General features: G+C 39.8%; 2 protein-coding genes across 2 annotated transcripts; both read right to left on the minus strand.

Moving 5' to 3' along the window:
• Positions 1–31,593: 31,593 nt before the first annotated feature.
• Positions 31,594–36,887, minus strand: LOC137747300 (methionine aminopeptidase 1A-like). The gene is made up of 16 exons (XM_068487389.1): positions 36,672–36,887; positions 36,173–36,223; positions 35,773–35,937; positions 35,441–35,516; positions 35,282–35,329; positions 35,086–35,130; positions 34,704–34,803; positions 34,404–34,455; positions 34,269–34,310; positions 33,751–33,812; positions 33,567–33,665; positions 33,006–33,079; positions 32,850–32,919; positions 32,698–32,763; positions 32,522–32,610; positions 31,594–32,015 (listed from the first exon to the last, which is right to left on the minus strand). Exons 1-16 carry the CDS (start codon positions 36,743–36,745, stop codon positions 31,938–31,940), a joined length of 1,191 nt encoding a protein of 396 aa, XP_068343490.1. The 5' UTR covers positions 36,746–36,887; the 3' UTR covers positions 31,594–31,937.
• A 12,419-nt stretch (positions 36,888–49,306) lies between these two features.
• On the minus strand, positions 49,307–58,196 carry LOC137747913 (uncharacterized). Its single transcript, XM_068488039.1, has 6 exons — positions 57,903–58,196; positions 57,202–57,728; positions 55,954–56,682; positions 55,004–55,545; positions 50,900–50,985; positions 49,307–49,612 (listed from the first exon to the last, which is right to left on the minus strand). Exons 1-6 carry the CDS (start codon positions 58,194–58,196, stop codon positions 49,307–49,309), a joined length of 2,484 nt encoding a protein of 827 aa, XP_068344140.1.
• Between the last annotated feature and the right edge of the window lie 13,893 nt (positions 58,197–72,089).

The following is a 72,089-nucleotide window of genomic DNA, read 5'->3' on the forward strand; positions in this document are numbered from 1 at the left end:
GACTTAATTTGGACGAAAATAAAATTGGTTTTGACTCAAAAGACTCAAAAACACACTTTAGGACATATTTGAAACAATTAAGTAAAGGGGATTGGGTTTTGGACGAAATTAATGTAAAAACAAGTAACTAAAAGACTTAAATGAGATTTGGACGAATTTGGGAAAAACTATGGATGATTAGATAGCTAGAGGATACTTTTTCACACATGATATATTCGAAAACAAATTGATTTCCAGTTGCTTTTCCAATAAACCATGAACCTCAACACCCCAGATTAACCGTGACATCACTAATTAACCCTCAGATTTTCCTTAAGTTATTGGATTGGATGACATCATACGACAACCCAAAGCATTCTTCAAAAGTTCCCTACATGACATCATAATAAAGATACAACCAAAGATCATTATGTTCAATGAAAATCATAAGTATTGACAAAGCACTTGTAACTATGACATCATGATACTCATGCTAGGAATTTACTTAACATGATTGTGAAAACAACCTTAACTACTTGTGAATATATGTTTGGGACGATTACGTGAAACTCCCTTATATTCTAGCACCAAATTCAAGCATACAAATTAAGTGTGCACCCTTAACCAACAAACAAGAATAAGTCATCCATCAAACGGTTAGGTAAATTGCATTCACAATTTATGAAATCACAACTGAAATTAATCAATTCATATCGCAAATATAATCATGGTTTCAAAGTCTCCCCTAGCTAAAACAAGTTTAGCTCCTCATGTTTACAACAAAACAAATAGAATATAAATTAAACATTGAAAACAAAGATTGAATACACCTAGAAACGCTCCAACAATCCAAGCTTGAATGGCCAAAACGTCCAAGGCTTCTGCTTTCTTCTTTCTCCTTCTTTGTTGCGGCACAAGGGTGTTTGGGTATGAATTATGGTGATGGATGGATAGGTTGGATGGTGGTAGAGGGTGGATGATGGCTGAATGAATGGAGAGAATGAGGAATAATTCGAATGGATGTGTATGGATGTCTAGAGGGAAGGTATGAATGTGTATGAATGATGGAAGAATGGTTGGAAGGCTGCGGCAAAGAACTTGGTTTCTGTGAATGATGGCAGATTGTGTGTTAAGAGTGATTAGGGCTGAATGAAGGGTGCGGCTAAGGTATTTATTTGGGAGCAAGAATCCCTAGAGTTTATTACATAGTTTTGGAAAGGATTTAGACCCTAAATCCATCAGGAAAATGAGTCATAAAGTTAGAAATTAAAAAGGGAAAAGGAAAGGAACTTGCGGCAAAGGATAGGAAAAGGGAATGTGGTTTAATTCTGAAATTAGGCAAGGATTTTGGGATAGAAAAGGTATGTGAGGTGTGGCTAAGATTAAGGTGAAAAGGGAATGTGTTTTAATGACTTAGAATAGGAAACAAGGACCTCCCTTGCACGACAAGGAAGGAAAAGTCAATGGGGTGCATGACAAGGCTTGTTATGTTGCAAGGAGAGTTTGGTTTATGTCCTAGAATGTATAGAAGTCTTCAATGTTGCTAAAACATGGAGTCTTTAAGGATTAGGAAAGGTTAAACCAAAATAGGAAACCTTGGCTTAACTTTCCTACTTCAAGTAGGAAACCTTCTTTGACTAGGATTCCTCTTTTGATTACGAATCCTAACACCTTTAGGTCTTCAATTTCGTCCATTCCTTTTGCTCCAAGCATATGCTATCCATTCCAAGTCCAATTTTGCTCCAAAATGCTCCAAAATGCACATTTATGCTTCCTTAGCCATATGAACCTAAAAACACACGAAAATAGCTTAAACTACTAAAATAACTACGAACTAACAACATAAATGCTCAAAAACAAGCTAACTAAGTTGCCTAAATATGCTCCTATCACCAACTACTGGGAAGTACACAACAAAACATCTGAGGATGGCGCAATACCTAGAGAATGTACGAAAGCAACTTGAGGCATTTCAAACTTATACTTTCACTCAAATTTTGTGGGCAGACAATGTTCATGCAGACGTGCTAGCCGACTCAGGCTCTGCCCTCGACCACCAACTCAAACATCCTATTTCGGTGGAGTATCTAGACAAGCTAAGCATAGTGGTGGAGCCAGCAACCGAGGTGTCACAGGTTAGTACAACTCCAAATTGGCAAAGTTCCATTGTAGACTACCTAGTCAATGGTACACTCCCCACGAAAAGGTTGGACTCTAGAAAGCTCCAAATAAAGGCAGCACACTGCTACATGTAGAATGGCATTCTCATCCGAAGATCCTACATTGGTCCACATCTCCGTTACTTCGTGCCTTCCGACGACCTAAAGGTTTTAAGCTCAATCCACAAAGGCGCTTATGGAAATTACTTTGGAGACCGATCCTTAGCACAGAAGGCTCTGAACGTTGATTACTATTGGCCTACAATAGATCAAGATACTATTGGCCTTCAAGTAGATCCAGTTTTAAGAGCGCACATACCTTAGTAACTTTCTCAGAAGCAGACTTGGTTGATATCTCACAACTGCCTACACGAGCAGTCTTATTCTTCTCAGTAGGCGAATTAGTCTCAGTAGCAAGGGGAGTGGGTTTTCACATAGCTTTAGCAGGCGAGGGCACCTTGTTGCTCTTCACAGTATTAGGTGAACCAAACTTAGACCCAGACAGACATTTTGGCAAAAATTTCAGCACTAGGGGCACGACGGAACTTCTACACTAAGCAATCCTATCATCAATTGAACTAGCCACCTTTGGAAAGGCAGGCGTAAGTGGCACAGATCTAGCAGCCTTATCTTTCTTGACCTTGGAAGAAGTCAAGTCGATCACAAGCCTGGGGGTAGCTAGCAAACCCTTGCGAGCATCGAAAGAAATCTTTGGCTTTTTCTTAGCCAACATCTCTTGAGTAGGTAGGGAAGTTCTCTTTTTCCCACCGTCATTTGCAGCAGTCTCCTTAACGGCGATCGGACAAACTAGTGCCTCTACCTTGATTCGCTTTATTTCCTCTCTCAGAGGTAGCCCACTTTTCTCCCGACGAATAGGACTAAGTAGCCTATGCCACTCACAATACTCAAAAGAGATACCAGTGCAGCATACGCGTTCTTTATATCTGGAAAAGTCTTAAGAGTCGAGCCAAATTCCAAATCTATAAGAGCAGAAAAATACATTTAGTAAATCAAAAAGCAGCATAGCAAAAGTACAAAACAATCAAGAGACTAAGCAGTCTACTTACTAGAGATGAAAACTGTTGGAACACGTAGCTCGGGGAAAGAATCAGACTCCCACTCTCCACTTATCTCTAAAGTCTCCTTAGCCCATACATGATCTTCCTTGCTTGAGTGGTCAAAGAGCCTATGGCAGGATCGCAACTGCCCAACTCTCTCAATGTGGCCTTGTAAACACGAAAATTCTGTATCGAATGAAACGAGAACACGTGTACAAAGTAATTTTGTATTGATTTGAATTTGTAGGTTACAATCTCTGTTTACAACTTTCCTCTGATTCAGTCTTCAAATTTGATGTAGATGTATAGGTTGTTGATCCAAGGGTCGCATTGACTTGATCTTGAAACGAATGACTGAACGACAGAACGATTGCTTCAAGTTTTAAGCTTGAAACGATGTGTGGATGGTCTTTACCTCAAAGTTGCGGCAAAGATGATGTACATATGGGATTTTGGTTATTCAAGGGTCTTAGTGGCTTGATCTTGAAACGAACGTCGTTACAAGTTTTGAGCTTGCAACAAAGTCTTAAAGGAATTGGCACGAGTGCTTGTTGATTCTTCAAGGGGATGTTTCAACTTTGGTTGAAAGAAAGCTTCGGCTTTGGTTGTACATTCTTCGAATAAAGCTTTAGCAACTAACTAAAGTATATTTGATGCAAATTCGTGGGATTTTATCACCCATAACTTCAAATGTTGTTCCTTGCTGTTTTAAGGTGTTTTTAATCAAAATGCAAGCATAAACATATATTTCGAATCCCCCCCTAGCCAAGGGGGGTTTAGTTCCTCATACGTACAAAACAAAGAGAATTGAAATTAAAAATTGAATTCAAAGGAAAAGAAACACCTAAACATTCCAACAACTCAAACTTGAATTGTATGAACGTTTAGGCCCGCTTCTCTTCCTCTTTGTCGTAGCACAAGGTCTAAGGTGAGTTTTGGGGATTATGGATGCAATAGATTGATGTGGTTGGCACGGCAAGGATAAGTTTTTGGTATGAATTTCTGAATGAATGGGAATTGGATGGTTTGCACGGCACTTTGGATTCTAAGGGGGTGTTGTTGGTGTGTATGGATGATTTTCTGAATATGGAAGAGTCAATGAGAATGAATCAATTGTGGCTGCAATGGATGCTTATTTATAGGTGAAAAAGAGGGAATATGACAGCTAGGAACTTGGTGGAAATCTGGAATGGTGATGGGAGATGCATGTGGCTGATTTATGCATGTGATTAAAGGGTGGGAGTGCATGTGCTTTGACAGAAATGAAAGGGAATGCACGGCATGGGATGTTTGGTGCTGGAAATGAATGTGAAAGCATGTGCAATGAATATGTGGCTGCATGTGGATTAAAGGGGTGTGAATGATTATGGGATGCTGGAAATCTGGAGGAGGAGCCACGGCACAAGGGGAATATGAATGCATGTGGCTGATTTAATTGAAGATGCATGTGCAATGAAGTGGAATGACAGCTAGGTTATGATGATGATTGCATGTGAGTTAAAATGCATGTGGAATGGCTGAAATGTGTTGAATATGCACGGCAAAGGAAGTGGATTTTCTGCAAATGCAAGGTGAATGTGCATGGCTGGAATGATTGTGTTTGCATGTGAATTAAAGCTATATGTGGCTGCAATGATGAAATGGATGGGAGTGCATGTGGCTTGGGTGCATGTGGAGTGGCTTGTGCATGTGGAGTGCTGGAACAAAGGTGGAAGCACGGCACAAAGTGTGGAGTGAATGATTAATGTCCATGTGGGTGAAAATGCATGTGGAATTGGTGCTTGCGGCTTTGAAGTGATTGCTGAAAATGAATGTGAAATGAAATGATAATGTTTTGCACGGCTAGGTGTTGTGTTTGTTTGAATGTGCATGTGATGAATGGATTAAAGAATGGGAGTGCATGTGATTAAATTAAAGGATGGAATGCATGTGAATTAGGTTGGAAAGAAGGGATGATGAAGTGGGAGTGCACGACATGAGTAGGAATGATGGCAGGTTGTGTGTGTGAGTGATTTATTTGAAGATGCATGTGCAATGACAGCTAGGATAATGATTAAAGGGTGCATGTGGGTTGTAAATGCATGTGGAATAGGTTGGAAAGTGGTGGAAATGGAATGTTATGCACGGCTAGGTTGTTGTTGGTGTGTTATGCATGGCATGATTGGGATTAGGAAAGGTTTAAATGTCCTAAAACTAAAGGGAACAAGGTTCCACACTTTGGTCTTTAATTAGGTCTTCAATTTCGTCCAACACTTTGGCTCCAAGCATAAGCTATCCATCCTTAGCCCAAAAGTGCTCCAAAAGTCTCCAAAATGCATCTTTTTGCTCCTTTAGCCCTTTGGACCTACAAACACACGAAAATAGCTTAAAGTACTAAAATTACTAAGTACTAGCAACATAAATGCAAGAAAACAAGCAAACTAAGGCGCATAAATATGCTCCTATCAGCAACGTATTAGTGTTCAAACATTTGTGCAGACGTTCCTCTGAATGTAGAATTTTTAACCTTCAATGTAGAAATTGTCGACCTTATGCTTGTCTGAGGACCTTGTATTTATATTTATAGACTTCTCAAAGCTTGCCTTTGGATGGATTTGGCTTTGATTTGTGTTTTGATTCGTCCATGGGAAAATTTAGGCATGTTTTGTGTCTTAATTTCAGCCACTTTCCCTTGCTTGGCCAAATTTATGGGCTTTCTTGCCTACTTTGTGAGCAATCTTCAATTCTTGCTTGTGTTTGTGAAGATGCTTTAGCTTTCTTTCTGGTTTTGAGAGCACTTTGGACCCCTAGCCGATATTAAGGGTGATTTTCTCCCTTTTGCCAAATTTTGGGAATGTTTTGTACTTCCTTTGCTTGATTTATGCCATATGTCATTGATGACTTGTTTATTTGTGATGAGTCATATGTCACGTGGAGCTTTGTGATGCATCATTCATATGCAACGAAGTTTACATGTAGGAAATGTGTTTTGAAGTCCTGCAATGTGAATGTTCTAACTCAAGGGTCGTCGAGACTTAATCTTGAATTAGTTTGCTTCTTCAAGGGCCGTAGAAGCATATTTCTTGAATTAAAATGATGAATTTCTTCACGGGCCGTTGAGGCATATTGCTTGAATGAAACATTTCTTCAAGGGCCATTGAGGCTTGGTCTTGAATAAAATGAAAATTGTCCTCAAGGGCCGTAGAGGCTTGATCTTGAATGAAATGAAATTTTCTTCAAGGGCGGTAGAGGCTTGGTCTTGAAAGAAAACTGAAAAATTTCTTCAAGGGCCATAGAGGCTTGGTCTTGAAAGAAATTTGGAAATGTATAAATCAGCACATACTTATTGTGCGTATTGAGTTTTCCATAATTTTGACAAAATACATTTGGGTGTATTTTGAATTTTTTTCCTTGTGGTTGTAGGAAAAAAATGTTTTTCCTTTCTTAGGTAGGAACCTCTTTTAATTTCCTTCAAAATGTTGGAAAGCTTTGGTGATTTCCTTCAAGGTTTTTGAAAGCCTTGATGGTTTCCTTCAAGGTTTTGGAAAGATTTGATGATTTTTTTCAGGGTTTTGGAAAGATTTAATGCTTGTCCTTGGGTAAGTAGGATGAGCATTTTTTCTTTGCAGTTTTCTTTTCCATGGCAAGGAAGGAGTGTATTTTCCTTTCACCTTTTGATTTCCACAGCAATGAGGGGACTTCCCTTTTTTTTTAGGAAACTTGAAGACTTTTCCTTGCCTTGGAGGGATTCCCTTCTTTAAATTTCGGCAAGAGGGCTACTTCCTTTGATGTTTTGGAAATTTTGAAGCCCTTTTTGTATATATTTGTTTTTTTTTTTTGTTTCCTTTTCTTTTCTTTACTAATTTTTGGTGTAAAAACAGCATGCTTTTGTTTTGGAAAACTTTGAAGATTTGTCCTTGGTTTGGGAAACATTTCATCTGACTTGCACGCCAAGTTTGAGGTTGATTTCTCTTCTGAAAAATTCTGTAAAAATATGGGTAACATAGCTTTATCTCTTATCTTTTCAGGTATATATCGCACACCACTAGGAAAAAATCAGGAAAGCCTTCAACTCGTCATTTTCCCACAGCTGCGCAGTTCTGATTGGAAAACAACTTCAGCAAGATTAACTTGGAAAACTGGAACGTTTGGCTTTAGGGAAAATCATGAAATTTTCCTTCTCCAATTGTCCTTGGATCAAAACTCCTCTGGAAAGTCAAATTATTACCAAAAACGTCCTGCTTGCGCAGATTGGCTAAAACTTGCCATCTTTTTTGCTTGGAATTTGCTTCCTTCTTTTGGTTGGAATGTGCTTCCTTGTTTTGATTTTCCTTGTGCTATTTGGGTATGTATTTTCCTTATAGCATTACGAAGCAATTAACCCCTATTTATAGGACCATTGGGTGTGTGTTTTTTTTTCACAATTCACATCCTTGCTGTGCACAACCATTGTGCTTGTTGCCGTGCCCTTTTTGCTGTTGTGCTTGCCGTGGGCTGGTTGCTTGGAGCTTGTTGTAGTGTGTCACTTTTATCGTGTGGTGTTGTACAAAAGACTGCGACGAGTTTGCGCTGTGCACTTCCTTTTGGTCACAGTTTTCACTCGGTGGTGACGTTATCGTGCAGTGCAAGAAACTGCTTGCATAATCGCTGCGGGGTTGCGTAGTGCAATTGCGTAGCATTCTGGTTTTCTTTGCTACTGTAATGTGCATTGAAGGACCATCTTGTAACTGCCTTCTTTGTCGTGTTCTTCAAGCTTTTGTGGCTAATTTCTTTCATCATTGTGACTTTGTCATCATCATCCTTCAACGCTTACGAGGTTTATCTTGCATGTCTTTTTTTGTTTTGTTGTGACTTTGTTTTTTTCTTGTCGTCCCACCTCGTGCTTGTGTTTCCTTATTTGTTTTGTTGCAGCCATGGTATTTTTTAAGTGCTTTAAGAGCAATACCATCACCATTCTTGCGAAGGAAGGCGATTCGCAAGATAGGGGAACGACGTTGAAGCTTTGTCTGGCATTGACTGGCCCTAAGGCGCTTGTTCTTACTTCAAAAGATAACTTCATGCACATCAAGTCGTGGTCTTCTGACGTATCTTAGGAGGTGATAGATTTTGGTCGACCAAAATACGAAGAAGAATGCGTGTACATCGAGGATTCTTATCTTGAATCTTTTGCACCATGGTCGTGACAATTCACTGGCTTCATTTGAGCTTCTTGGCTATTACATCCGTAGTGGAGCTGCGACTTGGAATAGTACTTTGCCGACTACTAGAGAAATCATCTTTGTTGAGTTTTATTAGGAGTGGCTTGAAGGTGTCTTGAGTCGATCCAAAGATGTACTTACCAACGTGGGCCTTTATCACACTGTGTACGCATCTTTGTTTAGTCATGATCGCCATCCTTCCATCCTTCATGTGTTCTTTGAGCATTGGTGTTCAGCGACCAACACACTTCACATAGCTCGAGGGGAGATGTCGATTTCACTTTGGGATCTCCACAAGATAGGAGGCTTGCCGATCTAAGGTAAGTTTTACAACGAAGTTGTTCCTAGCGTGGAGGAATTTTCTCATCGCAATAGCCAAGGATTGCCTACAAGTTGCTGCTATTTGTTCTGGGTGTATCACAAGCTTTCCCAGCAGGCTCAGGGTAAGTTAGGCATGAAGATTTCTTCATGGATCCGATTTTGGTATTAGGATGCCATGAAGTACAAGAAGCCTTCGAAGAAAAGTGGTCGTAACAAGACCACTAAGCCAAATGGAGACTCAGACCTGTGAGGTATCATTGGTTCAGCTAGGTGCCATGCCCTTGCCGAGTTGAAAGCGTTTGACGAATAGCGCCAAACCACGTGGAAGAATCTTAGCTAGCCGTTTTCTTAGCTTGTTGGCTTTGTAAGTTTGTTTTCCCCAAAGATGACGTCAAATTTATTCGTCTCGGAGTCTTCAAAGTGGCTAGCAAGATGGCTGTAGGTGAATCTTTTAGCCTTGCTATTCCAATTTTAGCCAACATTTACAATGGCTTGAGTATTGTTTTGAACTCAGCGAGCATTGAAGATCGTGTTGTGGTACATCCCTACCATTATGTGTACAGTTGGTTGGGTGAGTACTTTGGCACTCATTTTTCTTCGTCGACTTTAGACAACTCTTGCGTGCTTTCTGCGAAAAGCTTTGATGATTTGCTGGCGTGAGCTTTGCTTAGAAGCTATGAAGGTTTGAGAATGGACCATATAGCAAGAGTTGGCTCGGCACAGCGTGGCCTCATGGATGATTCACACCTTCATTTTTCAAACTTGTCTTATCTTGTAAGTCTTCGCTTATGGTATGTTTTTTTGGGGGAAGGAAATCGATGTATTGTTTAGCCGTATAGTCCTCACCGTTTCAGCAGGCAATTTGGCTTTATCCAACATGTGTTACGCAAGCTGAAGGAAAACGCACAGTCGAAATCCTTGTAAGTCGTGTATATGCATTTGGAGTCTTGTACCCATTCATGCACAAGTGCTTCCATCACTTTGCTAGCCAAGGACAAGTTGAAGACTAATTCAGTGGCCCATGACTACGTAGGTTGGTGGTCAAAAGTACATTGTGAAGACTTAGGAATGGCAAGTGGCGCCAATTATTCATGTTTACACAATGGTGCGCCGAGAGAGGGTTGCTCTACAGTTCTTACGTAGCTGGCACCTTTTGATTCTGCGAGTACAGCTCCTTGACAAGATGGACCTGCGACTTTAGCTTCTCAACACCTATGTTTGTCTTCTCATCGTTCGAATACTTCTGAAGAGGCGGGTGACGAGGTTGACTCGCATGAAGATGAACTTATTTTGCGGCAAGGTCAACAAGTTTTGAACAAGCGACTGCTTGAAGGTGCTCTAGATGACAAGGACATTAACTTCTGTCATAAGAAGAAGAAAGTGTTTTGACCTCCTCAGCGTGATGGCCGTGTGTCGCTTGAGAAAGATGTATGTATTTCCTTCTTTCTTGTGATTGCTTATATTTTTTATTGGTTTAGCTTTTTGTATCTAACACCTTTCTTTGTTTTCTTTAGGCTGGGCCCTCTTGTTCTTTCAACTTGGCGAACATGGGCATTCATTCCTTTACGGAGATGTAATTTGGAGGCTGCCTACAGGTAAGGAGATTAGGCACTCGCTCGGTACAGAACTTGTTCCAAATCTGCTAAGTTGCCCAATTTTGCCGTGTGTGGGTAAAGGTATGCAAGAGCCTGCCATGTGTCTAACACCTTTGCCAGCTAGCTTTGAGATTTCTCTTAGAGGGACGAACCTTAGTGGCACTGAACAGCTCATCCATCATATCAGCCTTCGAGCAGCTATGGACATCAAGAGCCATATTGAGAAGAAGATTGCGAAGTGCCCATTGGAGGATCTTTCATTGGTCAAGGATGATTTGTTGAGGCTTGTTTTTGTGATTGATAACCTTAACGTTGATTCCTCACTCTTGAGAGTCAAGATTGCCGAACTTATGGTCGCCTCGACTGAGTATTCTTCTTTGCATGCTATTTCCACGAAGAACCTAAGTCCAAAGTTTAGAGTTTAACAGCTTGCGGCAATAGACTAATCAATGTTGGAAATGTGCCCTAAACCCAATTATATGATGATACTTTACGGACATTTCACATGTTAACTAATCTAGTTTAATATAAAGGGCAAATATTATTGTTTAAAGCCTTCTCATATAAATGTTATATGCTTAAATGATAAGTCTAAGGAATATGTATTTGGGAGAATGCGATCTAAAGAAGTTAGATTCATGAGACCATTCTCTTTCGTATACATATCCTAAATGTTCCTGATCATAGGATTGCCAATTAGGCATTGATAGTTCGTTAAGATCAGTACGTGCTATGTTCTCTTAGGGAGAGTGACTCGTCTCGAGTCCGTGGTATGACTAACACCAAGACAAGCATGTAGGTGCTCAATAGAGAATGAGTCCACTGAACATGATCAACAAGGAGTTCTCATACTCATGTCATATGAGAACTCATGGTTAGGATAATGCAAAGTAGTCTTTTGACCTGAGGCATCATAGTTGTCTTGTGGTTAGGTCCTTGATCTTTAACTATGTCAAAGTCACTCCGTTAAAAGGTATCCATGACATAGTTGGGGTTAAGCCACTTAGCCATGGAGGCAAGTGAATCCACAACAAGGGATCTCTAACCTTCAAACCGTTTAAGGGAGAATACTTTATGATATGATTAAGAATCTCTGGCCAGAGTATGAATGAGATTTAGGAAATCGTTCCGAATCACATTCAAGGTAATCATATAAGTAAAAGAATCATATTGGACCGTATTGCATTGTAATCCTAAACTGAATAGGTTCCCCACCTCTTCTGATTAGCTTGGGTAGCCATGACATACTGGTAGGTGTCACTCATGGTTCGTGGAAGCCTTAAAGGTGTATAGTCACTAAAGGGAGAATTGAAAGTATGTTTCAATTCACAATTGATTTGAAGAGTTCTAATCGCCTACTGCCTCGCTAAAAGGAACCTAATGGATCGTACACCGAGTAAGGTAGAGATTGAAAAAACAACGGAGATGAGTAAGGATAATTAAATGGTTTAATTATTAATGGCTAGGATTAATTAATATGTTAATTAATCAAACGAATATGTTCGTTACAGACCTCGGGTTGGTTTTGGGCCGCAGGGCCCAATGGGATTTGAATGTCAAGCCTATTAACTCAAGTTGTATGATAACTTGAAAACATAAAGGGCTTGAAAGCCCAATAAACCCTTAAGGCTAGCCACATTAGAGGATGAAGCGTTTTGGTTCTTTTGTCACTTAATTGAAAAGACTATATAAAGAACTTTATAACATTTCATTAATAGGGTTTTCTTTGAGGAAATTGGAGGGAACACAAGCTTTCCTTTTCTCTCTAAGAGGCCAGCCACCCTAGAGGGAAATAGCTTGCAATCTCTCTTCCTCTAGGTCACTCATCTCTTCCTCATTGCTCTCCTTGGTGTGGAGACTTAGAGGTTCCTTATTTTGGGAGCTTGTAGAATCCATTCCTTCATCCATCCAAGAAGTCATGGAGCCAAGAAGCAAAGTTCCTTCATCCAAATCCATGGAGTCAAGGAGTAGGGAGATTAAGGAAAGAAGGCCCTCACATGGGTGAATATCCTTTGCTAAGCAAAGATGTGCTTCAAAGGTATAAAAGTTTCTCAACTCTTTTCTTTAAGATTTGAGTTGAGTCTTGGTTCACCACAATTACTAGGCCTTGAATTTCATGGGTAAAGTTTTGTTTTAGAGTGCATACAAGCATGATTCCACCTTTTAATTGTTAATTGCATGTATAGATGTTGCTCAAATGAACTAGTTTTCACAATTATTTCCTTCAATCAATTGCCCAAGTTCGGTCTTCTCAGCAGGCTACTTTGAAAGGTTATCAAGATACAGGGACTTTATTGGCTTCCATCCAAGCACGCCTTGAAGCGTTAGCGCGTGAATGAGAGCAGTTGGAAACTGAAGCATCACAACTTCAAGGTGTTCTCTCAGAGCAGGAAGCTACACTTTCTTAGCATCAAGAGAAGGTTTCATGCCTAGAGCAAGAGAAAGGTGTGGCCATGGAAATTCCCACCTTTATCTCCCACCGATGTAGAGACTTTAAAAAATTTGGAAGGCTTGCTTGAAGATCATCACCATAGTTTTAGGGACATAGCTCTCAAGCAATGTCTTCCATTTTTGTGCTTAAAGCCTTCTTTGTTTTTTTGTTCATTTTGTAATAAGGCTTTGTAGCCAAATTCTTTCTTTAAAAAAATAAAGTATTCATATTCTTGAATTTGCTCTTTATTCTTCAAAATGTTTGTGTTTTTGTTGATGATGTGACTGTACTTGAAGTTTTAAAGTTTCAAGTTGCCTATATACCCTCGGTTAAAGAGGGATCAAGTCATGACGTAGTTCAAAGAGGTGATGGATTGTTTTTTATGGTTTTGGCAGTTTTGGTGGTGATTTTTATGATGATTTTGGTTTTGTTTTGCCGTACACAGTTTATGCTCTTACGGGCCAAGAGCGTTGAGTGTTGACTTTTAAGCTCGTGCGAACAATGAGCATTAGGTGTTGCCTTTTAGGCTCGTGCGAACAAGGAGCATTGTATGTTGCCTTTTAAGCTCCTACAAACAAGGAGCATTGTGTCGTATGCAATTTAGGCTCATGCAGGTGAGGAGCTTTATGCCATGTGCACTTTAGGCTTATGCAAGTGAGGAACATTGAGTGTCGCCTTTTAAGCTTGTGCAAACAAAGAGCATTCAGTGTCACCTTCTAAGCTTGTATGAACAAGGAGCGTCGTGCCCTGTGTTGTTTCGGCTCATGCAGGTGGGGAGCACTGGTTGTTTATTTTAGGGGTAGTAGCGCTTCAAGAATCTGCCATTGATGTGGCTGATCTTTAAGCCATCTTCTGCCATGATTAAGTAAGCGTCGTTGGTGTAAACCTCTTGTATTACGTAATGTCCATCCCACTTTGATGTGAACTTGCATTTTGTTTTGTGAGTTGTGATGATGGGCCTTTGTAATGCTAAGACAAGATCTCCAGTTTGGAAAAACCTTGGGTGGACCTTCTTGTTGAATGTCTTGGATAGCCGTGCTTGGTAGCATTCCAAGTGTTGTTGAGCTTTGAGCCTCCTTTCATCGAGTGTTTCGAACTTTTGAAGTCGTAGCTTTGCATTTTCCTCCTCAGTTAAGCTTTCTTATCTAGCCATTTGATAGGAGCATATTTATGCTACTTAGCTATGTTGTTTCCTTGCATTTAGTTAGTTAACTAATACTTATTATAGTCTTTTAAGCTATTTTCGTATGTTTTTAGGTCCTAATGGCAAAATGAGCAAGAAAGTGCATTTTGGAGCTATTTGGAGCAGTTTTGGGCATGGATTGGATAGCTTAACTATGGAGCAAAGTGGATGGATGAAATTGAAGTCAAGAGAGGCTAGGAAAGATTACAAATCTGGAGAAAGAAGTTCAAAAACAAAGAGGATAAGGAAAGAGCAAGAAATAAGGAACATTATCCAACTTTATCCTATCCAATCTTATTTTATCCAACCTTATCTCATCTTATCCTATCCTAATCTTTTGCTACCTTAATTCCAGGTGCAAAAATGACTTAATTTGACATTAGAACACCTAAATATATGGTTCTAAAAGGCCCTATCTCCTCCTAAATAGATGCCGCACCCTTTATCCCTTCTAAAAGTCCAATTTCTGCCACAAAGCACATTGTTTCTAGAAACCCTATAAAAGTGGCGCCTCCCCTTCTTCTAGAAGCTCTAGAATCTGCAATCCTTTTCCCATTCTTCCTTGGTCTTTGCCGTGGAATCCTAGTCCTTTTCCCCCAGGATTGTGCAAACCTTTTCCCACCTAATTTCTACCACACCCTAATATGATTTCCCTAAGGTTTAAGCCCTATAAATACAAGTGTTTGCCGCACCATTCAAAGCATCCATTCACTCATTCATTCATTCATACTTTCAGCCATTAAACACCATAATTCACACTACATCACCCTAGTGCCGCAAACAAGGAAGGAAGGAGAAGAAGACTTGTGCAATCTGCCATCCATGGAGGGTTCGAAATCTGCCATTGGAGTGTGGATTGTTTCTAGGTGTATTCTATCCTTAGTTTTAGTTCAATGGGTTTTCAATTATGATGAGCATGTGGAACTAATTTCTTTTTAGTTAGAGGTAAATTCGAAGCCATGATTATATGTTTTATATGAATTGATTACATCCGGTTATTGTTTCTTAAGGCATGAATGTGATTTGCTTATCTAAGTTATTAAAACTTGTTTATGTATGTGGGTTGGGGGTCGACACTTAATTTGCATGCATGAATTTGAGGCTAGAGTATAAGGGGGTTTCATGTAATAGTTATTCACTTGTATTCACAAGTAGTGGAGGTTGCTAGTCACAATCATGTTAAGTAAATCCTTGGTATGAGTCTCATGCGTTTCATGGTGATGAATGCCTTGTCAATGCTTATGATTTTCACAAAACTTAATGACTTTTGATATGTATCTTTATTATGCGTTTCATATAAAGGACTTGAGAAAGATAATTTGGTTGCGATGCGTATTCCATCTAATTCAATGAAATAAGGAAAATTTGATGGTTAGTTGTGCAATGCAACTAACTTGGGGCGTTGTCATTCATAGCCTAAAGGAATAATAACTAGAAATTGGTTTGTATGCATATATCATGTGTGGAGAAGGACCCTCTAACTAGCCTTTCACCCATTTATTTCACCCAAAATCGTTTTTAGAAAGTATTTTCCACAAAGTTTTTGTTTTAAGTTTTAAATTCGTCAAAAATAATCCCCCTTTCATTTAGTCTTATTATTTGAGTCAAAATATGTTTTCTTTGAGTCTTTTGAGTCAAGTTAAGTCCTATTTTCGTCCAAATCACTTGTTAGGTCTAGAATTGAGTTTTTTTTATTGTTGGTTGCTGTTTTAAGTGTCTTAAGTTAATTTTGAGTCTATAGAGTCTAGTTTAGTGTTTTTGAGTCTTATTTGTATTGATTAGCATCCCTAGTTAATCCCCGGTCTAGAACGATCCCTACTTACATATCTACTACAATTTTCACAAATAGGGTTTAATTTGTGTGTCAAGTTAATTTTCACATCACCACCCTTAGTGAGGGGATTTAACTTTTGAGTGGCAGAAAAACTTCCACGACATATACGAGAGAATAAGGCATAGCTTAGGTAGAGGTCATATGTGTCGTCCTATATGCCCAAAGTGTTTCGCTTATTCTTTCATGCCAGTCTCTTTTTGTTCAGTCGATCACCTTCTTCAGGAGGTTGCACAGTGTTTTGTTAAATGCTTATGCAAGACCGTTGGCCGGAGCATAATGCATGGAAGACTCGTGCTGCCTGAATTTGTATTTCCTTCGTGGCCAGTGCTCGCGTCCACCATGATTTTGATGATTGGTAAGGGAAAGTCATCATTCAGGCAAACATCGTTGAGGTCTCGGAAGTCTACGCAAGTATTTAACCAGATTTCTTAAGGACAATGACGATGTTGGAGATTTATTTAGGGTATTGTACTTCTCGAATGAAGCCTAGTACGATTAGCTTGTCAATCTCTGCCTCAATTTGTGGGATGAGCTTGGATAGATAGCATCTTTGAGTTTGCTTTATTGGTTGCGTTCCAGGCTTGACTGCAAGACAATGCACAGCGATGCTGTCAAGGCTGAGCATTTCTTTATAGGTCTAAGCAAAGATTCTTTGTACGCCATTAGCAGTTAGTAGTACTCCTCGATCTCGTCCGTACTTAGTAGTGCACTTACGAAGATTGGCTTCAATTCTTCGCTTGTGCCTAAGTTAAGCTCCTTGAGATCATCAACCGTGGCTTACCCCCATCCTCGAGCTATGTTGGCACAGTAGTGACATCTTCCTCGTGGATTTCATCTTCTTTGTCTTCTTGGATTGTGATGTGGAAGACTTCTTGGACCTTCTCTTCAATGTCGTCCTCTTAGGCTTGTTGTCATGAAGATTGGCCAGTGTGGATGATGGTGCACCTCTTTATCTTTAGTTGTCCTTTTTTGTCAACCTCCAAGGTTGCTTGGCATTTCATCCTTGAAGAAATCAAGCTTCGAACATCGTTTTTTTCTGCTAGACCGTCGAGCTTTTCTTTCTTTGGCATTGTCTTCTTCATTCTAAAAGGCTTCTTCATTTTTTCAAGTCTTTCCAAGGCTGACCGTCAAGGAAGAGAGCTAGCTGTGTTGCTTTGTTTCTTTGGTTTTGACAACCTTTCGAAAACAGAGCTTTGGGGTGTTGGCGTGTTAAGCCGCTTGAAGACAGAAGTTCGATCTTCACCACCAAGCGATCAAGTGCCAAAATTATGGGTTTTGAACGATTCAGTCTATCAAAGACTGACGTTCAAGGGGCGGGTTTAGGCTCCTCTTAATTTTGTTTAATGCTCACACTGATGTGTTGAACGCTAACGTTTTCCGCTTTGCTTGAAATCTTCGCAGGTGTTTTTAGTGTGAAGCCAAATCCAACTTTGTTATGGTCAATTCTGTAACCATGCTCCTTCAACCTCTTCTAAGTCTCGGTGAGGTCACGTTCTTTATCATTAATGGTGTTTGAAACCTTTTTTCCAAGATTTGAAGGGGAGGCGAAATCATACCCAGCCTTTGACATGAGTTTGTAGACATTTAGATCAAAACCTTGTTCAGTCCTCTTGGTGGGAAATGAGCTTGATTTTGTCCCCTTTGGCAGGGGCTTGTGGTGGTTTTGAAACTTTAGCGTCGCCTAGCTGTGTTAGAGGTAAAACTGCATTTGTCTTGAGGAACTTTACATCATCCTTGTGCAGTTGTGTGTCGGCTTTGCTTGTTCCAGGTTCGAATGGAAATTGCCCATTCTTTCTTCTCGACATTGGGATGTATCGGAAGATGGGTGTGTTTGATCCTTTTGAGGGCGTGACACTCCCTTTGGTTGTTGTGGGTTTGGTAGGCTCATCATTGTTTTTGCTTAAAGATGACATGACTTCCACTTGTTGCTTCTTGGGCACGGGTTGCCACTCTTGTTTCTTAGGTGCAGTTTTGCCTATGGATTTAATCTCTTTTGGAAGAGCTTCGGGCACCATGTCTTCATCCATGTAGAACTTGGCATCCGCGAAGTGTGATTCGGCTTCAGTGAATAGCTTGGTGTCGCCTTATTTCACCTTCACTCATTCTCAATAGAAACTTAAGCATTAGTGGAGGGTGGACAACACTACTCCAGTCTCGTGGATCCAAGGCCTTCCTAAGAGCAAGCTGTAGGAAGTTCTTGGGACAATCAGGTGGAATAGTGTGCTTGACTTGAGTTCGCCAATGGTCATCTCGGCTCGGATTATACCCATCGCTCTATGTCCTCCTTGGTTAAAACCTTGGATTAGGAGGCGGCTTCAGGATAGTTCATCCACCTTAATGCCAATTGTTGTCATGGTTGACTTTGGCATGATGTTTATGGCCGATCCACCATCCACAAGCATGCGGTTAATTTTGTTCTCTCTCATATACCCAAAGATGAAAAGAAGACGGTTATAAGGCTTTGACCCTAGTAGCAAGACTTCGTCAATGAAGTTGATTATGTCATGGGTGGCATAGCTTGTGGCATATTTGATGCGAGAATAGTTAAGCACACAAATTAACCCTCTTGTTGTTAAGTTGTAGTAAAGATGCAAGTAGGGATCGTTCTAGACCGGGGATTAGGAGGGCTTGCTAAAACCTCTAAATTGACTCAAAAACATAAAAACAAAGTTAAAAACGTTCACAAAGACTCAAAGGACTCAAAACAAGTTCAAAAGACTCAAAACAAGTTCAAAAGACTCAAAACAAGTTCAAAAGGCTCAAAACTGCCTAACAACACTAACTAGGCAGTTTCTGACCTTAAACCCAATTTTGGACGAATTTAGAATTATGGCTTGATTCAAAACACTTTAAAACATAAACTAAACAGATTCTAAACACTAAAGAACAAGAAAGTAAAGGGGGGGGGTTTTGTTTTGACGAAAATTGAAATAACAAAGCAAGTTGTAAAACTAGGCAGATTATAAAACGGATTTGAGAAACAAGATGATGGATGGATTAGTTAGAGGTCCATTCTCCACACATGACACATTTGTATATGAATCGATTCTCCAATTGCTTTTCATTAACTATGATGCTCAACACCCCAAGTTAACCGTGATGCACTAATTAACTCTCAAATTTTCCTTATGTTATTGAATTGGATGATGCATGCGACAATTCAAATCATTCTCTAATGGTTCTCAACATGAATGCATAGAAGAGATACAATGAGAGATCATTATGCTCTATGAAAATTATAAGTGTTGACGAGGCAATTGTAACTATGAATGCATGATACTCTTGCCAAGAATTCAATTAACACGGTTGTGACTAGCAACCTTCACTACTCATGTTTATAAACTTGTGACGATTAGGTGAAACTCGTTTATAAACTAGCATCGAGTTTATGCATGAAGACTAAGTATGCATCCCTAATCAACATACAAAAACAAGTTTTTAATAAACAGATAATTGAATTGCAATCACAACTTAACAAATCACAATTGGAAGAAATCAATTCATATTTCAAACATGTTCATGGCTTCAAACTTTCCCCTAACTAATTAGGGGTTTAGCCACTCATGATTACAACAAACTTAGAGAGTAATAACAAAGTAAACATTGAAAACAAGAACGAAGTACACCTAAAAATTCCAACAACTCAAACTTGAATTGTATGAACGTTTAGGCCTCTTCTCCTCCTCTTTGTTGTTGCGGCACAAGGGGTTTTGGTGAGTTTTGGGGGTTATAGATGATGTAGAATGATGTGTTTAGGGTAGGGATGGATGTAAAGGACGGCAATGAGTGTTTTTGGGCAGAAAATATGAAGAATGGTGAAGTATGGCTGTGTTAGAGAGAGTGAATGAATTTCTGGCGTGAATGGTTAATGAATCCCCCCTTTTGTGGCTGCAATGGATGTTTATTTATAGGTGGCTGAATGATTAAAGAGGGAATATGAATGGAATGACAGCTAGGGAGAGAATGTGGTTGCCATCATGAAGAGTGAATGGATGTGGCTGAATAATGAAATGGGAAAGCATGTGGCTGAATGGATTAAAGAGGGAATGATGATGGGATAACATGTGGGTGACAGCTAGGTTGGTTGGTGGCTGCAATGGTAAAGGGGGAAGTGCATGTGGCTGAATTATGAAGAGTGAATGCATGTAGGGTGCGGCTATGGTGAGAAATTTTGGGCAGAAAATATCCTAAGGTTTATTACATAATTTAGGAAAGGATTGGACCCCCAAATCCCTAAGGAAAAGGAGATATGAAATCAGAAATCAAAGGAAAAAGGGAAAGTAACTTGCGGCATTGAATTGTAAGAAAGGGAATGTGTTTTAAGGCTGAAATTAGGGAAGGATTTAGGATAGAAAAAGTATGTAAAGTGTGGCTGAGATTAAGGTAAAAAGGAATGTAGTTTAATGACATAGAATAGGCAACAAAGACCTCTCTTGCATGGCAAGGAAGGGAACCACTTATGGAAGGCCACGGCAAGGCAATTAGGTTGCAAGGAAAACTTGATTTGTGTTCTAAAATGCATAGGAGTCTTCAATTTTGCTCAAACATAAGATCTTTAGGTCTTCAATTTCGTCCATTCCTTTTTGCTCTAAGCATATGTTATCCATTCCAAGCCCAATTTTGCTCCAAAATGCTCCAGAATGCACCTTTTTGCTTCCTTAGCCATATGAACCTAGAAACACACGAAAATGGCATAAAGGACTAAAATAACTAAAGAAACACAACATAAATGCATGAGAACAAGCCAATTAAGTCGCATAAATATGCTCCTATCAATATTCATGTTGCCGAAGCTTCAAGCATTCGTCCTTACTTTCTTGTATCTCGTGGTCGTCGAGACTCGCGAAGATCGCTACTAGTGTTTTTTGTATCTTTTTGGGTAATCGTAGTGCCTCTTCGATGCTAAAGTGTGTCTGCAAGCTTTCTTTGGGCGAGGGAGTTTTCGCTTCCTCAGTGGTGATAGCTTTGCCTTTTGAGGGCTCTTCTATCTCTACTTCAACTATGTGACAGGCAGCAACATTGCACTGTTGGAAGAAGTCATTCGAGAAGTATTTGTGCAAGGAGACGGGAATGCATGGCTCTTGCTCCATAGCTTTTTGTGGGCTTCCTATTGTTGTGACAATGGTGTTTTCTCCCTTGCTCCACCATTGGCCATGTGGCTTGTGGTCTTGGCTTCCTTGTCTTTTTGTAGTTCACCAACGTCCAACCTTCCTCATCGTCAGTAGGTGCATCTTGGTTGTTTACCTCCAACGATGGTTGTGTAGAAGATGCCGTGCAGCTTGAGCATGGACGGAAATGGGCATACGTCACTTAGAGTGGCACGGGATTGAAAGATCCAAAGACAATCGTAGTAGTGTGGGTTATGGTCGTGTCTTCAAGGTCAAGCTCAATTTGCCCTTATTGTGCTAGCTTCATGATGAGCTCCTTAAGGACGAAGCATTTGCCAGCCGGATAACTCACAATAATATGGTATTTGCAGTACCTAGGATCGTTAACGTGATTCATCTTTTCAAGGCACTTCCATTCAGGCAACTCGATTACTTTCTTCTTTAACAGGTCATCTAACATTACGGCCACGTCAGAATCCGAAAAAGGGTATGTCTTTTGCTTAAGTTCCCTCAAGGTGTTTTTATACCTATCTTTGGTGCGAGAAGGCTCAAATTTCTTTATCTCATTTGCTTTGTTCTTGGAGGAGATCTTGACGGGTATGGATGAGGTCTTGATAGGGGTAGCATTGACGGTAAAAACTTCCTTGGTGGGCTTTTTCCCAGTCTTGTCCACCTTCGAAGTAAACACATTGTCCTTTTTGAAGTAAGTGATTGGCTCATTTTTCCCATAATTGGCGATACTCAGGTCCATGTCGTGGGTTTGAGTTGCTAACTCTTCAAACGTTCTCGATTTTATGCCTTAGAGGATGTAATGTAACCCCCAGTGCATGCCTTGAACTCACAACTCAATGGTGGAGGTTTCTGAAAGCTAATCTTTGCAATCCAGACTTAATGAATATCATCTATTGATGTAGTCAACAACAGGTTCATCCTTCCATTATTTCGTACTTATCAGCTCCAGCATGCTTACAATGCGGTGAGTGTTGTAGAAGCGATTGAGGAATTCCCTTTCAAGCTGGTCCCAGCTATTAATCGATTCAGGCTCGAGGTTGGTGTACCAGTCAAAAGCATTACCTTTCAGTGAGCACATGAATTGCTTCACGAGGTAGCCTCCTTCTGTCCCAGCGTTGTTGTAAGTTTCGATGAAATGGGCAATATGTTGTTTGGGATTGCCCTTATTATCGAATTGCATGAATTTTGGCGACTGATAACCCCTTGGCATCCTCAAGGCATCAATATTCTTAAAGTAAGGCTTTGAATATAGCACGGAGTCATGAGAGCTCCCTTCGTACTACACTTTGATGATGTTAGTTATCATCTCTTGCAACTACTGGATAGAAAGAGATCCCATGAGCGTCGTTGCTTGGTCCAACTTTTCCTTGGCTTTTTTTATAAAAGGCTTTTCATCTTCACCAGTTTCCTTCTTTTGTAGGTTAACCTTTGGGTCGTGGTCAGCTTTTTCGTCATGCTGCGCCTCCAATCGGTTGATGAATGTGCTAATTTGCAAGTCCTTCTTTTCCACGATCCTTGTCAACCTTGTGATTGCTTCTCTCATTTATGTTAGCTACTCCTCGATGGACATCGCACCAGTAGTGATGACTTGCGTGGCTACAGGCTACGACCTGTTACTTAAGTTGGCATTAGAAGTCAACGACTCAGACCACCTTTTCGGGCTTTCTTCCCTTGGCACTTTTAGTAAGGCTAGGGTGATCATGGACTCGTGCCTCAGGTGCTCTTGCTCTTTCAGCAGGTTTGGTGTAAAGGTCAAAGGCACAATAAAAAGAGCTCTTGCATTGCTTCGGGTTGTGACACCCATAGGTTGAATAGCTTGATCCTTTCTTGATGCCATTTGTCCTTCTTGCAAATTTAAAGATAGAGATGAGAAGCAGAGATGTCCCACCAGATGTGCCAAATTTGTAAACACGAAAATTCTGTATCGAATGAAATGAGACATGTGTACAAAGTAATTTTGTACTGATTTGAATTTGTAGGTTACGATTTCTATTTACAACTTTCCTCTTATTTAGTCTTCAAATTTGATGTAGATGCGTAGGTTGTTGATCCAAGGGTCACGATGACTTGATCTCAGACGAACGATTGAACGATTACTTCAAGAGCAAATGTTAAACAGGTAAACCATTTTCAAAAAATGGTAAAAGAAAAGGGTTGGATGGAGTAAAATCTCATAAATACACCAGAGACAAGTTTCACAAGCGGGCAATCTTCAAAGTGTGCACGTTGGATGTGGTCGATACCTCTATAAAAGGAAAGGCAACATAACCACCAGTTCAAAAATCGAAGAAGCACCACTTTTCGAATTTCAAAAGCCAGATTTTCCTGCATAAAGTCCGTCAACATTTTTCAGACACAATCTCAGCTTTTCTGATATCACGTGCAACTTTGACAAATATCTCTGACAAAGTTGAAAGCACGTGAATTTTACTATCCCACCTACAACGTTATCGCTGACAGGCGTGGGTAGCGAGGCCACATCTAATACCTCTTCAACAAAGCCACACTAGAGCAAAAGTATCTCATATCATCGGGGTCGAAAGCAAGAGTATCTCATAACATGCCGTCTCCCTGTCCTTTCCTTTGTTCTTGTTTTTCCCTGCAGAACAAGGAAAAAGAGAGTGATCAATCGGCACTTGGAATCAACCTTTCGATTTGGAACCAACTGCCTGAAACCCCTTCCCTGATTGCTTACCTAGCACTGCTCTCAAGTACTTATCTTCAACTGATGATGTACTCCAAGAGAAGATACCAGACGCCTGGATAACAAATAAGGCATATGAAAAATGATACATCGAAGCATGTAGATACAAGTGCAACAAATACATGTGCTGATTCATCCGCTACTTCTTCAAAAGAAAAAGTATCTCATATCATCAGGGTCGAAAACAAAGGTATCTTATATTATGTTTTTCCCTTGTCTTTTCCTTTGCCCTTGCTCTTACCTGCAGGACAAGGAAAAAGAAAGCAATCAGTCGGAACCTGAAATAAAACTTCCAATTTGGAACTGATTGCCTGGAACCTTTGCCTGGTTGTTTACCTTGCGTTGCTCTCGAGCACTCATCTTCAACTATTGTTAGGTCTCGAATTTCCTCAGCAAATGCCTCATAACAATTGATATGATATTGGCTCCCTACACTGAAGCTGCCAAGCGTGGATGAGTCATTGAGAAATGATGCTCTGAAGAATCATTTAAAGGCAAAAGGTTGTGCACCATACTCTGCTATGCAAAAGAAACAAGCAGAGAAGAATGCAGCACGACGAGCTGGAACAGATCACTATAGCACGACGTATTTCCCTGCAGAACTGCATAATCCAGATGGAGGAGTCTAAGTGAAATCCAAGCTCGACATCGTTGCCCTAATCAAAGAGCTCAAGAAGCCTCAACAACTTTTCGCTGGCATAGTCGTCGAAGAGCAAAGCCTCGCGTGCAAATCACCATTGCTTCTTCAAAAGTAAAAGTATCTCATATCATGCTTTCTCCCTGTCATTTTCTTTGTCCTTGTTCTTACCTGTAGGACTATGAAAAAGAAAGCAATCAGTCGGCACTTGGAATAAAGCTTCTAGTCAGGAACCGACTACCTGTAAGCCCTTCCCTGATTATTAACCTATCATCGCTCTCAAGTACTCATCTTCAGCTGCTGATGTACTCCCAAAGAAGATACCATGTTTGCCTGGAGAACAAACAAGACAAGTGATAACAAAACATCAAGCTTGGGGGATAATCAGCAAACGCAACAATCACATGTGCTCGTTCAGCCCCAACAAATCCGAATTTCACTTGCCAGGTGAAACCGCTCGTGATCCTGTTTAAATTCAAGATCAAGCCTTGATGGCCCTTGAAAAAATCACAAGTCCAATTCAAGATCAAGCGTCCACCACCCTTGAATATCATACCGTTAACCAAACTGCTAGGGTATGAAGTGGAAAGATTAAACAAAGAAACAAACCATCACCTCCACCCCGTGCTTGCCTAGCATGTGTCCAAATCCTTAAACCGCTCATGGTCCTATTTAAGTTCAAGATCAAGCCCCAACGACCCTTGAAGAAATCACAAGTCTGATTCAAAATCAAGTGTCCACCACCCTTGAATCAAGTTTAACTCCAGATAAAAGGAATAAGTTTAGACCTTTGGAGGAAACTAGAAAACCCTTCAGCCCAGTTCAAGATTAAGCCTGTGGGAAATCAGCCTTTAGAGGAAACCAGAAAACCCTCCAGCCCAATTCAAGATTAAACCTGTGGAAAATCAACCTTTAGAGGAAACCAGAAAACCCTCCAGCCCAGTTCAAGATTAAGCTTGTGGAAATCAACCTTTGGAGGAATCCAGAAAACCATCCAGCCCTGTTCAAGATTAAGCCTGTGGAAAATCAACAATTGGAGGAAACCAAAAAATCTTCCAGCCGAATTCAAGATCAAGCCTCGAAGTCCCTTGAAGAAATTTCCAACCCAATCCAAGATCAAGCCTCGACGGCCTTTGGATTGACATCTACATTAAGGGACTTCGAAACGCATCTTCTACACGTGACAAGCACATGTATACGACGCGCCTTGAAGTGGGGGCATTTGTAAACATCGAAATTTTGGTGAAATAAATGTTGACCAATGCATTAAAATTACAACCTCCATTCATTTCACCTACATCATACACTTACTTCACCTACAACCTCCACTCATTTCACCTACATCATACACTTATTTCACCTACAACCCCCACTCACTTCACCTACAACATCTACTTCACCAAAACAAAAGGATGGTGGTGATTCATTTTCAAAGCCTATAAATAAGTTTCTCCATCAAGGGATCAAAGGAGGATAGACATATACATTTCTCTACTCCCAAATTGGAAAAGAATTCCTCAAATCCTTGAAGTTTTGAAACTCTAAAGCTTTCAAGCACCCAACCTCCCAAATTCCTAAGAATTCTGAAGGATCGAGAAAGCTCTATTCGTTCCTTACCAAAACCTTTGAAGAATCAAGAAGCACTTTGGTCACGTAACAATTCTTCCTTCACCACAAGCCAAATCCTTGAGGTAACCGCTCATCCAAGATCAAGCCCCGATAGCCCCCCCTCAAAAACTCCCAAACACTCATTTAAGATCAAGCCCCGACAGCCCTTAAAGAAGCTCACAACTGTTCATCTAAGATCAAGCCTCAATGACCCTTGGATCAACAATACATCCATACCTTATGGAGATAGAATCAGAGGATTTGTAAAAGAGATTGTATCCCTAAAATCAATACAAAATATTATTTTGTACACGTGTTCTTGTTTCATTCATCGCATGAATATTCGTGTTTACAGTATTCTTGTGGCATATTGATAGTGAAGGCTTCGTCACTTAGGCTTGGGGGGAAAATCTATAAGATTTGTATCTTCATCTCCCCATCCCTTAACTTGAGGCCATAGTGTATCATAGCTTTTCGGCTTGGAGTATTTGCACTAGTAAGCCTTCTCCATGTTCCCGGAAGATTCCCAAATGGCTTTCGGTGGCTTGGGATCGTTGTTCCACGGGTGGTAGGCATCGTCATCTCCGAAGCATGTGATGACAACTATTGTTTCTTTCCCTTGGCATTTCGGCAAAGGGCCAGTGTCTATGGTTTACTTTTGGCATGGTAGCTTTAGCGTCTCTTTGCGAATTTTTGCATGAAGAATTTTTTGCAAAGTTTGGCATATAATAGAGCGATGTCCCACATACTGATGGCAGCGACAATACTTGGGATTTTTTCAATCTTCCCTGGAAAGGGTTTTGTATGGTCGAGGCAGCTTGATAGCCCCATTTACAAGCATGATATCGAGGATGGCTTGGAATTCCTCGTCGATGCACTCTAGCGGAGGATAGGTTTCCCGATCACTTTCTCTTTCCTTTCTTTTTCATGGGTTGTAGTCAGATCTGTCATCCACGACTAGGGCATGATGAGTTTTCTTCTTGTCAGTTTTCTAGGACCTCTCCGTGGAATGCTTAACTGACAAGCTGGTCCTTCTTACTACTTCCAGGAGCCTCGAGAATTGGCCGATACCAATGTTCTCCAAGTACACCCTGTAGTCAGCGACAATGTTGCTGATATAGATCTCCACAAGATCTTTCTCATCATTCTTGTCCTTGCAGTTAAGGGTACGGTCTCGAAAACATTTGACAAAATAACCAGATCTTCGCTGTGCTTTTTTCGCTTGTAGTTAAGCTGAGTTGTCGTGACTCTTTCCTCATGCTGAAAGTATTTTTAACAGAACTTGCCTACCAACTCTTCCTAGGTCCGGATGGAACCTGGTGCAAAGGTGGTGTACCAAGTATAAGCACGATCAGTTAGACTTTTTGAGAACTCCTTGACACGGAGGTTGTATGTTCCTTAGCCCTCTTCCTCCCGTCAAAGACAACAAGGTTAAGAGTCTTGTATCCCTTAGGATATGGAATATGGAGAATGTTGGTTGGATATGGTGGCTCAGGAACATATTTCCAGTCCTCCGAACTCTTGTGCAGCTTTTTTTCGAGCATGGCTATGACGTCTTCCTAAGTGACAAAGGATGGCGCCTTCTCAGGACCTTTGCCAACAGCAGCAGTTGACTCTTCTTAAGAAGCCTTTTTACTGGGCATGCAATCCTTGTCACTGGATTTCTCGCTTGGCTTCAGGATTGAGTTTTTCAACTCATTCATAGATGCAACAATTTCTTTTTGGGCTTCACCCAAGGCATGAATGGCTGCGATGATGTCCAGCATGTCATATTCGTCCAGGTTTTCCTGGCTTTTCTGGTGTTGGCCTTCATGTTGAGACTTTTCGAGCCAGGAAAGAACCTTGCCTACGTCTGAGGCCTTACCCCTCATGGTAATGTTCTTTCTGGATCTTGGAGCCATTGAATCAAGATCACGACATGTCCCCAGCAGAGTCTCCAATTTATGTTTGGGGACTTTTAGGTCGAGGTGGACTTAGGCTTTGAGAACGTCCTCTTGTCTCCCTTGGTACAGATTCGTAACAAGTCCTGGGATATCTCGAAAAAGTTAGCTTGTCTTAGGAAATACCCTGGTAACATCAACGGCTTAAAGATAGCATAAATGATCAAGAGAATGGATTGCGCAAGTAAAGCGTGGTGTAAAAGCTAGAAGATTATCAGTTTACATGGGAGAAAGAGAAAGAAAGGGTTTGCATGGTTGCATTGCATTCTTAGCTGCATGATTTGGGCTTTCTTGGGGTGATAGTAAGGCTTCTAATGGCTGAGATGTTTGATGGAAGGTTGTTGGAGTTACTGAGATTGCATGAATGCTGATGCTTGCTCAAGTAAGGCTTCTAATGGCTAAATGGAACTCTCTGGGCTTCTTCCTGGGTGGTTCTCTCTCACTACGTTATCTCTATCTCTCACTCTGTGTTCTTCCAATCCCTCTTCTGTAATGGCTTCTCCCTTCTTATGTAAGTGAAGGGTTCTTCTCTAGGCTTCAAAGTAATCTCCCTTTGTGGCTTGGTCTTCCCCTCCTTTCTCCCTAGGCCTCCCATTATTCCCTTTTTGGTGTAAGGTAGCTGCACTGTTGAGATCTGCAGAATGCTTTTTCCCGAGACATAGCTTTCCTAAGGCGGCCTTCCACAGGTGCTACTTTTGGTAGTGTGCCTCATGGCTTTTGTGCATTGGTTATTTGTGTAGACTGGGAAGGGAAGGTCAGCATTAAATGCTTAACTTGCTAGGCTTAACATTCATTTAATGCAAGAATCTACGTTTAGTCCTAACTAAAGGAGTTGCCTTGCTAGGGAAAGGAGCAAACTGGGCTAGTTCTCTGTCAATGATGCCTACATGAAATGCAAAGGGTATGGGCTTGGATCTTTGGGCCCCCAAGCAGCCCAAAGTCTTCCATGGCCCCGATTCCACGTAGGCCCGATAACCTTCGGTAACCATCCACACCACAATCGACTTGACAACCCCCGAACATGTGACTTGGGCTTAGCATGGATAATGACTAAGGAAGCATGGCGTGATGAATAGGCATGAGTATGGTGTGGATATCTGGCTTAGTCATCGTGGCATGGCATGTTGGTAAATATATTATTTGTCAATCCCGTGTCTTGGCATGTGTTTGATCTTGAATGTAAGCTTTGCATGACAATTGGGCCTTTAGACTTGGTTGGATTGGTGTATGACATTTTTGGGCCACAACAACAATCATTTAGCAACTGCAGAGCTTATACTTCAACACTAGAGTGATATAGTGATTCTTTACTGTCACGGTATGTGCACAGAAGCGCTAGTCCTTAAGATGACCTTGATCAACTTTGCATGGGGTCTAATAATCTTTCAAATAATACTTTCAGTGCTACATACGAACAAGAACATGAGTCGATAGCCTGAAAACCGATTTTTTGACCCTGCCTCTAGATCAGTCAAACTCTACCCCTTATCAAGATCGTGATCATGATGAAGAGTGTTGTCCAATTCCACTGTCTCCGCCACGATTTACGTCCTACTTTGATTCCAATGCGTGTTTGAGAGTGTCACAAGAGTCAGTTATGACTTCATGCCGGCATTTATACTGATGGTCTTCCTTGTCTCTACACTTGATTGAACATCTTCAGCTTTGAAAAGGAGCGTCATGTTTGCAAGAATAAGGTATTCGATTCATTGATCACTCCTATTTACTACAGCAAAGACCTCAGTTACTTGCCACCAAGACCAACGGGGCTTCGTCGTCTCAATTAATGCAGCAAAAATCTCATTTATTTTACTGGTTTATTACGTAGTTCTTTTTACTAGTTGATGAAGACGCAACTCTTTGTATAAATTACTTTGTTAATTCAGTCCCTATTTTTTGTTCCTTTCTTTTTGTTTTGAGTCTTTATTGAGTCTGCGATCTCTTTGTGGAAAGGTTCTCTAAATTTGCCCTCGTTCCAGGTAATGTGTAACTTTTTATTATCAAACATATATACCCCAAAAGCACTAGTACAAGTGGGTAAGTGGAAGGTTTTTAATTCAACTTCAATGAATGGTGAATTCAATACCTAATTATAACCAACCAAATTGTGTAGATTAGCCAGATCCCCGCAGACCCCATTCCCAAATATCGTCTATCAAAAAGAAATTGAAATGATGACAAAAGATTTGTGTTTATTGTATGCTTGTTGATGCTAATTGAAAGGTGTTGGCGAACTTTTAGGTCAAGGTGGATTTGGGCTTTGAGAACGTCCTCTTTTCTCCCTTGGTTCGGTTTCGTACCAAGTCTCGAAATATCTAATATCCCGGTTAGATCAATAACTCAAAGATAGCTTAGATGATGTATGATGTTTTCTGTTGTATAATTTGGGTTTCCTAGGGTGGCAGCAAGGCTTATGATGGCTAGAATACTCAGAGGGAGGTTATGGAGAATACTCAGGTTGCAGAGTGATGTTTCTGGGTTTCTTTAGTTCTTTGTGCGAAGCTGGGGGATTGGGGGTCCTCTCTATAAGGTTCTTGGCCTATATATGTAGTTGAATGGTTCATTCCCAAGAAATCTCTAGTTAGGTCTTGTTTCTCCCTCCCCTTTCTCCCTAGTCCTCATGCTACCCCCTATATTGGTGTAAGGAGGCTAGACTCTAAAACCTGCATCGTGTCTTCTTCCCAAGGTGCGGCTTTCTCGGGTCAACTTTCCACGAGCCCTACTTTTTGTAACGCACCATAGCTTTTGCGCGTTGTAGTTTTGCGTAGGCTAGGAAGGGAAAGTCAACATTAAATGCATGTTCTGATGGGCTTTCACGTGAACTTAGAGCTATAATCTAGTTTAGTCCTAACTGAGCTAGTTAGCATGCTAAGGAAAGAGGTAAACTAGGTTGGTTCTCTCTCAAACTTACCCACATGGAATACGAAGGTTATGGGCTTGGACTTTTGGGCTCCCAAGTAACCCAAAGTCTTCCACAATCTTAACTCCACGCAGGCCCAATGAACTTCTATAACCATGCAGACCACAATTCACTTGACAAACCCCATACATATGACTTAAGCTTATCTTAGCATGAATAGTGAGTAGCGTGATAAAGCTTGGTGTGATGAATATGCATGATTGTACAAGTGTGGCGTGATTATTGTAGCATGGCATGATTACGAACATACCTTCTTCTCGATTACGCACCTTTGCATGTATTTAGACTTAGTTTGAGGCTTGTATAACAATTGGCCTTGAGAATTAGACTTGCATGTGACATTTTTAGGCCTCAACAAAAGGAAAGTGCACGGTAGTTAATACTTTTAAAAAGCATTTATACGCTTACAATGGCAAGGATATTAGAAATTTAACCCCCAAATTGTAGTTTACAAGCTACTAATGCATTTGTGATTAATGCATTTTCACGCAAAAATTTCAAACCGTCATTTTTCTTAAAATCAGAATAACCTCTCATAGCTTTACTCAACCCATTTACTTTATCCCACCTTTGTCCCAACCAAACATATTACGTAAGAATAGCAAGTAGACTTCATAAACGGGAAATAACTTGTGCTAGGAATTGGAAACTTGTCAAACAAGAAATCCCCCTCCTATTACTATTACTACTCCGATTAGGTTTCATGCATTTCATGCATACTTAGGAAGTCATTTTAGAATAGAAACCCTTAATTCTAGTAAATTTTCTTTTCTTTGAGCTCTGCCTTGCAAGGCTCAACGAAAATAAAATCTTTTTGTTGCGGTCTTTGCCACGATTTGCATCGCATTTTGATTGCACAATGTTTGAAATTGGCAACCACTTGAGGGTGGTGAGCAAAAATATTTCTCAAATTTCATGCAAAAACTCTAATCAAATTTAAATGTTCATTGTTTTCAAAACTCTATCAAAGCACAGTAGCTGTTGGGCATCATGACTTACATGATCCGATTCTATTACAATGACCATAGTTTATGAATGATTCACACAACTCTTCTAAAACGTCCAAAACAAACTCTCGCTCTTTAACCAAAACTCAATCTCGAATAACTAGATTAACCAATTACAAACATGATATCGTGACCCGGCAGAAGAGGCAATGGAAATTAACATTATCAAATGTTTAATCTTCTCCTGCTTATAATGTATGATTACCATGAATGGCATCCTTGTGTCTGTTCTTCCCTTTCAATAAACCAAGACGTACGCAGTCATTAAACATTTAACCAAGGGAACACTTTGGGTGATGAAGGCAACCGAGCTGTAAGAACTTCAACTCCAGTCTCTGTCACCTATTCATGTGAAAGAAGAAATACCAAAGAGATTAGAGATATGAGATCATATAAATATCATCATATAAATAGAGGCATTCAGCATACAGATACAAATAACAAGTATTTAAACTCGGACTAACATCGCACCGCCAACTATAACAATGGTGTATTTGTCAATAGATGCATGGCATTGTATTTCAGTGATGGGCAGATTTGATATCTAGAACAACCTGTAGATCTCCTGCTGTAAAGATATCTATTACACCTTTTTCTATCCTCGTACCTTCAATAATCAAAGTTATAATACTACATCCATCATTATTATATTGAGTAGCTGACACATTCATTTTCTTTTCACACATGAGCTGATTTATTAGAACAAATCTCACTAATGATTTCATGAGGAACATTAGTATTAAAACCACATAAGGACCTATAAAGAAAAAGCCCTTCTATAATTAAAAGCAGTCACAGTTTCAGAAGTTGACAACGTGATGCATGTAGAATATAAACTGCATAGTTACCAGAAGTGTGTGCTCAAACTGTGCACTGCGCTTTCCATCTGATGTAACAGCTGTCCATGCATCGGGCCACATACGATCACGCCAAACCCCTGTTTATTTTTTATTTATTTATTAAGATGTAGCAAACCAATAAAGAAACATCACCTGCATGCACACAAACAAACTTAAAACATTACCTGCATTTATCATGGGTTCAATTGAAAAGGTCTGTCCAGCTTTCATTACACCAACTGCCTTATTTCCTGCTCAGGTTAAGGTAATGTATGTTAAAGGGCAAAGCAAGAAAATGTGGGATTCGTATATAAGGAAGCTTATTTATTGAACATACTTCCGTAATGGGGAATATTTGGCGCACAATGAAAAAGCTCTCCAATACCATGACCACAATATGATTTCACCTGTTGGTGCAACACAAAATTAATAAATTCCATGATTTGTTAAAGTTGAAAATGCATCACAGTTCAAAACCCAAGTTCCAAATTACCACAGAGAACCCCGACAGAGTTGCATGGCGATTAATGACTTCACCAACTTCACGAAATCGCATTCCAGGTTTTACTGCACTTGAACAACAAACAATCAGAAAACCAATTTTCCTTTTATGCTTTTAGTCCCCAACAATTAAAATTACTAGTGTGCACTATCGAAATAGGGGTTAAATAGGTTGTCTTTTCAACATCTCTGTTACCATCAGTTCAGGTGACAACATTCCACATATAACTAAAAAGATCTTCACACAATTTACTGATACAATTGAGCAAACAAAACCACAAATACATTTCAACAATGATTACTTAAAAGATACAACTTCCATGGCACCGAAAGTATTAAAAGCAATATCAGATAAAACAATTATTATAGAATATACATGAATATTAGATAGCTGATAAAAGGTGTAATGACTTTTAGTGATATAATTGAGTTGCACGATTGTTAAAGCAATAATTAGTGATGGATGCATTAAAGATCTGATGAGATTGTGTTCTTAAAGTCAGTTCTAAGTTCTTGGGCAATTTATGTCTTAAAATTGATAGTGTGCACACACCAATGGAAATTGCTTTCTCCAAGCACTCGTAAGTAGATTTGACCAGCCGTTGAGACTCTTCATCAACATTTCCCACAAAGTACGTTTCATTTAGATCACCTGCATTATGAGCTTGGCAGTTCAAGAATAGAACGTTCGTTGTCAAAATTGAACTACATGTTTAGATGTCTAGAATACAAATTACCATGGACGCCTTTGTAAAACACAGTCACATCAACATTGACGATATCACCATCCTCTAATTTCCTATAGCAAAAGTTTCATATTCAGATGCAATATAAAAGAGGACACAATGCTAGAAACTGAGGGCTTTAACTATTCTGAAGTAGACATGAAGTTCAAGTTCGGAACCAAATAAAAGACAAAAATAAAAAGAAAGAAAAAATACTGGCTAAAAGTGTTAGCGGTTACCCAAATACAATAAGCATTTTCTAAGGTTATGTACCCCCAAGACAAAGCAAGACAAACTTATGACAGTTAATCAAGCGACCAAAGTGTTGTTCCATAATAACAATATTTCAGAACCCAAAACTGAACTGGCCAGAAACAAAACTACAATATACAACAATAACAAAAAAAAAAACATTTAAAATTTCAACGTCAGCTTACCAATAAAATGTTTTTAAGAAAAAGCTAGACATGTTACATGTATACAAATAGTAATAGTACATCCATATTCCATTTCCATCCTATTACGCATACCTGGCATCAGGAATCCCATGGCAAATTACTTCATTGACTGACCTGCAATGAAGAAAGAGAACAAGGCACGATTGCAAGGTCAGTACCACACAGTCTAAAGAAACTTTACAAAAAATATACTCAAAAAGTACCTACGTGCAGCAAGACTTGGGGAAAAAATTATAATTTAGCGGAGATGGATATCCACCTGCATTGAGTTAAAAGTAAAACATCATTATACCCACAATTTCCTTTCTGTACAATGTAAACATGCATACACTGATGTGATTAGAAGTAAATATCATTAAATAGAAGGGGGAAAAAGGAATAAAATTGCCATATCAATGAGGATTGGTCAAAGACATAAAGAGTAACAGGTATAAACAGTAGCAATAATACACGAAAACTAAACATGGTAATTGAAATGCTAAATAAAATAAAAATCCCTTTTTGTACCAGCAGCTATAGTAGCCTCATGGACCACCCGATCAATTTCATCCGTTGTGATACCAGGTCGTATTACAGAAGCAGCTGCATCCAAAACCTCCCTCGCAATCTAACAAAACAAGTATGACGAGAACATCAGACTATCAGTAAATTAAAAGTTACATGTAATAGCATGATTAATTAAAACTAAACAGAGAAAATCCTTCTTGAAAATATTCAACACTGTATGATAACATTGTCTCGCATTCAGATAAATAGCATCATGTTAATTTTTTGCAGTACTCAAAACGTACAACAGATATTACATATGAAAATGGCAGCAAGAAAAGCTACAATGCTTCATTAGCCCAAAATTAAGGGGAACATAAAGAAAGAAGCAATTGGAACTTACTCGACAAGTTTCTCGCATTCTCTCAATTTGATCCACTGTCTTGATCTTCAAAATGAATATATCATTCACAATTTAGCAAATCAGAAAATCAATAGAATATAAAGGAAAGTACAATTTTAAAAGGAGGGAAGTGACACAGTAACACATAGATCTACTCCTTATGCATGACTTAGAAGGGTTTCAAGTAAATGCTTACCTCGACAACATGCTGTAGATCACTATTGGGCTCAACTTTTGGAATCCCCTACAATATTTTGTTATAAGAGGTCAACACTATAACAGATAGAAATTACAACAATATGTAGCACCATATCTACACAAATTGGCCATTTAAAATACAAGTAGATCAACTTACATCAGCTGCCCAGTCAGGTAGATCAATGTGAGCAGGTACTATACGCTTACTAGATATAGGATACGGCCTCAGTGCCCTGCACAAGACAGGAATGAACAACAGCTTTAACGAAGAAATCCAAATACATGTGTACAAGACACTGAAATGAGTTAAAACTTAAAACTGAGTAAACTGACACAAAACTTTGTTTCATCCAATGTCACCAATAATTAACATGATACAAAATTTTCCAATCATAAAACAAACAATGGCAAACATCAGGAACCATAAACCTATGAATCTGACAACAATTAACATGAATGAAAGGGCAAACAAAAATAATAAAAACATACCCAGTCCAATCAAAATAGGGAAGCTTAGCTGTTCGAGTTTGTCCTTTCTTCAAGCAATATAGCCAGCCTTCATTATCTGGAGTATCTGTCCCAGATTCAGACGACTTGGCTTTTAGATGCACGGGTTTATGAGAGTTCCAAGAAGCTTTAAAGCACTCCTGAGTGCTGTTAAGAGATGCAAAATTTCATCAAATATGAACTGATAAATCAGTTTCAAGCTTCTATTGACATATCCAATCTAATGTGTAAAATTTCAGTGTCGATGTCTCCAAACTCCTTAATGAGGTTAAACACTTGAAATGCTCGACCACTGACTATCACTACATACAACCAAAATTTCCAATAAAATTGTATCGAAATTGGATTACCATTTATACAAAAGAATGAGGTTGTTACAAACCAGAAAGCAGCAGCTTCACGAGGGAGCTTTAATTGCACACATTTTGGACACCTGCATACAAAAAATCAAGGTTAACTCAAGAACGTAATAAATGACCCACAAAAAGTACCAATTTTTTGTTTAATAATCAAAGCAATTACACAATTAGAACCACAAAGATTTAAGCTTTATCAATAGAAATGGAAACTCTCTACTCCCTCAAACTTTCCAAATCTTTTAAAACAACATATTTACTTTTTCCAAACAAAACTTGTTACTGTAGTGGCGGAAAGCAATTATGCCTATCATCTGGTGAGGGTTCGATCCCCACTGATTCCCCTTCTCCCTAACAACTATCTTACCCCCTAACACTATCGCTCTCCTGAAAACCCAAAATTTGTTATCAGTCTTTGACCCACCAGAAACAAGAATACTAAAAAATTCACTTCTTTACATAAACTAACAGAATAGAGGAGGAAGTAGCTGAAATTGAAAGGTTGGAAGTGAAAATTTTCCGTACTGAAGATGGGCTGGCTTGCCGCAACTGGCACAGGACAAACTAGCTGGTTCGGCGACACCTGAACCACCTGCCATATCGCATTCGATGGTTACAGCAATGACCCCGCGAAAGATTACCGGACAGGTCAATTGCTCGATTATTCAGTATCAGAATGGTCACATAGAGACGAAGACAGTCAGCAGGGGCTAGGGTTATACTTGAGAGGGAAGTTTCTTTATTTATACTTTTTTATAATAAGTTATTTTGCAGTTATCAGCCCTCGGAAAAACATTGTGTACCCTCTATTTAAAAATTTTGAAATGCAGAGAGTTTTCTTTATAGGATTTAGTCGAACTTTTCTTCTTTTAGTGTAAAATATAACGGTAAATTACATAAAATTATCTCAATTATTGAATCATTAACAGTTTCATACTTCATCTTTAAAAAGTTTCATTGTCATACCTTATCTTCGAATTTGTTGCAATGTCATACCTTCCGTCAGTTGCCTGTCAATTTTTCTGTTAAATGCTAACGTGGCTTCAAACGAGCTCCATTTTCTATTAAAATATTAATAAATTAATAAATTACCCTAAAAAAATAAAGAATTAAAAAAATCCCAATCATCTTCCCCGACCATCCCTTCTCCCTCTGCCTTTTTCCCCCTCCCTTCTCCCTCCCTCCCTCCCTCCGCACATCCATCATTCGCTCACCCCACCCCCAACCATCCCTCCTTCCCTTTCCTTTCTTCCCCTCTCGTCTTCCCCAAACCCCAGTTCGTCTTCCCCCCTCTGCCCACCTCCTACACCCCCTACTCGAGCCCAACCTGCAATCCAGAAAAAATGAATAAATAAATAAAAAATAAAAAAACCATCTTCATCTTCCCCGACCCCCCCTTCCCTACAACCCACCCCTTTCCTCCCCCTCATGTCTTCCCCAAACCCACCGCGCACCTATCCTCCACCTCCTCCTCCACACCCACCCTCCGCACCCCACTCCTTAAATCCACACCTATTCCCCCCATTTTCTCCTTGCCCAATTTCTCCACCCGCGGATTTGGCCTAGCGAAGGGGGTTCCTGATTCCACCTCACGAACCCGACAATGGCGGTGTAGACGGGATATGGGTCCTTTTCTAGGTTGCGGCATAGAAGTTCGTGTTGGATCTGGGGGAAGAAAGGGGTGGGTTTGGGGAAGACAAGATCTAGGTTGCAGGGAAATAGGGGTCGGGGAAGATGAAGATTTTTTTTTTTTTTGGGTTGCAGGTAGTGGGTATGAGGGTGGGTGCGGAGATGAGGAGTATGGTTGCAAGGAAGGGGGGTCAAGGAAGATGAAAATGTGTTTTTTTTTGGGTTGCAGGTTGGGCTCGGGTGGGGGGAGAAGGGGGTGAGGAGGGGAAGATGGGAGGGGAAGAAAGGAAAGGGAGGGAGGGAGGGAGGGTCGAGGGGTGGGGTAAGGGAATGATGGATGTGCAGAAGAGGGAGGGAGGGAGAAGGGAGGGGACAAAAGCAGAGGGAGAAGGGATGGTCGGGAAAGATGATTGGGAATTTTTTTTTTAGGGTAGTTTATTATTTTATTAATATTTTAATAGAAAGTGGACCCCGTCTCAAGCCACGTCAGCATTTAACAGAAAAATTGACAGACAACTGACGGAAGGTATGACATTGCAACAAATTCGAAGATAAGGTATGACATTGAAACTTTTTAAAGACGAGGTATGAAATTGTTAATGACCCAATAGTTGAGGTAGTTTTATGTAATTTACCCAAAATATATTGTTCAACACACTCCGACCCGATATGTCCATTTGGACTCCGAGTCGAGCTATGCTTGCCGACACCAGGAGGGTGACGAAGCCATAAAGTGTAGTGATGTGGAAAACGTGAGTAAATTTAAACCTCAAAGTGCCTAAATACAAGAGTGCGCATGTGAGTAGGAATGAACTCATTTCACACATGATGTCAAAGCATAAGTAAAGTACAGTAAAAGTAGGATGAAAATTATACCATCGAAGGTAATCTCCAAGACCAAGATTTGCCAAGAATCCTCGTCAACACGAAAGCTCTACCACTAAAACCTGGAGGGGCAAAAAACAAGGGTGAGTGCGCCTAAAGAAAAAGCTTTGTAAAAACCTTTCGAAAACATAATAGCCACTCGCTATAAAACAAGTATAGTTTCCAAAGTATACATACTACGTATAGTATGAAAATGCTTACTGTAGCCTGCAATATCTCAAGAATTCAATACGTCACAATATTTCGTAAATAAGCATCTAACGTCTGATAATCACATAAATTCATCAATATATGCTGACACACGAGTTCATGCAGAGGTATTCTGACATGAACATGACTGAGTTTAATAATGATTTACGCTCTAGCACTACAATGACGTGAAGACTGACACTGTGCATCACTTACGAGTCCTAATTTCCTGTAGCAATTTAGGACACGAATGGCACCTATAACGGATCCAAAGTGAGCGTGCGATGCAATGTGAACATACACGTGAAGCCTAGCCTTGGCTCGGGCAAGTGTAGCACACGATGAGTAGATGACGTGAATATGGCCATGCCACAGAAACTCAGTAGTTCTAATCACTAATTCATAGTTGTAAATATAATTAAAGCATCCTGTAATAGTACACATACCTATGCATCCCGTAGGATTTATAATAATTTCATAAATCTCAACAATACGACATTTCTTATAAACGTTAATTTAATTATGGCATCACCTAGAAAATTTATTATTAAGTATATATGGAAACTATATATATATATATATATATATATATATACACACTGTATAAAAGAAAAGACCCATTCACAGATACTTGCGATGTCACATCCATTTGAGCTAGGAAAACCGGAGTCTCTGATAGTAATCACACATAAGCATGATATTGAGAACCATTAGTAAAACTCAACTAAAACGATTAAATTTGGAAAAACAGAGCGCGGATTTGAAATTAGGGTGTCAAAATACGCTACGAAGGGTCTTGGGCAAATTTTGTAATAAGTTAACGAAAAAGTCAACGGAACCGCCCCAGCAGTCTACTACATTCAAATTTTGGAATCTCACTAAATGGATGTAAAAAAGGGACTCGAGACGTTGACATTAGCCTAGAAGAGTTTCTGAGAAAATTTCGAAAAAGTCAACACAAAGAATATTCTAGAGAATAGTTCAGGGAATATTCTAAGAATATTTCAGAAATATTCCAAGTATATTTAAGAGAATAGTCCAGATCTATTTCTGAAATCGGTCGGGCCGGATCCCTGGTTCGGATCCAGATTCAAGTTTGGGCTTTTCTCTTTTTTTCTTTTTTTTCTCTTTTTTTGTATCGGGTCGGGTCAGACCCAATTGGGCTCGCGGGTCACACTTGCCGAACCCAATGAGGAAGAAGGCCGAATTTTGAAAAATTTGGCCAGAAAACTTCTAGGGCTCCGATTAGCTTCAAAACTCAACCAAAACTTACCATTTAAATACCAAAATGAAGCTAAGAGGGTAAGGATTTGAGTTATATCATTTTGGTTCTTAGATGTGGCTGGAAGGTGGCCGAAAAAAGCCTACAGCTTACGAATCCCTCGCCGAAAGTTGGGAAATAATTTCCTAAGGAGAATATTTGTGTCTAAAGTTAACATGTGGCCAAAAACAACATGAAATTGTGATTTAGGACCACCCACGTCGGTATCGAGGCTTACCTTCAACAGATAGAGTTCACCAAGAACCCATCGGGGACGACGATGAACAATGGTTTAGCCATTGTCGAGATTCCATGGCCATGGCCTGGGTTCGAGACGAGGAAGGTCAGATGGTGGCGTAGGTTCATAGGAAAGAGTGGAACTCGATGCTGTCGTTGGAGCTAGGAGTTGGCAACAGTGTGCCTTGGCACCAGTGGTTGCAGAAAGAGACGAGAGGTAGAGTGAAAGAGAGTTAGAGGTGAGAGAGAAAGCCGGAAGAGACAAGAGGGATGAGAGAGAGATCGAAGTATTTTAGGGATGAGTGACATGTGGCAAAAGAGGAGAGGAGAGTTTGTGCTGATGTGGGTCCCACGAGCTAGAAAAATTATAAAAAATTTAAAATATCTGGCCAGAAAATATTAAAATAATAAAATACCCAAAATTCAAATTTCATAGAACACTCTCGAGTTTCGTAGCTCCGTAAAATCTTCATTGTAACTGCAAATTTGATTCTACTTGTGCCTATGCGTTCGTACTATCAAGTACTTCGAGATGATAAAATAATAGCTCATACGCGTTACGAAATGACGGTCAACGAAAGTTAACAATCTCGTCTCTAGGAGCATTTTGGTCGATTCACACATTTAAAATTAATAAAATCGTAAGATTAGGAAAGGACTGTTACATTGTTGTACTAAAAAAATGTTGTATTTTATGTATTGAGATTATATTGAGTCGTAAAAAATTAAGTGAGTAAAACTACGCGTCAAAACTCAATGATTTAGAAACCTAATTTCTCACAAGAAAAAACTAATAATAAATTATTCGGTTACAATTGTCAAATAAAACATCCATAATCTAAACCAAAGTCTCCCCATTTATAGTGAGTGCATTTTTGCTCACCATCATTTATGTGGTGTATGCTCACCATCCTATTTATCACCGTTAGATAAATTTGAATTTTGAGATTTGTGTTTATCCATTACACGAATCTTAAAATTCAAATTCATCTAACGGTGATAAATAGGACGGTGAACATATACCACACTGAATGATGGTGAGCAAAAATACTCTCATTTATAGTAAGAGTTAGAATTAATATGTGCGATTTCCAAATAGGTGAACGCAAACCAAATTAATTGCATTGTGATTTTGCTTACACTTAAAAACAAACTAAACCTAACTTGTTCATATTGGTCTAATGTTGGCTTTGAATAGTTGAAACGATTTTTTGTCCACCCCTAATTAGTAATTTCTATGGCACTTTTAAAAAGTCATATAAAATAAACAGCGATGTTAGAAAAACTATATTTCATAGACTACGTTTAAATTATTTTTTGAAAAAGGTAAGGTCTATAATACAAGTAAGTTTCACCGTCTACAGAATGTGGCCACCTTAAAATTTTCCTAAAGTAAACCGCGAAAGTAGTTTTGTAACAAGATTACACAACTACTAATCTCATATGCAGCCCTTTATTAAATTTGGGCCATAATATTGAAGCCATCTATTGTCAATATTTGGTTGCACCAAGTCTCCGACTATATATATCCTTATATTCCAGGCCAGAATGGCCCACCAAAGGCTGGTGTGGAGTAAAAAATAATTCAAAAAATCACGGAGGTGACACGTGGACTATTAGGTGAAAAAGACGAGAATCTCCTCGAGGCATACTGGGATTCATATGCTTATAAAATGGACAATAACGGCACAATCAAGGAAGAGTCAAAGGTGATCAATATGGAATTTATTTCATATTCCTCTCATCACTCATCATCAATAAATCCCTTATTGATTTTATCCAAAAGGTAACTCCCAAACTTCCTATTTAAATTAGAAATAATTGTCATGTTAATTGCAAGATATTATTTCACATAATATCTTGCAATTATAACCCGAATACACCATAAGGGGCCGGCCATTCCTCACTTTTAGGGCTAGCCACTCTACTATAAATACCTCTTTTATCCCACTAAAATGCTAAACCATTTGCTACCTACAAACTCCTAAATACATTCTTTTCAAAATTCTAACTTTGGCATTGGAGATTCTTCAACCAAAGCCCCTCATTCATCGTGGGTGCGTGAGACTTTTGGCCATAATGAAAGGTGTTATTATTTTCTAAGTGACAGCGGAAATTTGCATCCACAAATTGGTGTTTTCATTGAGAGTTTGATTCATACACTCGAAGAAGACTTTCGTATCCAAAGTTTCTCATTTCTCGTTCGTTCGTAAATTTTTCATACTTTCCTATTCCTATAATTTTTTAATTCTTTGAATTGACGTAAGAGAAAAATACAGTCGCGGGAAATTGAGAAACCACGATGAACGAAACTTCCTACGTTAAAGGATTTGGACCAAGTGATAGAGATCATGACGTAGCCCCATCATGAAGGCAATGGGAGCAACTTTGCCACAATGGTATCCATGGCAACCACTGTGGTAGTAAAGAGTGGGACAGCTCCATGGCAGCAGACCACGACACTATGCGTTGCCACTGCAGCAGCACAAACCCAGGACCCAGCCCAGTTCTAGCAACTGTACTAGCTATCCAAGAGGCAGCCTAATTTTATGCATTCTACACCACAAGGTAGCCAAGCCAGGCCCAACGTGAGCCAACTCAAGCAACTGCACATTGCAGACCCAAGATGTATCGCAAGCCTAAGCCCCGCCAACAGTCCCCTCGGCCCAGATCCAACGTGCTCCCAGCGTTGCACCCCGCCTATGCCCCCCGCACATAGCACAGCTCACTTTCATGACCCATTTGACTATTCCGACCGGTCTAAGACTAGTTCAACCGTCTCGACTTCAAATTTTTGGATCTTCGATTGAACTAGGGGTATTTCACCTCGATTTTCTACAAATTTGAACTATCCTGACTCAAATTTCGGATCTGGAGTCCACTACAGTTTTACCACCTATGGAGAAACTTACCATCCAAGCTTTCCATCCCACATGGCGAACAATACTTGTCTTGATAAGTTGTAGAGTTGACAAGCACCCTCGCGCAACAGACGACCTTGGTGAATCAACTTTTGGAACGTACTGATATCCAGCATACACCAGACGAGGTGTCTCAAAGCAGGACAAGGGCAGACGACGAAATTCTCTAGCAGCATCCTAGCAAACAACCCATCGACCAGTCAGGAACTAAGCGTTCTAGTAGTGTACACTTCAGCCTGGGCCCTTGAGATAGCATATACTTCCATCTTAGCGCACAAAAGAGCATGCATTCCAGATTAGGCCCACAGATGAGTATACATTCACGTTGGGGCCATACTCCGATAATTAACATAAACAACCTTCCAGGTGAAGCGTTCATTCAGGGTTACGCCCGCAAAAAGCATCATCCACCTTACATCAGAGTAGGTAGCACAATGGACAGATAGAAGCAGTTTTTTGATGCAGCTTAAGTTAAATCGGTAGCCTGCGAGTAACTCGCTCGTCTCCCAGAGACGTATCACATGCACTATAGCCGCGATATAGACAAGTCGAGCATAGGGAATAGTAGCCTAGACTAACAAGTCACAATCGGGGTAGTCAAAAGCTCCAACCCCAGCAAAGGTAAATTCAAAAAGAAGTAGAAATGCTCCTAACCAAACGATTGTGCGACTTCCAACGCAAGAAAGTTACGGACAAGGCGCTCTAACGAAACATGGCTAACATAAGCAAGTCACCTTTCACGGACGAGATCGAGGAAGCAGAGCCTCCACACAAGTTTAACATGCCACATTTTCACACATTTCAAGAGAAATGGAGACCCGGAGAAGCACTTAAGGCACTACCGCAGCACAATGATGCTTTAACGGAACAATGATGCCCTCATGTGCAAGTTATTCACCACTACTTTGCAAGGCGAGGCACAAGATTGGTTCTAAACCCTACCGCCACAATCCATTCGGAGTTTCGATGAGCTTTCTTTGGTTTTCACCAAAGAATATTCATCCTTTCATTGACACACCCCAACCCGAAATGTCCACCTGGAGTTCGAAACGAGCTGTGCTGGCCAACACTAGGAGGGTGACGAAGCCATAAAGTGTAGTGACGTGGAAAATGTGGATAAATTTAAACCTAAAAGTGCCGAAATACAAGAGTGCATTTGTGAGCAGGAATGAACCCATTCCATATGTGATGTCAGAGCATAAGTAAAGTACAATAAGATAGGATGAGAATCATACCATCAAGGTAACCACCAATACCAAAATTTGTCAAGAATCCTCGTCGACACGTAAGCTCAACCACTAAAACCTGGAGGGGCAAAAAAGAAGGGTGAGTAGTCCTAAAAATAAAATTTTATAAAAACCTTTTTGAAAACATTATAACCCCTTGCTGTAAAACAAGTATAGTTTTCAAATATACATACTATGTATGGTATAAAAATACTTACCGTAACCTGCAATATCTCAAAAATTTAATACGTCACAAAATGCGTATATAGGCATAACTACCAGTAATCACAATATCTTGCAGAAATGAACATATCACATCGAGTGCTCATCAACATATGCTGACACACGAGTTCATGCAGAGGTATTCTGACATAAGTAGGATTGGGTGTAATAATTGTAAACATGAAAATTCCGGAAACAAGAACATGTATAAAAAATATATTTTGTATTAATTTTAGGGTTACAATCTCTTTTACAATTTGATCCTCTGATTCTATCTTTGTAAAGTGTAGATTTGTGAATGAGTTGTTGATCCAAAGGGCCGTCGGGGCTTGGTCTAGGGATGAACAGTGGTGCAGATTTGTTGATGTTCTCGATCCAAAGGGTCGTTGGGGCTTGATCTTAGGATGAATTATGAACGGATCTTCAATGGCCTTCAGGGCTTGATCTTGATGAACAGTTGTGTGGATTTCTTCAAGGGCCGTTGGGCTTGATCTTGATGAACGAGGATGAATAGATCTTCAAGGGCCTTCGGGGCTTGATCTTGATGAATGAGGATGAACGGGTCTTCAAGGGCCTTCGGGGCTTGATCTTGATGAACATTTGTGTGGATTTCTTCAAGGATTTGACGAAGAACAAAGAGAGCTTTCTTGATCTTTCAGGATTCTTGGGAATTTGGGAGGCTTTGAAAGCTTTTAGAGTTTCAAAGCTTCAAGGATTTGGGGAATTCTCTTCCAATTTGGGAGTAGAGAAATGTATATGTGAATTGGTCCCTTGATCCTTTGATGGAGAAGCCTATTTATAGACTTTGAGAATGAACCACCACCATCCTTTTTTTTTGGGTGAAGTAAGTGGATGATGTAGGTGAAATGAGTGGAAGTTGTAGGTGAAGTAAGTGTATGATATAGGTGAAATGAATGGAAGTTGTAGGTGAAGTAAGTGTATGATATAGGTGAAATGAATGGAGGTTGTAATTTTAATGCATTGGTCAACATTTATTTCACCGAAATTTTGATCTCTACAAATGCCCTTACTTCAAGGCACTTTGTATACATGTGCTTGTCACGTGTAGAAGATGCGTTTTAAAGTCCCTTAATGTAGATGTCGATCCAAGGGTCATCGAGGCTTGATCTTGAATTGGGCTAGAAATTTCTTCAAGGGCCTTTAGGGCTTAATCTTGAATTTGGCTGGAAGATTTTCTGGTTTCCTCTAATTATTGATTTTCCAGAGACTTATTCTTGAACTAGGCTAGGGGGTTTCTTCTGGCAGACTTACACCAAATGTCTGAATTTACTCCTTTTATGTGGAGCTGAATTTGATTCAAGGGTGATGGACACTTGATTTTGAATCGGACTTGTGATTTCTTTAAGGGCCATTGAGGCCTCTCGAGCTTTTCGATTAGAGCAACGATGTTGAGCTTGGATTTAACTTAGACTCATTTGCTGGATTATGCGGTTCTGCAGAGAAGGGCATTGTGCTATAGTGATTTGTTACAGCTCATCATGCTGCATTCTTCTCTGCTTGTTTCTTTTGCATAGTAGAAGTGGTGCGCAACATTTTGCATTTAAATAGTCCTTCAGAGCATCACTTCTTAGCGATTCATCCATGCTTGGCAGCTTCAGTGTAAAGAGTCAACATCTATCAACTGTCCTTGGAGTATTTGCTGAGGAAATTTGAGACCCTCCAATAGTTAAAGATAGGCACTCGAGAGCAATGTTAGGTAAGCAACCAGGAAAAGGTTCCGAGCAATCAGTTCCAAATCGGAAGTTTGATTTCAGGTTCTAACTTATTGCTTTCTTTCTCATTGTCTTGCAGGCAAGAGCAAGGGTAAAAAAAAAGATAGGGACAAAGCATGATATGGGATACCTTTGTTTTCGACCCTGATGATATGAGATACTTTTGCTTTTGAAGAAGTAGCGGATGAATCAACATATGTATTTGTTGTGCTTATCTCTACATGTTTTGATGTGTCATTTTTGCTTGCCTTATCTGTTCTCTAGACATTTGGTATCTTATTTAGAAACACATCAGCAGTTGAAGATGAGTACTCGAGAGCGATGCTAGGTAAGCAATCACGGAAGAGGTTCTAGGCAGTTGGTTCCTGACAGGAAGTTTGATTCCAAGTGCCGACTGATCGCTCTCTTCTCCTTGTCCTACAAGGAAGAACAAAAATAAAGAAAAAGATCGGGAGAAGGCATGCTATGAGATACTCTTGCTTTAAACCCTGATGAAATGAGATACGTTTGCTCTGGTGTGACCTGGTTGAAAAGGTGTTTTCAAGGGGGAAGAAAACTGAGTATGTTAAGAGGTTTGGTTGCAGATGCATTCTTGGCAAGGAAGAAGAGTCAGGCGTTTTGGAAGTGTGTCTTGCCATAGAGGATGAAGGTCGACATATATAGGGATTTTCCAATAGCAGGTAGTGGTGCAAGTGCGGCCTTGTCACCCACACTTGTCAGCAAAAGTGTGGTAGTTAGAATAGTGAACTTCATGCATTTTCAACTTTGTTAGAGATCTTTGACAAAGTTGCACGTGTTATCCGACAAGCCAAGGTCGCGTCTGAAAAGTGTTGACTGATTTTATGCAAGAAAATCTAGCTTTTGAAATTCGGTGAGTGGTGTCTCTTCAATTTTTGAATTGGTGGCTGCGTTGCTTCTCATTTTATAGAGGTATCGATCACATCCAACATGCACACTTTGAAGATTGCCCGCTCGTGAAAATTGTCTCTGGTGTATTTATGAGATTTTACTCGATCTAACCCTTTTCTTTTACCAGTTTTTTATTTTTTTAAATGGCCTACTCGCCTAACATTTTCTTAGATTTGAGTCTCGGGAGTGATATATGGCGCGCCGCATCAGGGTAATATATGGCGCCTATCCTTCTTATTTTCGAATAACCCTCTTACAGTTGAAGACTCCGTGATGAGGGATGCAACAACGGCTACGGTAGTAGCTAGGAACCTCCTTACTCCTAGAGATAATAGGTTGCTTTCAAGACGGATGAGTTGGCTGTCCAAGACTCCCTGGCTTTCAGTGTTTAGTGCATGGGCTCTGTGTCTAATATGGGCCAACGTCTACTTGCTCGAACTCGCCAAGTTGAATCATTAACGGCTGAGGTGGCAAATCTTAAACAAAAGATCAGACAGCTTAAACCTGAGAATAGAGATTGGCACATGCTTGCAAATAATTATTCGACTTGCATGAAGAGGAAGCTTCATCAGCTGCAGGACTCCGAAGGTCGGATTCAAAGTGATCATCAGAGGTTTATGGTTGTGCTCCAAAAGTATGCGGGAACTTATGTCAAATGTATTAATAGGTCATTTTTGAACATATGCCTTTGTCCTGCAGCTTAATCCCACCAAAAAGTCTAAAACCATTCACATGGTGCCATGCACCATTCCTGAAACCTTATATTTTTTTTATTTTTTATTTTTGTTTTTGTCGACCAACACCTTCCCTTTCTTTTCTATATATCGCCCATATGGTGCAGGGAGAAATGTAGAGGAGCTTGGAGCAGTGGGAGGTTAGGCACGGAGCAAGGAGGCAAGTAGGTGTAAGTTGACAAACTTTGGTTTTGTTAATTACATTCAAAGGCAACAGCAGAGCAAGTAGATGCGAGTTGACAAACTTTGATTTTGTTAATCACATTCAAAGGCAGCAGCCATGGTGGAGGTGCAAAAGCAGCTGGAGTTTCAGGCAGAGTGTAAGGTGTCAAGCTTCACAATTGCCTAGTCGTTTGACAACGATCAGAAGGGAGTCGAGGGCGAAAGCGAAGCTGGAGCTTTGAAGGGAGACGGTGCCGAGTCTGAGAGGATGTTGTCACTGTAGAAGAAGAAGGTGAGGAAACAGAAGAAGAAACCCTTCCTCATGTTCTGTCATGGAAGATGAGCCTCCGGTATCCGAAGCTCTACCATTATCAACATTGAGCATAGCCACTGCACACCTGTTGCACTGCCTGCCGTCGCGGAGGAAGGTATCACCAGCTGCCGCTGCTGCATCGTCTAAAAGAGGAACCTCTAGTAGACAATGGTTTCTCCTAGTCCAAGCTCTTCGTGTCTACTCTCTGCAAGCTGATGGATGATGTTGAAGCCGAGAATCCAATTGAAATGAAAAGAAAAAGGGAGCCAAGAGGATCGACGGTCCCAGCTTCCTGTTTAAAATGCTGTCATCCCAAACGAGGTTGACGAAACACTGAAGTTATCCTCTGTGAATTCAACACCGACAGCCCTTTGTTTTCTGAAGGTTGACTTTAGCGGCGGAGGGGATGACTTGGTGTTATTATGGGTGCTGTGTCATGGCGATCGAATCTTTAAACCACAAGGGCTGAAGCTGGGTGGTGACAAAGTGCCACGGTGTCGGCTTGAGGTTGTGGCCGGCCAGTGTCTTAGTCTGAATGGTGAATTCGTTCACAGAGCTAGAGCTGCTGTCAGATCGGTGAAGCTTTTACAGGAGAGTCTCTTGGTGTCAAAGGAGAGAGAGAGAGAGAGAATTAAGGCCTTTCTTTCAAGGTCACGCTCCGAATGTTGGGAAATTGTCGGGCCACGATCTCCGGGGACACGAGGTAGTAGTTTTCAATGAAGACGTGGCGGCGAAAATGTCACTCCACGTCGTACCAGTCCCTGCAGACCAGTGAGACGGAGTTCCTATCCTCGGGCGACATGACTAGGTTCAGGACGGAGGGGATGAGCCTGGAGTCGAGGAGCTTGAGAATGCTATCACATATGCTGGAGAGCTCGGTCTCAATCTTGGATTGGTAGTCGCGAATTAAGGCGGTGTGGTCGTCGTTGTCGCGATTTTCCTTCTTCTGCTCGATGGAGGAAATGATGTGCCAAGAGGCACGGCCACCGATGACGTTCTTGTAGGCGACGAAGTGGAAGTTGTGCTCCTCAACAGTAAGCTCATACTTAAGGGTGAAGCGGATAAGGTGGAGGGAAAAGCAGACCCAAGGGGAATGACGGCCATGTGAGTGTAATGACAGATTGGTCTTTGTAGACCTTAGCGAAGCTGCCTCAACCTAACAGCTGGCCCAGTTGGTAATTGCCGATGAGGGTTGGAGTTATGTGTTTGCTAGGCTTATTGAGATAGAGCCAAACTTGCTGTTGACCACTCAATGGAGGCTGTTTACATATTATATACACACATGTGTATACATATATATATGTATGTATCTTTTTTTTTTTTTTTTAAATATTTATTTATTTATTTTATACAAAGAATATTTGTAATAAAATTGACTCTCAATAGTCAAACATTAATAAAACCTTATTTCTTTTTTTATTTTGATGTGACCAAACTCGTTGTTGAATGTTTGAGCTGTCTACGTACCCTTCCAAAGAAGAGATCAAGTCATAACGTAGTTCAAATGAGCAATGGATTACTTTTGATGCTTTTAATGGTGATTTTAATGATGATTTTGCCGTACACAGTTTATGCTCTTGCGGGCTAGGAGCATGGTGAGTTTGTTTTTAGGGGTAGCAGCACTTCAAGAATCTACCATTGATAGGGCCGATCTTCAAGCTGTCTTCTGCCATGATTAAGTAGACGCCGTTGGTGTAGACTTTTTGTAGTACGTATAGTCAATCCCACTTTGATGTGAACTTGCATTTTGACTTGTGAGTTGTGATGATGGGCCTTCGTAATGCCAGACAAGATCTCCAGTTTGGAAAAACCTTGGGCAGACCTTCTTGTTGAATGCTTTGGATAGCCGTGCTTGGTAGCATTCCAAGTGTTATTGAGCTTCGAGCCTTCTTTCATCGAGTGCTTCCAACTCTTGAAGTCATAGCTTTGCATTTTCCTCTTCAATCTAGCCTTCTTGTATAGCCATCCTTAGTAAGGGGATTTAACTTTTAAGCGGCAGAACAGCTTCCACACCATATATGAGAGAATAAGGTGTAGCTTGGGTGGGAGTCCTATGTGTAGTCCTATATGCCCAAAGTGCTTCACTTATTCTTTTGTGCCAGTCTCTCTTCGTTCGGCTGATTACCTTTTTCAGGAGGTTGCACAACGTCTTGTTGAATACTTCCGCAAGACAGTTAGCCGGAGCATGATACATGAAAGACTTGTGCTACTTGAACTTGTGTTTCTTGCAGAGCTCGTCCATGAGTCGGTTAGAGAATTGTCTTCCTTGATCAGTGATAATGTAGCGAGGCACACCATATCAGTGGATGATATGCTCCTTAATGAAACGAACGACAGTTTCCTTCTTAACTTCCCTTAAGGGTATGGCTTTAGCCCACTTGGAGAAGTAATCTGTTGCAACTAGGATGTAAGCTTCTCCTGCAGATGACGTTGGCGTAATTGGTCCTATGACGTTCAATGCCTATGCGTCGAACGGCCATGAAGCAACTGCAGGGTGTAATGGTTCAGGCGGTTGATGTATGAAGTTGGCGTGGAATTGGCAAGCTTGGCATCTTTTGGCGTGTTCTAGGTAGTCTTTCACCATGCTTGGCCAGTAGTAACCTATTCCTTTGAGCTAGAAATGTTGCTTTGGTCCAGACTGATGTGCCCCGCACACACTGATAGGATTAAAAGCACACCACAAAGTAGCACACAAATGTCCTATTAATTTTCCTTATTAACAATAATATTTGTCAATTGTAGCAAATGAAAATAAGGGTCTTTCTCACAGAAGATTGTTTTATCTAACTACTTAAAATGTCACAAAAACTGGGCTGCTGTCCCTACTGACCAACCACCGAAAAATAATTATTAGACTGACTTGCTATTTTATATGCAGATACTAGACACATAGAGCTACAGTCACAAATTTTTGGGATTTTTGGAGTTGATTTGCTATTTAAATTAAATCGAATAAAAACAGATTTTTAAATAGTTCACAAATTAAGAAAAACGAGTTAGGGGAATTGCTATCCACCACCAAATAATCATGCAAACATGTTATGTTTCATTCAAATTCCTTTCATTTTCGGATGAAGATGCTTAAGTTGGCTCAATGTTAGAACTCAACCTATTACTCTTTCTTATGTAGTATGTTAAGAGAATGACGTTTTCAACTTAACTTAGTCCCTAACATGCAATCTAGAATGGTGTGTTCATAGATTTAACAAGTAGAAATCATTAAGAACGAAAAGAGTTTGAGTCATCACAAGGCATCGTAAATACTAGCGTTGTCTTAGTTATCCTAGAAATTGATTCACATGTTAATCGCAATTAACAAGTACTACTCTAGAACATATGTAGGCCCTCATTCGACAAGGGTAGGCACACACATATTCATAGCATTAGAATCCTAGATATGCTTACTAAGTATGCATCCGTAGAAAACACATAAAGAATTCATCAATGAGATAAGTAGTGAACCAATTTTCATCCATTCATAAAAGTAATTCAAACGAAATGTCATAACAAAATTGCAATCATATTCGAGGCTTCAAAACAGCCCCTAACTACTAAAAATTAGTTACACATAATTCTCAAATTAAACCAAAAGAAAGACATGAGTTTGAGAAGATAAAACCGAAAGAAGAGAATGCCAAGATTTCCTCCTTCCTTTCCTTCCTTCCCCAACGTAGCATCCTTCTTTTTTTCCTTGCTTTTCTTCCTTTTTTTCTATCTTTTTTTTCAGCTTTTCTTCCACTCTTTGCCGCTGCAACCTGCAGCCCTTTTATTCTTTTCTGCTGCCACGGTTTTTTCTCCATAACTCACCCCACTAACAGCCATTTAGTGACGACAATAAGTGAAAGGAAATGTTAAAACAATTGTAACTCTTTGGGCAGCCTTTATGCCCATTACTCTCACTTAATTTTCCATTTCTTCTTATATTTGAATAGGTATTAGCTGGCTTGTTCTTGGCTGCATCAGTTTTGGCTGTTAGTTTTGTTGGATTTATTGCTTTCAACGCTTTCTTGTCAGTTACAAACTTCTCAGCCTCTTGGGAACCTTTCAGTGTTAAAATGGCCATACCTTCTTCTAGAAAAATGATATTAACAATCCGTGAAATTCCTCAGAAAATAGACATCCGTAGCTTTCCAAGAATATAAGGCTCATTCTCTAATTCATTATGAGCTGTCCGCAACTTGCTTCCAAAGTCAGCTGACCTGCACAGGCAGTTTTGACGAATTTGTTACTTAAAATTCCACTTGTGCTATTTTTCTTTTCTTTGCTTGACAAATCCTACAAAACACAAAAACAAAGTAAATAGCTCAAAAATATAAGGAACTAACTAAGAAAAGACAAGTGAATTTGATGTAAAATTTATATAAATATGAGCTTATCAAATACTCCCACACTTAGCTTTTGCTAGTCCTCGAGCAAAACAAAGAAAACATGAAAAAGTAGCAACATGAAAAACATTAGTTCCCCACCATGTGACCCTCATAGAATTTCATTCAAGAAAACAAATCATCAAGAACCTTAGCTAGCATCAAACAAGCTAATCCAAGCTCATCTTCCTTATTCAAATGTTAACAACTACCTTTTAATCATCCTTGAAGTGTAGTGTGTGTAATAGCCATGCTAATGCAATTTCAAGTTTTGTTTTAAAACACCACATGCAAACTAGTGACCTTCTCACGGGACATACACTCAATTACACATATGTTTAGTTTAATGTGTTTCGCTCAAAGAATCAAATGTGAAAGATCTACCATAAGCTTGCATAAAGATCTCATCTCCACAATCATAATTGCAAAACTAAAATCAAGAGGACTTTTATTGGATATAATGAGGCTTAGGGAGAGGGTTATAGAAATGAAAGGATAGGTAAACACAAGTTCCAAGCTACATTGCAAGCAATTCTCTTGTTGAGATTTATAAGAACTCAAGCTCTCCAGCCACTTAATAATACCTCCAACCAAACCCCTAAACTAAAACTTAAAAAACTGTTTATTTGCTTTGTATACAATTTTTTCTTTTTTTCTTCTTTTATTTTTTTATTTTTTTATTTTTTTATTTTTTTATTTTTTTGAACCAATTTTCGCACATAACTAAATACAAACATGAAATACCCCCACACTTATTCTTTAGCCAAACTCCTTCAAAGTACTTCACAAACATTTCTCATAAGACAATCTCACATTGCTCACTAGCTAGCTTGGAAAGGGTAAGGAAAAAATGTTTAAGGTATAAAGGTAGACATATCTGGTGATAAGAAATAAAAAGCTCAACATGTATGCTCAGATTGGCAATCTAATGATATCATTTTTCTTTAGGAAACATGCTTATCTGGGCCATGGTGATAAACCTAATGCCTCTATCCTTTTCAAGTTCATGCAATCAATGACAAACATTTCAAAAGATCGTTACGCAAGTTCTAGAGATGTAAGTCACATAAGTTCATCACACATGAAAGAATAGGAGTGTATGAAAAATGCACACACTTTCAATAGGCTCAAAAACTCACATAGGTTGTATATGGTCACTATGTTCACATACAAAGCTTTAAATCATGCTTTAATTTCACATCAACAAGGCTATGTGCTTTTGGTTTTTCAAATATGATTAAACATGTACAAAACTAACAAGAGATTAAGGAATTTCACACAATACATGCTTACTAAGTTCTTGATCACTGTGGTTCAAATTCAATCCAATTATATCATTGGGTTGGGAAACTAACAAAAGTCTAATTCAAAACAATAAAGAAAATAAGACTATTTTTGGATTTTTTTCATTTTCAGAATTTTCTCTCTTTTTTTTTTGGGTTTTTTTTAGAGTTAACAAAACTAATTAAGAAAACAAAAAGCAATAACAAGGAAACAAATCAAACTAGTTCAAATTTTCAATTTTTTTTAATCCTTACCCCCAAACTTAAACTAGACATTGTCCCCAATGTTAGAAAACACAATAATGCATAAAATAAAAAATAAAATAAAATAGTAAGAAACAAAATAAAGCATTTGGACTGAAAACTTCCCTAATTTGCAGTAAAATCAAATGATGACCCCAAACTTCAATTCTGCAATAAACTCCAAGGGTGGAAATAACCAAATATTCCTACAAAGAAAAGAAATAATTCAGTTTATCACGCAAGAAAACTCAAAAAAAAAAAAAAAAAACAAACGAAAAATTGAAAATGACATAAAAAGACAATAAATAGAAATATTGGCTGGCCTCCCAATAAGCGCTTGCTTTTACGTCCGCAGCCAGACGGTACCAAGAGTAATCATTCAAGGGAAGTTGGTTCTTGGAGGGGTACAACCTGCACATCATGGTTTGAGTCTATGTCCATTCACTTTGAACACGTTTCTGGTCTTTGCACTTTGGATTTCCACTACACCATAAGGAAAAATATTAGTTATAACAAACAGACTAACCCATCAAGAACGAAGCTTACCTGGAAATAACCGAAGGCGAGAATTAAATAGCAGAACTTTTTGTCCAATGACAAAGCTCTTCCTTGATATCATCTTGTCATGAAATGCCTTTGATTTCTCCTTGTATATTCGACTAGACTCGTATGCATCATTCCGGATTTCATCTAACTCGTTCAATTGAAGCTTCCTCTGCTGTCCGGCAACACTTATGTCCATGTTGTAGGCTTTGATCGCCCAATAAGCTTTGTGTTCTAATTCTACTGGAAGACGGCATGGTTTCCCATAAACTAATTGAAATGGGGACATTCCAATAGGAGTCTTATAAGTAGTCCTATAAGCCCACAATGCATCGTTCAAGCGCATGCTCCAATCCTTCCTACTAGGACTCATAGTTTTCTCTAAAATTTGCTTCACTTCACGGTTTGATACTTCTGCTTGACCACTAGTTTGCAGATTATAAGGTGTAGACACCTTATGTGTGACATTGTACTTCCTAAGCAACGCTTCAAATGTTCTATTGCAAAAGTGACTCCCTCCATCGCTAATGATTGCTCTAGGTGTCCTAAATCTTGCAAAGATGTTAGTCTTAATAAAATCTGAAACAACTTTTGAATCATTAGTTTTGGTGGCTTTCGCTTCCACCCATTTAGAAACATAATCCACAGCCAACAAAATGTAAAGAAAACCATTTGAAGATGGAAAAGGTCCCATGAAATCAATGCCCCACACATCAAAGATCTCAACAATCAAAATAGGGGTTTGTGGCATTTGATTTCTTGGGCCCAAGTTACCTGTTTGTTGACAAGGATCACATGTTGCACAAAACTTGTACGCATCCTTAAACAAACTAGGCCAATAAAAACCACACTCTCACACCTTAAGGGCTGTCCTCTTTGCTCCAAAATGGCCGCCACATGCATAAGAATGACAAAAAGTTAGAATAGATTTAAACTCAGATTCGGGGACACACCTTTTAATCAATTGATCAGGGCAACATTTCCACAAATAAAGATCATCCCACTCGTAGTATTTGGTGATTTTGACAAGCTTATCTTTCTGAGCACATGTAAAATCATCCGGAATCATTTTGGTGACCTTATAATTGATAATATCTGCATACCAAGGGTCAGTAACCTTTAATGAAAACAATTGCTCATCCGGAAAACTCTCACGTAAAGGGATGAGATCTTCCTTTGTGTTTGAGTGCACAAGTCTGCTAAGATGATCTGCTACAACATTCTCACTCCCTTTCTTATCCTTGATCTCCAAGTCAAACTCTTGAAGCAAAAGTATCCATCGAATGAGTCGCGGTTTTGCATATTTTTTTGTGAGTAAATACTTCAAAGCTGCATGGTCAGAAAATACAATAACTTTAGTTCCAATCAGATAAGATCTAAATTTTTCTAAAGCAAATACAACAGCTAGAAGCTCCTTCTCTGTTGTTGAATAATTCAACTGTGCATCATTGAGTGTTCGTGATGCATAATAGATGACATGTGGCACTTTGTTGACACGCTGTCCTAGAACTGCACTGACAGCATAGTCTAAAGCATCGTACATTAACTCAAAAGGTAAACTCCAATTTGGTGGCATGATCACATGAGCCGTGGATAATAACTCCTTAAGTTTGTTGAATGCTATTACACACTCTTCATTAATATTAAATGTTACATCATTTTGAAGCAAACGGCACAAGGGTCTAGAAATCATTGAGAAATCCTTCATAAACCTACGATAGAAACCTGCATGTCCAAGAAAAGAACGAACCTCCCTGACAGTAGTAGGGAGAGGTAAAGAACTAACAAGTTCTACTTTAGATTTATTAACTTCAATTCCATTTTTAGATATGATATGCCCTAGAACTAATCCATGCAAAACCATGAAATGACATTTTTCCCAATTTAAGACCAGATTAGTTTCTTGACAACATTTTAAAACTAGGGACAGATTATGTAGACATGTATTAAAAGAATCACCATAAACTAAAAAATCATCCATGAACACTTCAATTATTTTCTCAATCACATCAGAAAAGATACTTAACATACACATTTGAAATGTGGCGGGGGCATTGCAAAGTCCAAACGGCATCCTCCGGTATACAAGTGTGCCAAATGGACATGTGAAAGTCGTTTTTTCTTGATCTTCCGGAGCAACTGCAATCTGATTATATCCAAAATATCCATCAAGAAAGCAATAATGAGAATGACTAGCTAACCTTTCTAACATTTGATCAATGAATGGAACTGGAAAGTGATCCTTGCGTGTAGTGCTGTTTATCTTCCGATAGTCTGTACAGACTCTCCAACCATTTTGCACACGTGTAGGCGCTAGCTCACTAGCTTCATTCTTAACAACTATGACTCTGGATCGCTTCGAAACTACTTGAACAGGGCTCATCCACTTGCTGTCCGAGATAGGATATATGATGCCAACATCAAGAAGCTTGATAACCTCTTTCTTGACGACCTCCATCATAAGTGTGTTCAAACGGCGTTGAACTTCCCTTGTAGGTTTTGCACTTTTCTCGAGCAAAATCCTATGCATACATGTAGCTGGATTTATACCTTTGATATCTGCAATGCTCCAAGCTATGGCAGTGTTGTGATCCTTCAGTACTCGGATCAGTTTCTTCCCTTCTTCTGCTGTGAGTTGTGACGATATGATGACCGGTAATGTTTCATCCTCTCCCAAAAATGCATACTTCAAATGTTCAAGAATCGGTTTAAGCTCCAATTTGGGTGCCTAAATCACAAAAGGAAGAATTTTTTCATTAGAAGTAGGAAGAGAAATAAAATAGGAAGAAGATTTACCATGAATAGGTGAAAGAAACTCAAGGGTTGCTGCTATCTGGATTAATTCTTCTTCAATGTGCTCGGAATAATTAAGTTTTCCATGTGTAATTCTATGCATTAACACCTTCTCTAAATTGTCTTGTCCCACACCTTCATTAAAACAATTCTGCACAAAATAGTCTAACGCATCAATAGACAAACAAGATTCAAAATCACTAGGGTACCTCATAGCATTGAAGATTTTGAACTTAACGCTTTCTCCGTCAATTTCCATGGTAAAAGTACCATCGTAGACATCAATCTTTGTACGCGCCGTTCTAAGGAATGGTCTTCCCAAAATAAGAGGAAGTGCAGTAGGCATAGGGTCATGTTCCATCTTAAGAACAAAAAAGTCGGCGGGAAAAATAAGCTCATTCATTTGCACAAGTACATCCTCCAATAGGCCTTTGGGATATGTATTTGAACGATCTGCCAACTGGATTACTACCTTTGTTTCCTTCAAGTCTCCAAGGTTTAGTGATTCATACACTGAAAATGGCATCAGATTGATGGATGCCCCCAAATCACACAATGCTCTCCCAAACTTTTTCCCTCCAATTACACATGGAATGGTAAAACTACTGATATCCTTCAACTTTGGTGGTAGCTTTCTCTGCAAAACAGCTGATACTTCCTCGCTTAATGCCACAGTTTCTTGATCATTGAATCTTCTCTTGTTCGTACAAAGCTCTTTAAGGAACTTTGCATACTTGGGCACTTGTTTTATGGCATCTAAAAGAGGTAAGTTCACTTGGACTTTTTGGAAAGTATCCAAGATTTCCTTATCAGTTTGCTCTTTCTTAGACTTCATAAATCTACGAGGAAAAGGAATAGGGACACATGAGTTAAATGAATTTTGAACTTCTTTACTTACCTTATCAGAATCTTTTTTGTTCAATTCTGTATCTTTATGAGACTTTTCAGTTTCTGTTGAAGCCTCATCTTGCTCAAGATTTTTGGTTTGTTGCTCCCCTTGCTCATTTGTATCTTTTCTAGTCCTCTTTTGCATCCTTGGTTGCTTAAAAACTTCTTTTCCACTCCTTAAAGTCATAACATTCATCTGCTCCGCATTTGGATTCACCACGGTTTGGCTAGGCAACCTTCCTGATTGATGTTGTTGCCCCATCAAACTTGCTAACTGACTCATTTGGCGCTCAAGGTTTTTAATTGCTTTGTCTGTTTTCTGTTGATGAGATTGAGTAGAGTTATCTAAAGAAGCAATTAAATCCTCAAGAGACTTACTTGGAGCTTGTTGTTGTTGAGGCTGAAATGGTGTCTGCGGTCTTGCTTGAAAGAAGCTAGGTGGACGGTTATAGTTGTTGGGAACAGATTATTGTCCGTTGTCTTGATTGTTCCACTTTAAGTGTGGATGATCGCGCCACCCCGCGTTATAGTTGTTGGAATACGGATCATACTTTTGTCTTTGTTGCCCCTGAAACCTTCCTAACGCATTAGCTTGCTCAAGACCAACTTGATCCATCAACGAAGGGCACATGTCTGTGGCATGTCCCATTATTGAACATACACTGCACACCTGTTTTGGAGCCATCATAACCTGTTGCACAAGATTAGTCAAGTTAGCTAATTGTAATTCAATACTAGAGTTAGCACTTACCTTATTAACTTTCTTAAAAGGTAACTCATCTCTCCCTCCAAATTGTCCTGTGTTGCCAACAATGTTCTTTAATAATGTCTTAGCATTTGTTGGTGTCTTGTCCATGAATGCTCATCCACTTGCTGCATCAAGCATTACACGATCAGTACCACATAATCCTTCATAAAAATATTGTATTAACAGATGCTCTGAAATTTGATGATTAGGACAAGATGCAACCAAATGTGTGAATTGCTCATAGTAATCTCCAAGGGGCTCTCCATTTTGTTGTTGGATTGCACATATGTCTTTCCTTATGCTTGCAGCTTTTGTGGCCGGAAAATATTGCTCTAAGAATGCTTGCTTCACCTGGTTCCATGTGTTCATTGATCCTGGAGGTAAATTGTAAAGCCACTCATTTGCCTTAGCTTCTAATGTAAATGGGAATGCCCTCAACTTGACTTGCTCCTCATCCACATTGGTTGGTCTCATTCCCAAGCATACCACATGAAACTCTATGAGATGCTTGTTGGCATCCTCAGTTAAGAAGCCATGGAACTTAGGCAAGTAGTGAATCATGCCGGACTTAAGCTCAAATCCTCATTCTGCGTTTGGATATGTTATGCACCATGGTTGTTGATCCGTATTTGGTGTTGCTAACTCCCTCAAAGTACGGTTATCAGCCATGTCTTCTTGTGGTTCTTCCTCCTCTTCCGAACTCAAATGTAGTGGAGAAGATGGTGGTAAAGACACCGATGCACGCTTCTGCTTGATTGTTCCTCGAAGCTTTCGAAGTGTTCGTTCAACCTCAGGATCGTAGGAAGCTAGATCAATGCTCTTGGACCTTCGAGTATGCATATACTATAAAGAGTACCTGAAATAAAAACAAAAACAAAAACACTAATTAGACAAGAAAAGAAAATAACAATCCCCAGCGACACGACGCCAAAAATTTGATAGGATTAAAAGCACACCACAAAGTAGCACACAAATGTCCTATTAATTTTCCTTATTAACAATAATATTTGTCAATTGTAGCATATGAAAATAAGGATCTTTCCTGCAGAAGATTGTTTTATCTAACTACTTAAAATGTCACAAAAACTGGGCTGCTGTCCCTACTGACCAGCCACCAAAAAATAATTATTAGACCGACTTACACTTATCTAAAGTCTACGAAATTTTATATGCAGATACTAGACACACAAAGCTACAGTCACACAAATTTTTGGGATTTTTGGAGTTGATTTTCTATTTAAATTAAATCGAACAAAAACATAACAGTAACAGATTTTTAAGTAGTTCACAAATTAAGAAAAACGAGTTAGGGGAATTGCTATCCACCACCAAATAATCATGCACACATGTTATGTTTCATTCAAATTCCTTTCATTTTCGGATGAAGATGCTCAAGTTGGCTCAATGTTAGAACTCAACCTATTACTCTTTCTTATGTAGTATGTTAAGAGAATGGCGTTTTCAACTGAACTTACTCCCTAACATGCAATCTAGAATGGTGTGTTCATAGATTTAACAAGTAGAAATTATTAAGAACGAAAAGACTTTGAGTCATCACAAGGCATCGTAAGTACTAGCGTTGTCTTACTTATCCTATAAATTGATTCACATGTTAATTGCAATTAATAAGTACTACTCTAGAACATATGTAGGTCCTCATTCGACAAGGGTAGGCACACACATATTCATAGCATTAGAATCCTAGATATGCTTACTAAGTATGCATCCGTAGAAAACACATAAAGAATTCATCAATGAGAGAAGTAGTGAACCAATTTTCATCCATTCATAAAAGTAATTCAAACAAAATGTCATAATAAAATTGCAATCATATTCGAGGCTCCAAAACAGCCCCTAACTACTAAAAATTAGTTACACATAATTCTCAAATTAAACCAAAAGAAAGACATGAGTTTGAGAAGATAAAATCGAAAGAAGAGAATGCCAAGATTTCCTCATTCCTTTCCTTCCTTCCCCAACGCAGCAGCCTTCTTTTTTTCCTTGCTTTTCTTCCTTTTTTTCTATCTTTTTTTTTCAGCTTTTCTTCCACTCTTTGCCACTGCAACCTGCAACCCTTTTCTTCTTTTTTGCTGCCACAGTTTTTTCTCCATAACTCACCCCACTAACAGCCATTTAGTGGTGACAACAAGTGAGAGGAAATGCTAAAACAATTGTAACTCTTTGGGCAGCCTTTATGCCCATTACTCTCACTTAATTTTCCATTTCCTCTGATATTTGAATAGGTGTTAGCTGGCTTGTTCTTGGCTGCATCAGTTTTGGCTGTTAGTTGATGCTAACTAATTAAGCACACAAATTAAAACCCTCTTGTGACAATTGTAGTAAAGATGCAAGTAGGGATCGTTCTAGACCGGGGATTAGGAGGGATTACTAAATCACTTGGAAACTGACTCAAAAACGTAAAACAAATGTTAAAACACTAAACTAGACTCAAAGAATGCCAAACTAAATAATAAAACACTAAAACAAATCAAAAGACTCAAAGAATCCAAAACACTTATAAACACAAACTAAGACACGTTCTAACTAAATTGGACACTAAAGTAAAGGGGGATTGAGGTTTTGACGAAATTAAACTAAATGCACAGATTGTAATTTAAAGACAGAATGTAAATATGAATGTGATGAAAATATGGATGAATGCTAGCTAGAAGGTTCTTCTCCACACATGTTACACTTGCATACAATTTGATTTTCAGTTGGTCCTTCGATAAATTATGAAACTCAACACCCCGGGTTAATTAGGTCCGCTTAAATTAACCGTCAAGTTTTCCTTAAGTTAATGAATTGGATGATTGCATGCGACAACCCAAAGCATTCCCCACAAGTTCCCTACATGAATTGCATAATAGAGATACAAGCAAGAATCATTAAGCATCATGAAAACTATAAGTGTTGACGAGGCATTCGTTACTATGATTGCATGAAACTTATGCCAAGAATTTATTTAACGCGATTGTTTATAAGCAACCTCCACTACTTGTGAATATAAGTTCATAACTATTAGGTGAAACTTACTTATATTCTAGCGTCATATTCATGCATGAAAATTAAACGTGCACTCTCAATAAACATACATAAATAAGTTATCAATCAAACAGTTAAACAAATTGAATTCACAACTTATGAAATTCCAACCAAAGGTAATCAATTCATATTGCAAGCATAAACATGGTTTCGAATCACCCCCTAGCTAAATAGGGATTTAGCCTCTCATGTTCACAGAAAGAAAAATAAAATTGAATTTAAACATAACGAACAAAGGATGGATTACACCTAAAACGCACAACGAATCCACTTGAATTTCTGCGCGTCCAAGCTCCTCCTTCTCCCTTCCTTGCTGCGGCAGAGAGGTTTATGGTGTGTTTTGGATGTTTTTCTGGTTTGGGAATGGGTTTAGGGTGGTAAAGGTGTGCGGCAAGATTGGTGGAAGGTGTGTGGAGGTGTGGAAGGTGGCTGGGAAGGTGGAGGAAGGCTGCGGCAATGGTTTTGGGTGTTGGTGGATGCACGGCTGATGGGAGAATGGGTGTTGGTGGCTGCGTGAAGATGGGGGAAGGCTGGAATTGGTGTGCCACCTGCACGGCAGAGAAGAAATAATAATATATGGTGCTGCGGTTGAGAGCTTTTGTTGGTTTATTAGGGTACGGTTTTAAGAATGAATGGGATGAAAGGTGATGGAATGCACGGCTAAGGGAAAAATGGAGATGTTGCACGGTTTTTAGGACTTAGGTTAGAATGGTGAAGAGTGCGGCTGCATTTAGAATTAGGGTGAATGGTGTCTTGGGAGTTTTTGCGGCTGTTGGCAGAATAAGTCAATGGAAATTTTTTTTGCGGCTGATTTGGAATGGTCTTATGAAGGCTACGGCTTAGGTCAGAAAATAAATGGGATCTGCTGGTTGAATGCACGGCAGAGAGTATGTGAATGGCTACTTGCGGCTGTTTGGTGTTTTTTTCTGAAAAATATGAAAAGAAAAATAATAATAGGTCCCTAAGGTGCGGCTAAATGGTGGAAACCCTAGGGTTTAGAAATTCAAACCCTCTTTTATTTTTATTAACTAAAATTCACCTAAAGGCTGCTAGAATTAGGGAATTAAATCAGAAATTAAAGGGGATTGCTTAATAGGTGCGGCTAGGGTTTAGGGTTAGGGCTTTTGTGCATAAAATTGGACCAAAGTGCCCCCCCTTGCACGGCAAGGGAAGGGAATTAGGGTTAAGGCACGGCAAGGTTGTGTAATTGGGCTAGGGCCTTGGTTTTGTGTCCTAAAGTACCTACAAGGCCTTCAAAGTGGCTAGAAAATACGGACGTTTAAGCTTAGGAAAGGTTACCAAAACGGGAAACTTAGGGTTAACTTTCCTACTTCAAATAGGAAACCTTGTTTGAGTAGGATTCCTCGTTTTGGTAAGAATTCATCGTTGGAGTAGGAATTCGTTGTTTCTTCAAGTCTTCAACTCATTCATTCCTCTTTCGCTCCAAAAGACTCCAATTTGCATCTTCTTGCACACTTTGGCCTTATAATCTGAAAATACACAAAAGTGGCCTTAAACACTAAAATAACTAAATAAACATAACATAAATGCACGAGAACAAGCTAATTAAGTCGCATGAATATGCTCCTATCATTAGTTTTATTGGATTTATTGCTTTCAATGCTTTCTTGTCAATTACAAACTTCTCAGCCTCTTGGGAACCTTTCGGTGTTAAAACGGCCATAACTTCTTCTAGGAAAATGATATTAACAATCCACAAAATGCTCCAGAAAATAGACATCCATAGCTTTCCAAGCATATAAGGCTCATTCTCTAATTCATTCTGAGTTGTCCGCAACTTGCTTCCAAATTCAGCTGACCTACACAGGCAGTTTTGATGAATTTGTTACTTAAAATTCCACTTGTGCTATTTTTCTTTTCTTTGCTTGACAAATCCTACAAAACATAAAAACAAATTAAATAGCTAAAAAATATAAGGAACGAACTACGAAAAAACAAGCGAATTTAATGTAAAATTTATATAAATATAAGCTTAGCACACACCTTAGTGTGCTTCTTCAATGGCTTGATTGGCGTCTTCTTCACCTAGGCATCTCAGGAGCATTCATTCAAAAGAGCGTCGGTAAAGTGTTCTATTGTAGTAAAGGAAGCGAAGTGCTAGTCAACGTATTTCGGAACGATGTCTAGGATCATCTGGAAGCTTTCCATGCTCCAGGTAGTCGATCAGCGGCTGTCTCCACTCTTCAGCATTGACTAGAAGTACTGAGATGACATTTGTATCATCCAATAGCATTTCAGTAACGAGCGGGATCACCCATCTTTGGCAAATTGGCATGTCTGCAGCTTCATCTTTTCCTAGTCTCATACTCGAGGCTAGATTAGCGAGAGCATCTGCCATTTGATTTTCCTTTCTTGGCACATGTTCTAGTGTCACGGCCTAAAACTTTTGTAGCAGTTGAGTAGCCAGCCGGAAGTATGGGATGAGATCATTTTTCCTCACCTCATATTCAGTTAAGAGTTGATTGATTATGAGCTTGGAGTCACCATATACCTCAAGAGCTGTGACTTCCATGTTGATCGTTATTTGGAGCCCGATGATCAGTGCTTGGTACTCAGCGATGATGTTGGAGCATAGTTTACTTAGTTGGAAAGAGTAAGGTAGTATTTGCCTTTGTGGGGACATAAATACTACTCCTGCCCCCTGTTCGTCTGCTCGTGTGGATCCATCAAAGAACATCGTCCATGTCGGGAAAATGCCAATGCAGAACACCTCCTCGTCAGGCAAGTCGTCTGAGATTTTCCAATCAGCAAGGATTGGGTGATCGGCAATGAAGTCTGCTAGCGCTTGTCCCTTGACAGCTTTAGCTAGGATGTAGATGATCTCATACTGATTAAGAAGCAACGCCCATTTAGCGAGTCGCTCTGTCAAGAATAGTTTGGACATGACGTATTTGACTGGGTCAGCTTTAGCAACTAAGTGAATGGTGTAAGCATGCATTTAATGTCTGAGTTTCTGAATGGCAAACACCAAGGCAAGGCACATCATTTCTATTGGGGAGTAATTCAACTCAGCCCCAATGAGAGTTTGACTGAGGTAGTAAAAGGCTCATTCCTTCTGGGATTCATTTTCTTGTGCCAAGAGTGCTCCAACTAAACTTTCCTAAGCGGCATGTACAATATGAGCGGCTTCCCGAGCACAGGCGCCCTTAGGATAGGTAAACTTGATAAATACCTTTTTATGCTTTCAAAAACATTGTGGCATGCTTCGTCCCATACGAACATAACATCATTCTTCATGAGTAAGCTAAACGGTTGACAACGCCCTATAAGGTTAAAGATGAAGCGTCTGATGAAGGCCAGCCGTCCTTGTAGACTTTTTAGCTCATGTAGGTTTTCTGGCTCAGACATGTTTTGAATGGTCTTGATCTTTGATTGGTCCACTTCAATGGCACGATGTTTGACAATGAAGCTGATGAACTTTTTAGAGGTGACGCCAAATGCACACTTTAACAGGTTCATCTTGAGGTTGTATTTTCGCAGCCTTTCGAACACTATTTACAAATCCTTCAAGTGATCTGATTTTTTCTTTATCTTGACCACCACATCAACTACGTAACATTCTACATTTTTGTGTAGCATGTCATTAAAGATTTTCTGCATTGTACGTTGATATGTAGCTCCAGCGTTCTTCAAACCAAAGAGCATCACCTTGTAGTAGTAGATACCTTTTGAAGTACGGAAGGCTGTTAGTTCCTCGTCTTTAAGAGCCATGCGAATTTGATTGTATCCAGAAGAGCCGTCCATGAATGACAATGCCTCGTGGCCAGTGGTTGCGTCCACCATGATTTCGATGATTGGCAAGGGGAAGTCATCCTTTGGGCAAGCATCGTTGAGGTCCTGGAAGTCTACGCAAACACATATTTATCCAGATTTCTTAAGGACAATGATGATGTTGGAGATCCACTTAGGGTATTGCACATCTCGAATGAAGCCTACTTCGATTAGCTTGTCAATCTCGGCCTTAATTTGCAGGAAGAGCTCAGATCGATAGCGTCTTTGAGTTTGCTTTATTGGTTACGTTCTAGGCTTGACTGCAATATGATGCACAACGATGATAGGGTCAAGGCCGGGCATTTCTTTGTATGTCCAAGCAAAGATGTCTTTATACTCTAATAGCAGTCGGTAATACTCCTCTATCTCGTCCACACTTAATAGTGCACTTACGAAGATAGGCTTCGGTTCCTCGCTTATGATTAAGTTGAGTTCCTTAAGATCATCAACCGTGGCTTGCCCTCTATCTTCGAGCTGCGATGGCACAGCAATAACATCTTCCTCGATGATTTTGTCTTCCTTGCCTTCTTTGCCTTCTTCGGTTGTGATGTGGAAGACATCTTGGACCTTCTCTTCAGTGTTGTCCTCTCGAGCTTGTTGGCATGAAGATTGTCTAGTGTGGATGATGGTGCGCCTTCTTACTTTCAGTGATCCATTTGTGTTAACCTTCAAGATTGCTTGGCGCTTCATCCTTGAATGAATCGAGCTTCGAATCCAGTCTTTTTCTACTAGCTCTTCGAGCTTTTCTTCCTTTGGCGTTGTCTCTCTCTTTCTAAAATGCTTCTTATTGTCTTCAAGTCTTTCCAAAGCTAACCGGCGCAGAGGAAAGCTAGTCGTGCTACTTTGTTTCTTAGGTTTTGACAACCTTTCGAAAATAGAGCTTTGGGATGTTAGTGCGTTAAGCCTCTTGAAAATGGAGGTTTGGTATTGACCACCAATGTGATTAAGTGCCAAAATTCTGGGCCTTGAACAATTCATCCTATCAAAGACTGACGTCCGAAGGGTGGACTTAGGCTTTTATTGATCTTGTTCAACACTCACGCTGATGTGTTGAGTGCTAGCGTTTTTCGCTTTGCTTGAAATCTTCACAAGTGCATTTGGTGTAAAGCCGAGTCCAGCTTTGTTGTTGTCAACTCCGTAACCATGCTCCTCAACTTCTTTTGAGTCTTGGTGAGGTTGTGTTCTTTGTCGTTGAGGGTGTTTGAAACCTTCTTTCCAAGATTTGAAGAGTAAGCGAAGTCGTACCCAGCCTTTGACATGAGTTTGTAGGCGTTTAGATCAAAACCTTCTTCGGTCCTTTTGGTTAGAAGAAAGCTTGGTTCCACCCCCTTTGGCAGAGCTTTTATGAAGCCTTGAGGTGGTCTTGCAACCTTAGCGTTATCTAGCTGTGTCAAAGGAAAAACTGCATTCGTCTTGAGCAACTTTACATTATCCTTCTACAGCTGTGTGTCAGGTTTTCTTGCTCCAGTTTCGAATGGAGATTGACCATTCTTTCTTCTTGACATCGAGATGTATAGGAAGACGGGTATGTTCGATCCTTTTGAAGGCGTCCTACTCCCTTTGGTCGTTGCAGGTTTAGCAGGCTCATCATCGTTTTTGCTTAAAGATGGCACGGCTGTTCTTTCTTGCTTTTTAGGCATGACACTTGCCACTCCTGCTTTTTAGGTGCTGCTTTGCCCGTGGATTTGATATCTTTTGGAAGAACTTCGGGCACCATGTCTTCATCCATGTAGAACTTGGCGTCCGCGAAGTGTGATTCAGCTTCGGCGAATGGCTTGGTATCACCTTGGATATCCTTCACTCCATCCTGGTATAATTTTAAGCATTGGTGGAGGGTGGATAACACTACTCCATTCTCGTGGATCCAAGGTTTTCCTAAGAGTAAGCTATATGAAGTTCTTGCATCAATCACATGGAATATCGTGCTTAATTTGAGCTCGTCAATGGTCATCTCCACTCAGATCATGCCCATCACTCTTTGTCCTCATTTGTTAAAACCCTGGATCAACAAGTGGCTTAGGGACAGTTCATCCACCTTGATGCCAGTTATGGTCATTGTTGACTTTGGCATGACGTTTATGGCTGATCCACTATCCACAAGCATGCGGTTGACTTTGTGCTCCCTTACGTACCCCGAGACGAAGAGAATGCGGTTGTGAGGCTTTAATCCCATCAGTAAGTCTTCATCAGTGAAGTTGATTACGTTATAAACGGCACAACATGTGGCACATTCATGTGGCTGAAGCTTCAACCCTCCATCCTTGCTTTCTTGTACCTTATGGTCGTCGAGACTTGCCAAGACTGCTGCTAGTGCTTTTCACCTCTTCTTTGGCAACCATAAAGCTTCCTCGATGCTAAAGTGTGTTGGCAAGCCTTCTTTGCGCATGATGGTCTTCTCTTCTTGGGCTACGATAACTTTGCTTTTTTAGGGTTCTTCTTTCTCTACTTCAACCATGTGACAGGCAACGATAATGCACTGTTGGAAAAAGTTCTTCGGGAAGTACTCATGCAAGAAGACGGGAATGTGTGGCTCTTGCTTCCTAGGTTCCCCATCGTATGTTGGCTTAGCAGTTCTTATGTTTCCTTTGGGCTTCCTATTGTTGCAGCGACGGTGGTTTCTCCCTTGTTTCACTTTTAGTTTTGTGGCTTATGGTCTTGGCTTCCTTGTTTTTTTTCATCGTTGGTAGTGCATCTTGGTCGTTTACCCCCAGCGATGGCTATGTAGAAGATGCCGTGCAGCTTGAGCATTGACGGGAATGGTCAGGTGTCACTTGGAGAAGTATGTGTTGCGGCCGTGTCTTTAAGGTCGCGCTCGATTTTCCCTTGTTGTGCTAGCTTCAGGATAAGTTCTTTGAGGATGAAGCACTTGCTAACAGGGTGGCTCACAATACGATGGTACCTGCAGTACCTAGGATCGTTTACGCGGTTCATCTCTTCTGGACGCTTGCATTCTGGTAACTCGATCACCTTCTTTTCCAGCAAGTTGTCTAATATTACAGCTATGTCAGAGTTAGAAAAAGGGTATGTCTTCTGCTCCAGTTCCCTCAAGGTGTTTTTGTACCTGTTTTAGGTACGAGAATGTTCACCTTTCTTTATCTCCTTTGCTTTGTTCTTGAAGGAGATCTTAATGGGCACAGAAGAGGTCTTAATAGGGGTAGTGTTTACGGTAAGAGCTTTTTTGGCGGGTTTCTTCCCAGTCTTGTCTATATTTGGGGCGAATACCTTATCCTTCTTGAAGTCGGTGATCGGTTCATTCTTCCCGTGATTGGCGATACTCAGCTTCATGTCGTGGGAACGAGTTGCTAGCTCCTTAAATGTTCTCAGTTTTATGCCTTAGAGGATATAATGTAACCCCCAGTGCATACCTTGAATGCACATTTCAATGGCGGAGGTTTCAGAAAGCCGATCCTTGCAATCCAGACTTAATGAACGCTATTTATTGATGTAGTCGACGACAGGTTCATCCTTCCACTATTTTGTACTAGTCAGATCCAACATGTTTACGGTGCGGTGAGTGTTGTAGAAATGGTTGAGGAATTCCCTTTCTAGCTGATCCCAACTGTTGATAGACTCGGGCTCGAGGTCGGTGTACCAATCAAAAACGTTACCTTTCAGCGAGTGCACGAACTGCTTGGCTAGGTAGTCTCCCTCCGTCCCAGCATTATTGCAAGTTTCAATGAAATGGGCGACATGTTGCTTTAGGTTTCCCTTTCCATCGAACTGCATGAATTTTGGCGGCTGATAACCCCTTGGCATCTTCAAAGTGTCAATCTTCTTGGAGTAGGGTTTTGAGTACAGTACGGAGTCATGTGAGCTTCCTTCGTACTACGTCTTGATTGTGCTTGCGATCATCTCCTCCAGCTGTTGGATAGAAAGAGATCCCATGAGCGATGCTGCTTGGTTTGCCTCCCGCTTCTCTTTGACTTTCTCCACCGGAGGCTCATCTTCTCTGTCAGCTTCTTTCTTTAATGGATTAACCTTTAGGTTGACTTTCACGTCGTGATATGCCCCTAGTTGGTTGGTGAGTGCGACGATTTGCAAGTCTTTCTCCTCCACAATCTATGTGAGTTTTGTAATCGTTTCATTCATTTGAGCCAGCTGCTCCTCGATTGAAGTCGCTCATGTGGTCATGACTTGCACGGTCGAGTTGCTGCTCAAGTCGGCATCGGAAAGTAAGGACTCTGAGTACTTCCTGGAGCTTTCCTCTCTTGGTGCCCTGAGCGAGGCCAGGATGATCATAGGATCGTGCCTCGGGTGCTCTTGTTCCTTCAACAGAGTTAATTCAGGGGTGGAAGTTGCGGCAAAGAGAGCTCTTGCCTTGCTTCGGGTTGTGATGCCTAAAGTGTCACCATTTACGGCGAGGATGTTCTTGTTCTTCGCTTTGGTTGTGGGAACAGCTTAATCCTTTCTTGATGCCATTTGTGTTTTTTTGCGGATTTGAAGATAGAGATGAGAGGTAGAGATTATCCCACCGGGCGTGCCAAATTTGTAAACACAAAAATTCCTAAAACAAGAACACATATACAAAATATATTTTGTATTAATTTTAGGGTTACAATCTCTTTTACAATTTGATCCTTTGATTTTATCTTTGTAAGGTGTAGATTTGTGAATGAACTGTTGATCCAAAGGGCCGTCGGGGCTTAGTCTAGGGATGAACAGTGGTGCGGATTTGTTAATGTTGTTGATCCAAAGGGCCGTCAGGGCTTGATCTTAGGATGAATGATGAATGGATCTTCAAGGGCCTTCGGGGCTTGATCTTGATGAACAGTTGTGTGGATTTCTACAAGGATTTGATGAAGAACAAAGAGAGCTTTCTTGATCCTTCGGGATTCTTGGGAATTTGGGAGGTTGGATGCTTGAAAGCTTTTAAAGTTTCAAAGCTTCAAGGATTTGGGGAATTCTCTTCCAATTTGAGAGTAGAGAAATGTATATGTGAATTGGTCCCTTGATCATTTGATGGAGAAGCCTATTTATAAACTTTGAGAATTAACCACCACCATCCTTTTTTTTTTTTTGGTGAAATAAGTGGATGATGTTGGTGAAATGAGTGGAAGTTGTAGGTGAAGTAAGTGTATGATGTAAGTGAAATGAATGGAAGTTGTAGGTGAAGCAAGTGTAAGTTGTAGGTGAAATGAATGGAGATTTTAATTTTAATGCATTGGTAAACATTTGTTTCACCGAAATTTTGATGTCTACAATAATGATTTACGCACTAGTACTACAATCGCATAAAGACTAACACTATGCTTAACACATATGAGTCATAATTGCCTATAGCAATCTAGGACAGGATTGGCACCCACAATGGATCCAAAGTGAGCGTAGGTGCGATGTGCACATACACGTGAAAGACTGGTCCTGGCTCGGGCGAGTACTAACATCGATACAGCAAACGATTAGCAGATAACATAAATAAAATTATACAGTGGTAAATCAATAATTTATGTAAACATAATACTTTTCCATAAACATTAATCATGGCTATAAACATAATTAAGGCATCAACAATAATTCGCATACATGTGCATCCCATAGGATGTAGCATAATTGCATGAATTCCATCACTATGATAATTTATATACGTTACCCTAATCTAGGTGTAGCGTGGAAAATTCTTTATCAAAAATATAAATGGAAACTAACAAATATATATATGTTGACTTTCATTGACCAACGTACTGTGAGACGTATGAAACATTCTTTTAGTGTATCCTCATAGTCCTCGTTCACATAGGCGCAAACGGAATTGAATTTGGAGCTACGATAGAGATTTTACGGACTTATGAACGTGAATGGTAATTTGGTAATTTCATGTGAGAG

Source organism: Pyrus communis, chromosome 10 (assembly GCF_963583255.1).
Source record: "Pyrus communis chromosome 10, drPyrComm1.1, whole genome shotgun sequence".
NCBI lineage: Eukaryota > Viridiplantae > Streptophyta > Magnoliopsida > Rosales > Rosaceae > Pyrus > Pyrus communis.

Coding starts and splice junctions, on each gene's coding strand:
- LOC137747300 (XM_068487389.1), bottom strand. CDS start 36,745: ATGGCAGGTGGTTCAGGTGTCGCCGAACCAGCTAGTTTGTCCTGTGCC. Junction 35,938..36,172: donor CGTGAAGCTGCTGCTTTCTG/GTTTGTAACAAC, acceptor ATCTCTTAACAG/CACTCAGGAGTGCTTTAAAG. Junction 34,311..34,403: donor TTCCCCAAGTCTTGCTGCAC/GTAGGTACTTTT, acceptor TCTTCATTGCAG/GTCAGTCAATGAAGTAATTT.
- LOC137747913 (XM_068488039.1), bottom strand. CDS start 58,196: ATGAATGAGCTTATTTTTCCCGCCGACTTTTTTGTTCTTAAGATGGAA. Junction 55,546..55,953: donor CCTGATCAATTGATTAAAAG/GTGTGTCCCCGA, acceptor TGCAAGATTTAG/GACACCTAGAGCAATCATTA. Junction 50,986..55,003: donor TCGCCTTCGGTTATTTCCAG/GTAAGCTTCGTT, acceptor CGTCATCTGCAG/GAGAAGCTTACATCCTAGTT.